Source organism: Vulpes vulpes, chromosome 4, assembly GCF_048418805.1.
Source record: "Vulpes vulpes isolate BD-2025 chromosome 4, VulVul3, whole genome shotgun sequence".
Classification (NCBI taxonomy): Eukaryota; Metazoa; Chordata; class Mammalia; order Carnivora; family Canidae; genus Vulpes; species Vulpes vulpes.
In genome coordinates this window covers 25,414,733-25,486,821 of record NC_132783.1, presented here as the reverse complement: position 1 = coordinate 25,486,821, position 72,089 = coordinate 25,414,733, and the positions used below count along the sequence as shown (strand labels likewise).

Below are 72,089 nucleotides of genomic sequence, written 5' to 3'. Positions count from 1 at the left end.
GAATATCAAGAATCAGAACTTGTCTTTTAAAAAGGTGATATAAGGGAAGGTTAAGAAAATCCAGTTGGGGTACTTTTTATGGGGATACTCCTCATACCTAAGAATAGACTGTTTAAAAGTACAAAGATGAATATACCAGGCAAATGCTTATTTTATTTATTTTTTCTTCCTTCTTTTAAACTAAGGTATAATTGGCATATAACATTATATACATTTAAAGTGGAAGGTATTTATTTGATACATTTATATATTGCAATATGATTACCACCATAGTGTTATCTAAATCTCCATCATGTTATATAATTTCCTTTATGACTGTGTGTATGTGCACGTGTATGTTGAGAACATTTAAGATCTCGTCTCGTAGCACCTGTGAAATAATACTACAGTGTTGTTCGCTAGAAATCACAGTGCTGTGCATTAGCTCTCCAGAGGATGCTTGTCTTCTGCCATTTATTCAACATCCCCCTTATTTCCCCACCCCTGACATATTTTAAAAAGCTTTTATAGCTATATGAAGACTTAATTAATTTCAAAATAAAAAAAATTCTCACAGATAAAGATCACTTCGAATTGATAAGAGGTCCTATTTTCTAGGAACATAATACTTTTAAACTTATGTACACTCATCATGTCCCTCCTAAGTCTCAGAATTGGTAAAATACAGTGATAGAATTATAAGAACGTACTGGATGTTGCAGTGTAGAAGGGCTTATCTACTTGGTAGAGTTTGGCCATTCCTAGAAGAGTGGAAGTTGCAATCCCCCTTCTAGATACACATACCATGGAAATTACACTTACCTGCATTCAAGTAGACAGTGTACAAAAAAGCCAAAGCAACATTATTTGTAAGAGTGAAAAATTGGAAAAATATGAACTACCCATCACTAGATACTATATATATATAAGCAAATTGGGGTATAGCCACTGAATGTAATATGATATGGTATTAACAATGAATGAGTATGAACTACATGTGTTCACAAAATGAAATTGAGGACTAGAAGCTCATAAAGATAATGCTCAGCAAAAATACATCAATTTCAAGAGAACTCACAAAGTTTACATACAGTATGATACTATTTAAGTAAGTGCAAAAAGCGATATAGTACTATGTCTTACTTAGAGATCCTTCCATACATGGGCAGTAAAAATATAGAGAAAAGCCAGGGAATGATAAGCTCCATACCCAGCACTAGTAGTCACCTCTGGGGAAGTGTACAGACAAGGTGCTGAGGTACTGCAGTTAGGGAGCGGGGTGGGGGTGCGTTGAGAGTCACAGCTGCACTGGGCATGTTTGATTCCTTAAGAGCTAGTTGGTAGGCACACACATGTCAGTTTGGTTTTGTAGATCTGGACATTTTTGTAATACTCTTAAATACTAAGGAGAAAATATGCATGGAATTTATCTACAGAACAGGAAATTAAATACTATCTCAATCTAAAAAACTATAATATTTTTGAAGATGTATCTGGAAAAAATTTCACTGCAAGTTTACTTCAAACAAATAGTTTATTTTTCCTCAAATCTTTTTTATTTATGCACTGTTTAGTGATGGCCAGCTGGGTTTGTTTGTTTGTTTTGAGGAGGTGTTTTAATGGAATAATTTTAATTTATTTTGCAATTCTTTCCGAGTAAAATGGATGGTAATGTAAGTTCCTAGTATCAAAGGTGGCTAGGGAATGTGGACCGTTTTTTCTTCCTGTAGGAATTTTTTCTTTTTCCTTAAGAGTCTGTGACAATTTGTAAATATGCTTCATTTAAGAAAGTTGTTTAGATTTTAGAAAAGAACACTCTACATAAGAAAGGAAGATTGGGCAATAGAGATGAAAATACTTAAACCACAGTTGAGCTGTATTGCTTTTTATACTTATCCCCAATATCTGATAGAAATTTTTTCCTGAAGTTTTCATTCTCTGAGATAGTAAGCAGTTTGCACCATCTAGATCAGTGTTCCCAAACTCTCTTGGTCCATGATGCCCTTCTTTAGTGTCAGTAAATTTTTGTGGCCCACCAAGACCAAAAGAAGACCTAGAGTTCAGTTCTTTTAGTAGTTAGATCATGTCAGACATTCACAACCTAGCTTTGCAAAGCTAACTATGACTTAGTTAAAAGAACTGCAAGGGTGCCTGGTTAGGTGCCCAACGGGGTAGGTGTCTGCCTTTGGCTCAGTCACTATCCCAGGGTTTTGAGATGGAGCCCCAAATCAGGCTCCTGCTCTGCGGGCAGTCTGCTTTTCCCTCTCCCTCTGCTTGTCCTCCTGCTTATACTCTCCCATTCTCTTGCTCTCTCTCTGTCTCGGTCTCTCTCAAATCAACCAATAAAAATAAAATAAAAAATAAGAGAACTACAGTACATGCTGGAACTATGAACTATCATGAGCAAGTAGTTCAGTTTGTCAGGCAGACACTGAGTGTTGCTGTTTCTCCTGAAAAATTAAAATAAAATAACTCATGGCACAGCTCTGGATTTGCTGCAGCACCCTACAGAAGCTCGGGAAAATATCCCCACGCGTATACCTTAGTGAGGAGGGCTCTGAGTTCACCCAGATTCATGGCGATCTCTTTTCGTTGACTGCAGAAGCCATGCAAGTGCTCCAAGTACAGCAAAGCCTTCAGCCAGAAGCAAGGCCTGGATGAGCACAAGAGGACGCATACCGGAGAAAACCCTTTGCAGTGTCATGGGAGTTTGGTTTCTCTTTTCTCTCCCCAGTGCCCTCCAGTAACAGATGTGTGTGTAGCGGGTGTGTCTGGGTCTGTGCCACTATGTGTATGTGTATGATTGTGTGTGTGTTTTGCAGTGCTGGTCATTCTATTCATGCCTTGTGCTGCTTATATCTTTTGATTGTGTAATCCATGTAACCACTTTGTAGTAATTCTGTTCATCCTAGTTTACTGCAGCAAATAAACGGATTTTTTTAGGGCTTGCTTGCAACCTTTTTTTAATGTAATTGTGATGTTCTCACAAGGTGTAAGTGCGTGATGACTCAAGGCAGCTTTCATGTGTCCACCCAGATCTTTGACAGGTTAATGACAGCTAAACCAGAGATGTAACTGATCAGAGCTGTTATTTATTTTGTTATAGCCTAACCATGAATTTCTAAAACATAAACTCCTTTGTTTAAAAAATATTGCTAATTGTTTAGATTTTCTGCTTGTGACATTTGAATCGAAATGAAATTATCAACATAGTTTACACTATTTATGAAAGGAAAAATACAAGCACTGTCAGTAAAATCAATCTGAGTGTTAATTAAGGAAAGAATTGGTTTCTCGATGAACAGTGTCACAATTCTGTGTAAGATGGACAGTGGACAGAAGACTGACACCACTTTAGGGAAAACATTTGGACACTTATTTCTAGCACAAAAATAGCAAAAAGAGTATTAATGTAGTCAGCAGAAGAAGAAACATTAACGTTGTAGTGTGTGAAATTGCACAGTAGAGAATTCTCCTTAAAATGTGGAGGGAGGGGCAGCCGCAGGGCGCAGCGGTTTAGCGCCTCCTGCAGCTGGGGTGTGATCCTGCAGACCCAGGATTGGCCCCCGTCGGGCTCCCTGCATGGAGCCTGCTTCTCCCTCTGCCTGTGTCCTCCCTCCCTCTCTAGGGCTCATGAATTCGAGAGCTCCCCGGGCGCACCCTGCTCCCGCGGCCCCGGGGCGAGCCCCGCTGCCCCAAGCCAAGGCCGCGCCGCCTTCACCGGGAGCAGCTGGTGGCCCCGGAGAGCGAGCTCAGCCCCGCGCTCCCTGTGGGCGTGCGAGCGCCTGAACCTCCCACTGTCGCTCGGCTTCACGGAGACGCAGGCCCCGATCTGGTCCCAGAAGCGGAGGACCCAGGGGAAGAAGCAGAAGCCCGGCGCCCACGGGGCGGCTCAGGCGGGGAGCGGCCGGGGGCAGCCCGGGAGCGCCCTGCTGGCTGCGTGGCCCCTGCAGACTTCCCCTCCTCGGAGGCCCACGTCCTCCTGCCGCCTCCAGCTCCTTCCCGCTGAGGCCGAGGCCGCAGCCGCGGGGGGCCCCTCTGCATCCTTCCTGGGGCCCTCCTACCTGACCCCTTTCTAAGCCTATGAACCGGCGCCTGTCGGGGTCCACCGGCTTGAACTCACCAGTGACTGGCGGGGTCGGCGGCGGCTCCGGGTTCCACCCAGGGGCGCCCACGCGCAGGGCCGCCCCCTCGGGGTGAGCGGCCTCTGCGCCCCCTTCCCTCTGGGCTGTCGCGGGGCGCCAGCAGGGTCACGGCCGCCTGCCCACTCTGGCATTTCCCCCCTGGCTCCCCCCCTAATGCAAGCGGGCCACAGAGGGGGTCAAGGAGGGGCCGGCACCCCGGCTGTCCTCCGCGCTTCCCGCTTCCGCACCTGGCTCTTCTCCCTCCTCAGGCTCCATTCAGCTCTGGGGTCTGGGTGTCCCAGCGGGGCTGCTGTGGCTGCTGCGGGGGGAGATTCCGGGGAGCCAGGACTTCCTCCTGCCGCCCGTCGCTCACCCTAGGATGGAATCTTCTTCCAACATTCTAGCTCTCTCGGAGGGTAAGCAGCCTCCCCCCTGCCCAAGCGGATCATTTCCCTTTCCATACTGGATGTTTGGCCCAAACCCAGCGATTCCTCCCAGACACTGAACGAGCTGGGTCCAGGAGCACACACGGCCCCTGTGAAATGGACTATTTTTAAGTGCACAAAACTGCACACTTTTAGGTCTTCATTTAAGATTGGGACTTGAGCGCAATTCTTGATCCAAACAGATTCCCCACAGGCTGTTCCTGAGACAATAGGTATTTTACTTTTCTGAGAAGACCAGAAGCTTCTGCTAGGAAATGTTCATAAGTTCCTGGCTAGAGTTACCTGCTCAGGCACATGCGGTTCCACTGTCCCGCAGATTTTGAGAGCAGCTTTGACCAACCAGGCCACGGCCTCAGTTGCTTAAAGATGTTAATGAACGGACTAGTGGTTCAACCAAAATCTTGAAGTCTATGCCTCGGGCTGCCTGTTTTGCTTTGCAGTATTTGATTTGCAGTATTTGATACTTTTCATACATCTGTCCTGGCGTTGCCTCGGCTCCCAAATGGCGAACCGTGCTGAGAGAGCACAGCTCTCCTGCTGCACACGAAAGTCATGAATCAGACTGTTTCTTAAAGGCACAAACTCAACATTTTTAGAGCTTCATCTAGAGCATTCCTTGTTCCAAACAGACTCTAGGATGCCATGACATACAAAAGATTCTCAAGGATGTGAAAGAAGTAGTTCTTGGGCTGCAGGAGGGCCTTGGAAGCAAAAACATTTCCATCTTGGATCCAACAATGGGAATTTAATGCATGGCCCTTCGTTGAAACTGCTCCTTTTATTATGTCCCTGAAAAAACTAGCTGTTTTATAAAATTCTCATGCCAGATCTGTTTGGAATACTGCCCTTAGTTTTCAATGTATTATGTTTGGAGCTCACATCTCAGAAACCCCAATCTGCCAAACCAGGTCACGTCTATCTCATTCTCACCTTTGCTATTTGAGGCCCACTGACACCTACACAGATATCATACTGCTTGCTCTTTATTGATAGCCTGTGCCATTAACAATTAAATTTAATGATCAAAGGTTTCTCATAAAGCAAACCCAGTTTGGTGTCATGAACATATGATGATATTATAATTTCAAAATGTCTAGTTCTGGTATAATCAGGAATGATAGAAGATTCCCCCCTCCCTCCTTCTGATAAATTAAATGATGACTTCCCATTCACAGCACTCTTACAAGATTTCAGAATGGGTATCATGTAATTACATATCCTGTACTAATTACTCCTTTCCTTCTATGTTAAAGAATAGTGTCCCTAAACAACACATTGTAACTTTCTAGAAGACAGTTGATACCAGATGAGATTAAAAATGCAGTTACTATAGATGAGAACGTTTTATTCACTTTTCCTATTGAGAAGCACTCCCTCAATAACTGCTCATTGGATTTTGAAAAGCAACAACCCATGTGTCATGAACAGGAAGTTCAGGTGCACAGAGGCAAGATCTGTAACCAGAAACTGAATTTCTGTAAGATGTGGGAAACATTCCATCTCTCTCAGGTACCAGAGTCACAGAAGATGCCAGTTGAACAGAAACGGACTAGGGAGGGAGGTGTGAGGCTTATCTGTCTGTGGACTAGCGTGGAGTGCTGTCATTCCTCACTTTTCTTGTTTCTACAAAGTGTAGCAGAGTAATGCTCCAAGTATGTGACTTTGGACTTCTGCTTTGAAAGGCCCAGTGGCTTTCCAACCAAATCCTTAGACTCCATCTATTGATGTGTTTGTCTAATAAATCCTTTTTTGTAATTAAAAAAAATAAAATGTAGAGGGAAACTCCGTACTTAGTTCCATTGGCATATCCCAACAGAAGAGGTATGGGGTAAGCAATCCACGTACACAAGATGTTTTCCTTGTCCTTCCATGAAACTTTGGTGGTAAGGATAAGGCAACAATGTACTCCCAGTGAGCCTACTGATAAAAATACCTATATGAGCAGTGAACTTCTTTAAGGCAAGAAGTACTTGTGGAGAAAGAAATGTACACATGTAGAGCTCAATCCTGAACTGGAGGTAGAGCGAGCCCCAGCTTAATAATTTGTTGGTTTAATTCATTGGTGCTTTTATTGGAAAAATAATTTTTTATTATAGACAGAACCTGTTTAAATCACTTAATTGTACAGCTACACAAATAACTGACGGGAGATAGAAAATAATACGAACTTTGTATGGACACCTTCCTACCATCACATTTGACTCAACTTTCATTTACGCTAAATATTTTTGTTGACTACTTCCTAAGCTAAAGTGGACCATAATGTTATTAAAAAGAAAAAAACTAAACTAAAACTAAAACAAAAAGAACTGAAAAAACCTCTAATGTTACAGGCATGATTTTTTCTTTCCTTTTTAAGATTTTATTTATTTATTTATGAGAGACAGAGAGAGAAACAGAGACACAGGCAGAGGTAGAAGCAGGCTCCATGCAGAGAGCCTGAAGTGGGACTTGATCCTGGGACCCCAGGATCATGCCCTGGGCTGATGGTGGCGCTAAACCACTGAGCTACCCAGGCTGCCCAATTTTTTTCTATTTACTTCTATCTCATTTATTTCTATCACATTTTCAGAACTCTCTGATCCTTTTCTGTGGTTCAAACTGGTCCATTGAGTAGAGCTTTAAATTTAATGCCTTCAAAACCTCTCTGAAATGCAGCCTGCTCAGTAGAGAACTGGCTGTCTTTGTTCCAAAATTTTATGCTCTTAATTTACTCATTCTGGATAGAAGTCATCCTTTCTCACTCACTCCCAGTATGTCTCCTTCCTAAGTAACATTCAACTCCATTACTTCCTCTCAGTTTCTACTCCCACTAGCAGTGCGTAGGCCGCACCCTCCCTGTGTTTTATTACAGTCCATCTCCAATATATGTGTTCTTCACACTCCCAAGGTAATGATTTTTTTAAAAATTGAGATGAAATTCACATAACATCAATCATTGTAAAGTGAACAATGCAGGGGCACCTGGTGGCTCAGTCAGTTAAGGATCTGCCTTCGGCTCGGGTCATGACACCAGGGTCCTGGGATCGAGGCCTACAGTGGGCTCCTGCATAGAGAGTAGTCTGCTTCTCCCTCTGCCCCTCCCCATGTTCGTGCTCACATGCCTGTGCATTCTCTCTCTCTCCTTCTCTCTCCAATAAATAAAATATTTAAAAAAGTGAACAGTTAATTGGCATTGAGTACATTAACAATATGCAACCATCTCCTTTATCTCATGTCCAGACATTACTATTCCCAAATAAAATCCCAGGCCAATTTTAGGAATCATTCCCCGCTCTACACAGATCCTGACAATACTAATCTTCCATTTCTACAGGTTTACCTATTCTGGATATTTCATGTAAATGAATCATACAATATGTGACCTTTGTGACTGGGTCCTTTTACTTAGCATGTTTTCAAAGTTTATCTACATTGTAGCATGTGTCAATACATCATTCCTCTTTGGCTGAATGATATTCTGTTGTATGGATATACCACAATTTGTTTATTCATTTTTTTAAATATTCTTATTTTTTTTTAATTTTATTTATTTATGATAGGCACACAGTGAGAGAGAGAGAGAGAGAGAGAGGCAGACAGAGGCAGAGGGAGAAGCAGGCTCCATGCACTGGGAGCCCGACGTGGGATTCGATTCCGGGTCTCCAGGATCGCGCCCTGGGCCAAAGGCAGGCGCCAAACCCCTGGGCCACCCAGGGATCCCTGTTTATTCATTATTGAGAACATTTGGGTTGTTTCTCCCTTTTGACTATTGTGAATTGCTTTGAGACTAACAGGTGCATACAAGTGTTTAAGTACCTATTTTCAATTCTTTGAGGTATATCCCGAGGAGTAGAATTGCTTGTGTCATATGGTGATGACTTTTCAAGGAATTGCTTTACTATTTTTCGTAATAGCTACACCATTTTATATTCTGGCCAGGAGTGCCTGCAACTGCCAGTTTTTTCACATCTTTGTCAATGTTTGTAATTTTCTGCCTTTTTAAATTACAGTCACCTTAGGGTGAGTGAAATGATATCTCCTTGTAGTTTTGATTAAATCAAAACTTTAAAAGTTCCCAAAGTATTAATAATATTGAGCATCTTTCTATGTACTTGCTTGTTGGTATTTGTATCTTCTCTGGAGAAATGTCTGTTCAGCACCTCTTCCCATTTAAAAGTTTGTTGTTTGTCTTTTTTGTTGTTGTTGTTGTTGTTATATTTGTCTTTTGTTTTATTGGTATTGTAAGTGGTTGAATGTGAAGAGTTCTTTGTATATTCTAGATACTAGGCTCTTACCAGATATATGATATACAAATATCTTCTTGCATTCTATAAGTTGTCTTTTCCCTTTTTAAATAATATCCTCTGATGCACAAAACTTTTCAATGTTAAGGGCACCTGGCTGGCTTAGTCAGTAGAACACGAAACTTGGTCTGGGGGTTGTGAGTTTGAGCACCTAAGTTGGATGCAGAGATTATTTTTAAAAAATAGCATCTTAAAAAAAACTTTTTAATGTTGACATCCAATTTATCTGTTTTTTTCTTTTCTTTTTCTCAGCATACTTTTGGTGTCAGATCTAAGAATTGCCAATTTTAAGTTCATGAAGATTTACTCTCATGGTTTTTTTTTTTCTAAGTTTGATAGTTTCACATTTAAGTCTTTGACCTACTTTAAGTTAATGTTTTGTATATAGTGTGAAGTTGAGGTCCATTCTTTGCATTACTTTTCTATTTTTCACCATGCAATGTGATGTTAGGTGTGAGTTTTTCATAAATACCCTTTGTTATGTTAAGGAAGTTCCCTTCTATCCTAGTTTTCTGAGTATTTTTATAAAAACGGGGCATTGGATTTTGTCAAAGGTTTTGCATCATCAACGGAGATGATTTTTTTTATCTTTTGTTTTATTAATGCAGTATATTACATTGTTTGATTTTATAAAAATTACCAGTGAAATTACCATTGCAGTCTGGATAAATGTCATTTGGTCATGACTTGTAATCCTTTTAATATACTTTAGAACAAGAGTTTTTGTTTTTTATTTGAAGATTTTTACATCTTTATTCAAAAGGAATATTGATATTTATTTATTTATTTATTTATTCGATATTTTATTTCTAGATTGGCCTTATAATATTTTTGTCTGGCTTTGGTATTGAGGTAATGGTGCCTTCACAGAATAAAATAGGAAGTGTTTCCTCTTCTATTTTTTTGGAAAATTTGAGGGGATTACTGTTAATTCAGCTTTAAATGGTGGAATTTATCAGTGAAACTCTCTAGTTTCAGGGTTTTCTTTGTTGGGAAGTTTTTTTCCTTGACACAATCTCTTTACTTGTTACTGTCTCTGGAATTTTTCTATTTCTTTTTGAATCAGTTTTGGTTATTTGTGTGCTCCTAAGAACATGTCCATTTCATCCAAGTTATCTGATTTGTTGGCTGCCACCAACACTCTATGAAGGCACAAATACGAGGTGTGTCTTTCCAGTGTCAGCTCTATCCAATCATAAAGCAAAGTTAAATCACAATTATAAAGCAGGTTCAGGATTCCAGATCCGGTGACAATTTACCATGTGATTAAAATTGGCTTCTTGGGGATCCCTGGGTGGCTCCGTGGTTTAGCACCTGCCTTTGGCCCAGGGTGCGATCCTGGAGTCCCGGGATCGAGTCCCATGTCGGGCTCCCAGCATGGAGCCTGCTTCTCCCTCCTCCTGTGTTTCTGCCTCCTTCTCTCTCTCTCTCTCTCTCTCTCTCTCTCTCACGAATAAGTAAATAAATAAATCTTTAAAAATAAAATAAAATAAAATTGGCTCCTTACACAGCACACAAATCAGGACAGAAGACAAGCCAAGCACACCACAAACAGGAAAACATAAGGATACAGGAAGCTAACCAACCAAACTCGAAGTCAGTCTGTGGGCGCTCAGTTGAGATAAGGCCTCGATCTGGTCCAGGTCAGCTCCTGTGGCACTTACTGCTTCTAATGTTCAAGCAGTGAAGGATTTTGGTTCTCTTCGGAGATCAATGAGTAGAGCCTTTGGTGACAATTGTCTTTTGTAAGTGGTCAGAGGAGTCAGTTTCCTGAAGCATCCCTTGGTGCTGATCTGCATCTCTGTCCCTTGTTCTGTGTGGTTTCATACACTACTTCCTCTGCATCCCTTGTTCCCACTGCCTAGCATTTACACACACACACACACACACACACACACGAACGCTCGTGTGTTTACGTGCACACACACATGCATACACAGGATATTTGAGTTACACTTGAGTGGCATGGCAAAATTGCAAAAAAAAAATGATGTATGTTGATCTGGGTTCTTTACAACTTTGCTCAAATGCCACTTCACTCATTAACACTAGGCCCTTAGGCATGGTCATGGGATGACCATGCCATGAAGCTCCCCCAGCATGCCATAGCTATTGAACTTCTAGTATCTTTGCTCTTATCCCTATGGTGATGACTTCCAGATCTCTCTTTCTCCTGCCTAGATCTCTCTTCTGAAAATTTTTGAGGCATATTTTTTGAGCTGCCTGTCACACATCTCTCCTGTGTTCTAGATTGAAATCAGTATCTCCCCCAGTCTTGTCAGTCACTGAACACAATCCCTTTACCTATATATCTCTCTCTAGGCTCCACCATGTCCAAATAACTCAAACTAAAGCTCTGAGCATCATGCCAGACACTTTTTCCCTAAGCCATGACCAACAGCATCATCTAGTTGAGCTTCTATTGTGGGAAAGATCTAGTGATCCAGTTCGTATATATTCTCTCTGATCCTCACTACATCCCAGAGATATCCAGATGTTTCTACTTTCTGAAGCAACTGAGGCTCACTGAAGTTGAGTGACTTGCCCCTTCTCCACCACTTACAACTGGCCAAGTCAGGATTCTAGGATTCAAAGCCAAGTAGCCCCCATTCACTCCCAGTAATTCCTGACAGTCTTCATTCTGTATATTTCTCAAACTTATTATCCTCTCTAAATTTCCTTTTAAAAAATAAAGATTTATTATTCATGAGAGACACACACACACAGAGAGAGAGAGGCAGAGACAGAAGCAGAGGGAGAAGCAGCCTCCTCACAGGAAGCCCAATGCGGGACTCGATCCCAGATTCCAGGATCACAACCTGAGCCAAAGGTAGTTGCTCAACCACAAAGCCACCGAGGCGTCCCTCCTCTTGAAATTACCATCGCCACCTTCACTCCTCTTTTTCTCATTCTGACATCCAATCCAGTAGCAACTCTGATTGGCCTTTCATTTAAAATAAGCTGAGAAAAAAAATAAATAAAATAAGCTGAGAAATATCAAGGAGGGAGACAGAACATGAGAGACTCCTAACTCTGGGACACGAACTAGGGGTGGTGGAAGGGGAGGTGGGCGGGGGGGTGGGGGTGACTAGGTGACTAGGTGACTGGCACTGAGGGAGGCACTTGATGGGATCAGCACTGGGTGTTATTCTATATGTTGGCAAATTGAACACCAATAAAAATAAATTTATAAGAAAATAAATAAAATGTTAATTATGAAACAAATAAAATAAAAGACAGGATTCTCCATCTTGAAAAAATAAAATAAAATAATAAAATAAGCTGAGAATCTGAACGTTTTTCACATCTCCCCAGCAATCAGCTGAGTGTCCTGCAATAATGCAGTAGTTTCTTAATTTATCCGTCTTCTACCATTGCTCCTCACAGTCTGTCCTAAGCTGCCCACCCCTGAGTCAGATTTTATATATTTTAGGTGTAGGTTGTATATGTATTATATTTTACTCATTTGCTGAAACCCTCCAATGACTGTTCATCCCATTTAGAGTGAAAACCAAAGTTTTACTATGCTCCAAAAGTCCCTACAGGTCTGCACCCCCATTCTCGTACCCCAACCATTGTGACTTCACATCCATGTCCACCTCAGTCTGGCCACATCACTTCCATGCTGTTTTTCAGACACACTAAGTAATTTCCAATGAATAGGGGCTTTTGTTTGTTTGTTTGTTTTGTTTTGGCAGCTTCTCTGGCCTGGGACCCCCTTCACAGGTTCCTTTATGGCTTTCTCCTATACTTATTTCAGTTCTCTGCTCAAACTCTTCTCTTTCTTATTTCCATTACTTTCTTAACCCCCACCCCATATTCTTCTTCTCCTTCATGACACTTACATCCACCTGAAATCTCACATATTTGCTTGTTTAATTATTTATCATGTATTATAGGTTCTGTGATGACAGTTTTTTTTTTTTTTCTTATTGTCAATTGCTGTGTCCCCAGGTCTAGAACCTTGCCTGGCAGATAAGAACATTTAGTGAATATTTTGAAAAGCATGAATCAGTGAGCACTATCTTAATTCATATTCAAATTGTTTATATCTTGGAGTGGAATAATCGTATTGGCCTTGCTGACTCCAGTTTCATATTCTCCAGCTTGCTGACTAAATGATATTTTAGCTTTAGCCTCTACTTAGAATCCTTTAATTAATTCCCACTACTTGCAGAAGATGCTTCCAGTTTCTTCTTATAATTACCGAGATCATCAGGGTTCGGCTCCAGCTTCAATTTTAACTTCTTTTTCAAGTTATTCCCCTTATTTAAATTTATTTCAATTTGTTGCTCTAATAATATGTTTCTTTAGCCTTAGTAAACTGTTTTCAGTTCCCCACATGAGCCTTGCTTGTCATACCTCCCTACCTTTGCGCATTCTCTTCCCTCTCCATGGGATATCATTCCCCACCTTATGACATGAGAACACCCGTACATCCAGGAGGACTGGATTGCATTCTTATCTGCTCCTTCTCCTAGCATTATGTTCATGGCATTGAAAATATTTCTTTTTAGTACTGGACTCCACAGGGCAGGACAGAATGCTTTGTCATTCTGTTGCTAACTGAAGCGGCAGGCACACTGTATGTGATTGATAAATATTAACTGAAGATTTTTGTATAGAATTCTAATATTATTTCTCAAGATTCTTTGTTAAATGTGTTGTTTCACTTCACTTTATTTTTTTTTTAATTAATTTTTATTGGTGTTCAATTTACCAACATACAGAAAAACACCCAGTGCTCATCCCGTCAAGTGTCCACCTCAGTGCCCGTCACCCATTCCCCTCCAACACCCGCCCTCCTCCCCCCTTCCACCACCCCTAGTTCGTTTCCCCGAGTTAGGAGTCTTTATGTTCTGTCTCCCTTCCTGATATTTCCCAACATTTCTTCTCCCTTCCTTTATATTCCCTTTCACTATTATTTATATTCCCCAAATGAATGAGAACATACACTGCTTGTCCTTCTCCGATTGACTTATTTCACTCAGCATAATACCCTCCAGTTCCATCCACGTTGAAGCAAATGGTGGGTATTTGTCGTTTCTAATCGCTGAGTAATATTCCATTGTATACATAAACCACATCGCAGGCCCCGGAGCACAGGGCGCCGGGTCACTTCACTTTAAAACAAAATCAGTTTACTGCTGCCATAGAGAAAGAATAAATATTTCCCTATTCTTTGGCATGTAAATTAATACTAATTTGAAGTAGGTTGAAGGGTTGGCTAAGCACTTCAGGTGGAAAAAAAGAAAAGGAAGCATCCACGTTGCACTCTTGGATTCTTTCTTGCTCTCCAGTAATTTTAAAAGACCATGAATGTCCTCGCATTTCACTGGTTTATGCAAAACATCTGTTTCAAGTTTCTTAATGACTACATTTAAGTTCATGAAAACGTGATGTGTAGGTAGTCACGTTCACAAATGTGACATCAGCTACTTCTCCTGACATTTAATTCTCTACCTGACCCTCATTCAACAATCTCTTGGGTTGTTCTCATCCCAGTTCCTATGTGGAGCTTCTAGGACTTCTTAATTCAGAGTCATTATCAATGACTTCAGCGTTTTGCTCAACTTCCTTTGCATTTCTCCAGCTTGCTGCTGCTGTGATTTCCCCTTGGTGACCATGTAAATGAACTTGAACTTGTGAGTTCAGCACTGGGGAGCTGAACTGAGAACCTCCTTTATTTTTTCAGAGATTTTTATTTCTTAAAAATGGTGTCAGCCATGCAAATGTCAACTCACATAGCTTTCTTTATTTGAAGTTCGAGTCTTTAATAATGGTCTGTCCTTGGGGTCGTAAAAACTATGAACCCAGACTGCATGGGTTTAAGTCCTGGAGACCACTTCTTAGTTCTGTGACCTCGGGAAACCTGCTTGAGACACTGAAGTGAATGTGTCGGTTTCCTTCTGTAAGATGGGGTTCATAATACTAGTATGTGCCTAAAAGGACGACGTGAGGATTGCACCAGTTAATGATTGTGAGTTGCAAAGAATGGTTCCTGGCACATAATGAAAGCTGATGTTAGCCCTTCGACCTAGTCCCTGTGCTGAACACTGAAATGAGACAGTGAAGAAGACACTATGTCCTCTGTGCTCACGGAAGTCCCATTCCTGTGGGGTACAGACATTGAACAAAGAAACCTGAATAAATACCTAATTGCATTTTATGATAAAGCCTGTGAATAATTTAAAAAAGGAGGACGGGGAGGCATGAAAGGATACTTAAGGTAGAAGTCTCTGAAAAAGTAGCTTTAAGGAACCTAAAAGATGAGGAGGAGTCAGCCATGGGGAAGAGAACATTCCAGGCTCAGGGAACAGCATAAATCAAGACTGGAGGGTATTATGCTGAGTGAAATAAGTCAATAGGATGAGGACAAACATTATATGGTCTCATTCATTTGGGGAATATAAAAAGTAGTGACAGGGAATAAGGGGAAAGGAGAAAATGTGAGTAGGAAATATCAGAAAGGGAGACAGCATGAGAGACTCTTAACTCTGCGAAACGAACTAGGGGTGGGGGAAAGGGAGGAGGGCGGGGGTGACTGGTGACGGGCACTGAGGGGGGCACTTGATGGGAAGAGCACTGGGTGTTATTCTATATGTTGGCAAATTGAACTCCAATAAAAAATAAATTTACAAAAAAAAATGCCTGTAGGTGGGAAAGAGCCTGGGTATTAGGGGAGGTAACAAGGCAAGTGGAGCCGGAGCATAGTGAGAAAGAAGGGAGGCAGATGAAGTTGGAGAGCAAACTGATGGGCCTTTTAACCATGGCAAGGAATTTATTTTGAATCTACGTTCAATGGGAATCCAATGAAAAATTTGGTATCTGTTGTTTATTACACGAGGTTTAGAGAAGGATCCAGATAAATAGAAAACGGGGTACATTATAATTCTTTGTTATTTATGGCAACAAATTTTGATTACACTTACAAAAACGTTAGGAAATTTAGAAGTTTTTTTTTTTTTTTTTTTTACTTGAAAAAAACCTCTACAGTTACCTTCTTCAATTTCTCTGGAGTTGTTTCACAAGCTTTGGTAAACCTACATTGCTCACAGGACTTTTCCTATCAATAAACTCAGTGAATTCGTGGGTCAGAATTCCAGGACAACTTCTTCCACGTGTCTGGGCCTGATTGGGGGGGAACTTATTCCCGAGGAACTTATTCCCCGCACAAAGGCAGCCCCTGGGGCTACCGGCTGACAGCACAGGACACGGGCTGCGGCTCACCCCTTTAAGCCCAACCCAATTCCCTTGTTTTTGAAGAAGAATTTATTTATTCATGATAGACACACAGAGAAAGAGAGCGAGGCAGAGACCCGGCGGAGGCAGAAGCAGGCTCCATGCAGGGAGCCCCACGCGGGACTCCCCCCCAGGGCTCCAGGGTCAGGCCCAGGCTGAAGGCGCCTCAACCGCTGGGCCACCCCGGCCGCCCCCAATTTCTTAAAAGCTGTGCCCGCATCCAGTCACCAGGACCTCTCAAGCTGCGGCTGGGCAGCCACGCAGGCGGGTTCTTCACTGACTCCGGAAGCATCTAAGCAGAAGTTTGGAGAGGTGGCAGGGGTCCCTGGGGCACGTTAAGATGCAACCCGCGCGGTTCACATCACTTTGAAAATAGCTTTGAAAAAAAAAAAAAAAGAGGGATGCCTGGGTGGTACAGCGGTTTAGAGCCTGTCTTTGGCCCAGGGCGCGATCCTGGAGACCCGGGATCGAATCCCACATCGGGCTCCCGGTGCATGGAGCCTGCTACTCCCTCTGCCTGTGTCTCTGCTTCTCTCTCTCTCTCTCTGTGACTGTCATAAATAAATAAAAATTAAAAAAAAAAAGAAAAAAAAAAGAAACAATCGCTTTGGCACTGACGAGCTGGGATCCTGGGCCGCTCAGTCCGCAGGCCTCGGGAGCGGGCGTCAAAGCAGGTTTTGCAGTCCTCTCGCCTCAGCTGCTGCCCGCGACCACAATTACAGGGGCCCGCCAGGACCCTTCGGAGCCCCACAACCCGGAAGTGCCTGACCACGCCTACCCACTGCGCCTGCGCGAGGCGCCCCCTCCAGCGATCAGGGAGACTGGCGCTGGGCGGGCTGAGAGGCTCGTCGCGCCTGCGCGGAAGGCCCCGGGGAGCAGCGTCATTACTTTCCAAACGAGTGGCGGGAACCGTTGGAGGCTGTGCGGTCGCCGCCTGCCGGGTAGCAGCGAGCTCCCTCGTCCCTAGGCCTGGCCATGGCGCTGCAGCTGTCCCGCGAGCAAGGCATCGCCCTGCGCGGGAGCGCGGACATCGTGGCCGAGTTCTTCTGCAAGTGCCGCTCCCGCAGGCCAGAGGGCGGGGAGAGCTGAGGCCCGGCGGCCCTGGAGGCCCGGGGCCACGGGGGCGGGGGTGGCGGTGGGGCAGCTCTGCTCCAGCGCCCGCCTGGCTGGAGAATCTAATCTAGGCGCCTTGCTCCTGGGGCAGCGGGAAGCCCAGGTGCTGCCCAGGCCTGCCTCGCGCCGGCCCCTCCCAGCAGCCTTGCTTTAAACTGCGGATCCCACAGGCTTCCCAGCCTGGCTGGCCGGCACCGCCCTGAGCGGGTGGAGCCCCAGTACATTTTGCACAGCCCATCCACCAAGCTTTGATTCCGGCACTGAGGGCGATGGACTAGATTTAGGAAACTCTGTCCTGGACCAGGCCATGTTTGCACCCTCTGATAGACTCTGGCAGGAGAAGAGGAGGGAAAAGTGAGGGAGAGGCTTGCTCTGGAGCATTGGACCGGTTAATCAGTCAATTGCTAATCCAGACACAAAAGCCTATTTGGACACCCTGTGATCACATAACCTGAATTGGGGCTTGCATTACCGTGAGCTTGTAGTTCAACTTTGACGCTAGGTTAATGCAGTTTGGCATTTTTCTTTCCGCATAAAAGCACGTATCGTGTTCTTTTGATTTAGAAGCAACATTTGTAAGGATTTTCAGTGGCACTTTTCACCTACTCTGCTTTCAGCGAGACACCCACAAACGCACATTTAGGCTTTTTCAGTTTGATGCCATGAATGAAACCGAAGCCACATCTAAATAGGTTTTATTTTCCAGAGTTACAAAGTGGAAATAACTTTGACATTCCCTTTGTTTTCAGCATTTGGCATCAACAGCATTTTATATCAGCGTGGCCACCTGAAACCTCTACCAGAGTGCAGAAATACGGATTCACCTTGCTTATAACAACAGATCCTGAGCTCATAAAATAACTCAGTAATGTAGTGGAACAAGTGAAAGGTATTTAATTGTTGAAAACCAATTTGAGTTTCGCAGGCCTTCTTGGACCCTACTTTCTGGCATCTTGGTGTTCATTTTTCAGCTCTATACAAAGAGGTGTAAAACACTGCAATCTCAAATATAGCGATTCTCCTTCGGAAGGAAGGAAATAATAAAGTGAAAGAAACTCCACTCTTCCCTACCACATTTTGAGTGGGTTAAATACGTTGATGTTAGGAATCTGATCTGGCTTCACAAAACAATCTCTATCAACTCTTTTTGAAGTGATTTTTGCAGTTCGTGTAGCCAGGTGGAACAAGTTGGAATTTTACATAACTATGATGATGTTTATTATTGGAGAGAAATCCACTATATATTTTTACATGACATATTTTCTATAGCTGCCTAGAGTTTAAAACCGTCATTATTTTAAGATAAAAGAAAATGAAATTGGATCCAGCCTGGGAACTAAACTTAAAAAAATACTACTAATAGAGTACCCAATAAAGTATTTTAATGTCTTACTTTCTTCATTTGTCTTTGTTAAAATCCTGCCTGTAAGTTAGCCGTTTCTATCTGAACACTCCTTGTTTTTCCGTAGCTCAAGAAATTCCTGAATACTTGTTCTCCATCTATTCTGTCTCTTTTTCCCCCATGTTTTTCTCTACTTAGGATTCTCACTTCTAATTTTTCTGTGTTATAGGATGTTTCTCCCTGGCTCCTCATTTGACCTTCCAAAGCTAGTTCCAAAAAACAAAAACAAAAAAAACATTATAGTATTTTTTTATTCCTAAGTCATATATATATATATATATATATATATATATATATATATATAGTTTCAAGAGGCTTTATTTTTAAAATTCTATTAATTATATTTTTATCATCTTCAGGGCTAAATCACCCAGGGCGATACTCAGATTACTTAGCCTGCAACATAGAAGTAACTAAGAATCTATGTCACCTTAATTTGATGAAGAAGCAAACCCTGCCTAAGTTACTGGCTTTTAGGTTGTCTCCTTTAAGACTACACTGATGACATTTCACCTCGGTTGTATGTACACCTTCCTATTTAATTTGTCCCTTTTATTTTAGTTAGAATGGAGGAATTGCTCTTCTTAGAGGCAAATTGTTCAATCTCTTTGAATCCCCATCCCTCTAGCCTTCTTAAGGACTCTACCCTAGTTCTTCTCTGGTATTTCTGACTTCTTTCTTTTGAGATATTTTCATTGGTTTCATTTGTCTTCAGTTTTAAAAGAAAAAAATGTCCACCCACCCCAGATCTTTAAGTGACTCCCCAATCTCTTCCTTTTCAGAGCAAAATTGAGAAAAGGTTGTTTTTTGTCGAGGGGTTGGCAAGCCTGAGGGCACATATCCAACAAGTGGCCTATTTTTGTACTACCTGCAAACTGAGTGTTTTCAGATTTTGAAAGGCTAGTTTTTAAAAGACTACGCAAGAGACCTAGGGGGCCCACAAGTCCTAAATATTACAAGATTGTTTGTGTCTCTTGAAAGAAAACAACAACTGTGTATTCTTGAGTATATTATCCCAAGTTCCAAGATTAATTCAGGGCTCATTATGAGGCCCCCTTATTATAATCTCTAAGATGACTTCTGACACACACATAACTTTACTAACAATCTTTGTGTAGTTGATTCACAAACATACATCCAACCCAAGTCTTCTCTTTGCTCATATAGTAAGTGGCTCCCTTGATATCCACATGTGGCTATCCTAGTGATACTTGAAAACTAAATTTAAGGGGGTCCTGGCTGGCTCAGTCAGTAGAGCATGCAACTCTTGATCTTGGGTTGTAAGTTCCAGCCCCACATTGGGTGTGGAGATTACTTAGAAATAAAACCTTAGGGCAGCCTGGATGGCTCAGCAGTTTAGCACTGCCTTCAGCCCAGGGCATGATCCTGGAGACCTGGGATCGAGTCCCACATCAGGCTCCCTGCATGGAGCCTGCTTCTCCCTCTGCCTGTGTCTCTGCCTCTCTCTCTATGCCTCTCTCTCTCTCTGTCATGAATAAATAAATAAAATCTTTAAAAAAGAAGAAAAATAGAACCTTATAAAATTGTAAGCATCATGTCTCATTCCCATTCTCTTTCTCTCAATGAATGGATCAACCTTCCAACCAGTGGTATAAACCAGAAAGTTGGGAACTATCCCTGAGTATTTCCTCTTCCTTAGTCTCATAAGTATCCAATAAATCTTAACAATTTTAACCACGAAATCTCTTCACTCTACCTATACTGATCCATCTCTCCCAATTTATCCTTCTATAAGCCTTCAGTACCTCTTGCTTGAATTACTAATCAATTAGCATCCCTAGATCCTCTCTTTACTTCCACTCTACTTTCCACACATCACAGCCAAAAGGATAGTTCTGAAATATAAGTTTAATCACATCACACCCTGCTTCAGACACAGTAATGACTTCCCTGGTTCTTGAAGTATAAGTTCTTTAATTTAGCCCATGTGACCTTGTGTGGTCTGACCCCTATGTATCTTGCACAAACCGACCTTGTTCATTCTCCCTTTCTTTTTTTTTTTTAAAGTTATTAATTTTGATGAAATCCAAATGATTTTTTTTCTGTTTTGGCTTTTTGTGGCATATCTAATAATTCTTAAATTTTTTATTTATTTATTTTTTATTTATGATAGTCACACAGAGAGAGAGAGGCAGAGACACAGGCAGAGGGAGAAGCAGGCTCCATGCACGGGGAGCCTGATGTGGGATCTGATCCCGGGTCTCCAGGATCGCGCCCCGGACCAAAGGCAGGCGCCAAACTGCTGCGCCACCCAGGGATCCCCCATTCTCCCTTTCTTAACTGTATCTGTATTACCCTTTCATTCCTCTGGTCAGATACTTTTTGCTTTCCAGTATTTTAGACCTGTACCCTTTTCTGTAACCTTTTGCATATTTAATGGTATTTACTAGTAGAACTGAAGTCAAGTGAGAATTCCCTGAGTCAAATTTTCCTATATTCTCATTGGATCACATACTGCACCTTCTTAGCACTTATTACAATTAAAAATTTACATTCATTGCTGTAATGATTAGATTAATGCTCATCTTCTGCAATTTACCTTGGATTACAGTATACTGCATGTTCACTACTCTGTGCTTAGCATTCAGTAATAACTACATCTGCTATGGATACTGAGAATTGGAAAACGGGAGCTAGGTTATCGTGAGGCAAGTTTTCTGTACAGGTTGGAGGAGTTCCAAAATACCAGTGGTAGGATTTGCTAAGGGTAGAAAGTGAGACCTGGGAAGAGTTACTTTGTAATGCAGTGAATCAAAACAGATGCCTTGTTCTATATTGCAGATTGGTTATACAAGTGTTCAGTTCAGAAACTGGTGGTATTCATCTCAAATAATGAAAGCAGTGAAGTCCTTGAAAGGTGGCAGGTTGATATTGAGTGCGACAAGACTGCAAAAGATGACAGGTAAGTATGAATTAAACTGCTTCCATTTTCATGATTTTTTTCCCAAAACTTGTTTTCTTGACTAAATGAGTTCTAACTATATTGAACTAGCTTCGTATAAGGTAGTTTGTTTCTAATTATGTTAGATCTCCTGTGGAGAAGAATAAGACTCACAAACTGTGCTCACAAAAGAGTCATGCCTATTATGGACTTGTATAGTGTACTTTTAACATAACTGCCCTTAGTCTAAAATCCATGAATTTCAACCGTTAGTATTTATGGTGCTATATGTAAGCTATGTATTAGGTGTATTAGGATGTATTAGGTGGCCCATTTAATGGATTGTGTCAAGGTACTTTTAACCATGAAGTATTATCCTAGACGTTCTCCTAGCTTGATATGCAGCTCTACTGTATTTCATTTAATGCTATGAACTTCCTAAGACACGCTGAACTGAAGTTCTTAGATCCTCTGGATGGGAAATGCCCCCTCATTATATGCTAATTCTTAGCATTGTCCAAGGCATGCTTACCTGTAAACTCAGAACTCTCTCTCATAATGAAATGTACTTTGTTCCTGAAGCCTTTGGTCTATTTTAGAAAATGTTTATTTTATTATTTTAAATAATTTATTTTTATTGGTGTTCAATTTACCAACATACAGAATAACACCCAGTGCTCATACCGTCAAGTGCCCCCCTCAGTGCCCACCACCCAGTCACGCCCCCCCCGCCCTCCTCCCATTCCACCGCCCCTAGTTCGTTTCCCAGAGTTAGGAGTAGGTAAGTTCTGTCTCCCTTTCTGATATTTCCCACACATTTATTGACCCTTCCCTTATATTCCCTTTCACTCTTATCTATATTCCCCAAATGAATGAGAACATATAATGTTTGTCCTTCTCCGATTGACTTACTTCACTCAGCATAATACCCTCCACTTCAATCCACGTTGAAGCAAATGGTGGGTGTTTGTCATTTCTATTGGCGGAGTAATATTCCATTGTATACATAAACCACATCTTTATCCATTCATCTTTCGATGGACACCAAGGCTCCTTCCACAGATTAGCTATTGTGGATATCGCTGCTAGAAACATTGGGGTGCAGGTGTCCCGGCATTTCATTGCATCTGAATTTTTGGGGTAAATCCCCAGCAGTGCAATTGCTGGGTCATAGGGCAGCTCTATTTTTAACTCTTTGAGGAACCTCCACACAGTTTTCCAGAGTGGCTGCACCAGTTCACATTCCCACCAACAGTGTAAGAGGGTTCCCTTTTCTCCACATCCTCTCCAATATTTGTGGATTCCTGCCTTGTTAATTTTCCCCATTCTCACTGGTGTGAGGTGGTATCTCATTGTGGTTTTGATTTGTACTTCCCTGATGGCAAGTGATACGGAGCATTTTCTCATGTGCATGTTGGCCATGTCCAGGTCTTCCTCTGTGAGATTTCTGTTCATGTATTTTGCCCATTTCATGATTGGATTGTTTGTTTCTTTGGTGTTGAGTTTAAGAAGTTCTTTACAGATCTTGGATGCTAGCCCTTTATCTGATACGTCATTTGCAAATATCTTCTCCCATCTGTAGCTTGTCTTTTAGTTTTGTTGACTGTATCCTTTGCTGTGCAAAAGCTTCTTATCTTGATGAAGTCCCAATAGTTCACTTTTGCTTTTGTTTCTTTTGCCTTCGTGGATGTATCTTGCAAGGAGTTACCGTGGCTGAGTTAAAAAAAAGGGTGTTGCCTATGTTGTCCTCTAGGATTTTGAAGGAATCTTGCCTCACATTTAGATCTTTCATCCATTTTGAGTTTATCTTTGTGTGTGGTGCAAGAGAGTGGTCTAGTTTCATTCTTCTGCATGTGGATGTCCAATTTTCCCAACACCATTTATTGAAGAGACTGGCTTTCTTCCAATGGATAGTCTTTCCTCCTTTATCGAATATTAGTTGACCATAACGTTCAGGGTCCACTTCTGGGTTCTCTATTCTGTTCCATTGATCTATGTGTCTGTTTTTGTGCCGGGACCACACTGTCCTGATGACCACAGCTTTGTAGTACAAACTGAAATCTGGCATTGTGATGCCCCCCGCTATGGTTTTCTTTTTTAAAATTCCCCTGGCTATATGAGGTCTTTTCTGATTCCACACAAATCTTAATATAATTTATTCTAACTCTCTGAAAAACGTCCATGGTATTTTGATAGGGATTGCATTAAACGTGTAAATTGCCCTGGTACCATTGACATTTTCACAATATTAATTCTGCCAATCCATGAGCATGGACTATTTTTCCATCTCTTTGTGTCTTCCTCAATTTCTTTCAGAAGTGTTCTATAGTTTTTAGGGTATAGATCTTTTACCTCTTTGGTTAGGTTTCTTCCTAGGTATCTTATGCTTTTGGGTGCAATTGTAAATGGGATTGACTCCTTAATTTCTCCTTATTTAGTCTCATTGTTAGTGTATAGAAATGCCACTGAATTCTGGGCATTGATTTTGTATCCTGCCACACTACCAAATTGCTGTATGAGTTCTAGCAATCTTTGGGTGGAGGCTTTTGGTTTTTCTACGTAGGGTATCATGTCATTGGCGAAGAGGGAGAGTTTCACTTCTTCTTTGCCAATTTGAATGTCTTTAATGCCTTTTTTTTGTCTGACTGCTGAGGCTAGGACTTCCAGTACTATGTTGAATAGCAGTGGTGAGAGTGGACATCCCTGTCTTGTTCCTGATCTTAGGGGAAAGGCTCCCAGTGCTTCCCCATTGAGAATTATATTTGCCGTGGGCTTTTCGTAGATGGCTTTTAAGATGTTGAGGACTGTTTCCTCTATTCCTACACTCTGAAGAGTTTTGATCAGGAATAGACGCTGTATTTTGTCAAATGCTTTCTCTGCATCTAATGAGAGTATCATATGGTTCTTGGTTTTTCTCTTGCTGATATGATGAAACACATTGATGGTTTTATGAGTGTTGAATCAGCCTTCTGTCCCGGGGAAAAATCCTACTTGGTCATGGTGAATAATTTTCTTAATGTGCTGTTGGATCCTATTGGCTAGTATCTTGTTGAGAATTTTTGCTTCCATGTTCATCACGGATATTGGTCTGGAACTCTCCTTTTTGGTGGGATCTTTGTCTGCTTTTGGAATTAAGGTGATGCTGGCCACATAGAACGAATTTGGAAGTACTCCATCTCTTTCTATCAAACAGCTTTAGTAGAATAGGTATGGTTTCTTTTTTTTTTTTTTTTTTTTAATCTTTTTTATAATCTTTTTTTTAATTTTTTATTTATTTATGATAGTCACAGAGAGAGAGAGAGAGGCAGAGACACAGGCGGAGGGAGAAGCAGGCTCCATGCACCGGGAGCCTGATGTGGGATTCGATCCCGGGTCTCCAGGATCGCGCCCTGGGCCAAAGGCAGGCGCCAAACCGCTGCGCCACCCAGGGATCCCCGGTATGGTTTCTTCTTTAAACATTTGATAGAATTCCCCTGGGAAGCCATCTGGCCCTGGACTTTTGTGTCTTTGGAGGTTTTTGATGACTGCTTCAATTTCCTCCCTGGTTATTGGCCTGTTTAGGTTTTCTATTTCTTCCTGTTCCAGTTTTGGTAGTTTGTGGCTTCCCAGGAATGCGTCCATTTGTTCCAGTTTGCCTAATTTATTGGCGTATAGCTGTTCATAATATGTTTTTAAAATCGTTTCTAATTCCTTGGTGTTGGTAGTGATCTCTCCTTTCTCATTCATGATTTTATTAATTTGAGTCTTCTCTCTCTTCTTTTTAATAGGTCTGGCTAATAGTTTATCTATCTTAATTAATTCTTTCATAGAACCAACTCCTGGTTTTGTTGATCTGTTCCACAGTTCTTTTGTTCTCAATTTCATTGAGTTCTGCTCGAATCTTTATTAACTCTCTTCTGCTGGGTGTAGGATCTATTCGCTGTTTTTTCTCTAGCTCCTTTATGTGTAAGGTTAGCTTTTGTATTTGAATTCCTTCCAGTTTTTGAATGGATGCTTGTATTGTGATGTATTTCCCCCTCAGGACTGCTTTTGCTGCATCCCAAAGATTTTGAACGATTGTATCTTCATTCTCATTAGGTTCCATGAATCTTTTTAATTCTTCCTTAATTTCCTGGTTGACCTTTTCATCTTTTAGCAGGATGGTCCTTAACCTCCACGTGTTTGAGGTCCTTGCAAACTTCTTGTTGTGATTTAGTTCTAATTTCAAGGCATTATGGTCTGAGATTATACAGGGGACGATCCCAATCTTTTGGTATTGGTTCAGACCCGATTTGTGACCCAGTATGTGGTCTATTCTGGAGAAAGTTCCATGTGCACTTGAGAAGAATGTGTATTCAGTTGAGTTTGGATGTAAAGTTCTGTAGATATCTGTGAAATCCATCTGGTCCAGTGTATCATTTAAAGCTCTTGTTTCTTTGGAGATGTTGTGCTTAGATGACCTATCCAGTGGAGAAAGCCTTAAATCGAAGTCACCAAGTATATTATTATCTAAATATGTCTTAATTTATGTTATTAATTGATAGTTTTGTCAGCTCCCACATTCGGGGCATATATATTGAGGATTGTTAAGTCCTCTTCTTGGATAGATCCTTTAAGTATGATATAGTGTCCCTCTTCAACTCTCACTACCGTCTTTGGGAAAAACTTTAGTTTATCTGATATAAGGATGGCTACCCCTGCTTTCTTTTGAGGACCCTTTGAGTAGTACATGGTTCTCCAACCTTTTATTTTCAGGTTGTAGGTGTCTTTCTGTCTGAGTCTCTTGTAGACAGCAAATAGGTGGGTCCTGCTTTTTTATCCAGTCTGAAACCCTGTGCCTTTTGATGGGGTCATTAAGCCCATTCACGTTCAGAGTTACTATTGAAAGATAGGAGTTTAGTGTCATCATGATATCTATTCAGTCCTTGTTTTGTGGATTGTTCCACTGAACTTCTTCTTAAAGGGGAATTTTAAGAGTCCCCCTTAAAATTTCTTGCAGAGCTGGTTTGGAAGTCACATATTCTCTCAGCGCCTGCCTGTCTTGGAAGCTCTTTATCTCTCCTTCTATTCTGAATGAGATCCTTGCCGGATAAAGTATTCTTGGTTGCATGTTCTTCTCATTTAGGACCCTGAATATATCCTGCCAGCCGTTTCTGGCCTGCCAGGTCTCTGTAGAGAGGTCTGCTGTAACCCTAATACTCTTCCCCATAATAGTCAGGGATTTCTTGTCTCTTGCTGCTTTAAGGATCTTCTCTTTATCTTTGGAATTTGCAAGCTTAACTATTAAGTGTCGAGGTGTTGAACTGTTTTTATTGATTTTAGGGGGAGATCTCTCTATCTCTCTATCTCCTGGATTTGAATGCCTGTTTCCCTTCCCAGATTAGGAAAGTTTTCAGCTATGATTGGTTAAAATACATATTCTGGCCCTCTGTCCCTTTCGGCGCCCTCGGGAACCCCAATTATACGTAGGTTTTTCTTCCTCAGGCTGTCGTTTATTTCCGTTTATCTATCTTCATGGTCTTTTAATTGTTTGTCTCTTTTTTCCTCTGTTTCCCTCTTTGTTGTCTTCTATGTCACCCACTCGTTCTTCCAGCTCTGAATCCTCGTCGTGAGGACTTCTAGTTTGGATTGCATCTCATTCAATTGATTTTTAATTTCTCCCTGATTAGGTCTAAATTCTGCAGTCATGAAGTCTCTTGAGTCATTTATGCTTTTTTCTAGAGCCACCAGTAGCTGTATAATAGTGCTTCTGAATTGGCTTTCTGACATTGAATTCTAATCCAGATTTTGTAACTCTGTGGGAGAGAGGACTGTTTCTGATTCTTTCTTTTGAGGTGAGGTTTTCCTTCTAGTCATTTTGCTCAGTGCAGAGTGGCCAAAAACAAGGTGTATTGGGAAAAGGAGAAATTGAGAAGAGAGAAAGGAGGAAAGAAAAGAGAAAAAGAAAAACGAAAAAAGGAAGAAAAAAAGAGGAAAAAGAGAAAGAAAAAGAAGGGAAAAAAAGGCCAAGGGAAACAAATAAAATTCAAAAAGCAAAACAAAAACAAAAACAAAAACAAAAACAAAAAACAAAAACAAACAAACAAACAAAAACACAGGGAAGTATCTTCTGATTCTGTATACTTTAAGTCCCTTGACTTCCCCTGGAACTTGTCCGTCTAGTTGGTCTCTGGGGGACGGGCTTGTTGTGCTGATTTTCAGGTGTTAGCGCTTGGGGGAGCTGCTCTACCCCCTGCCTGGTGCAGGGCTCAGAGGGGCTTGTTTACCCCTTGAGGCCCCAGAAGAAACACCTGCAGTGGCAGCGGCCTGCTCTGGAGCCCTGGAGTCAGCTCCTGAAGTAACTACGGAGCTCTCCATCTGCTGGGGCCTGGATGCTCCGGGGTCGGGGCCGCTGATCTGCTCAGCTTGGGGCAGGAGCGTCCTTCCCATCCTGGACCCTCCTGGCCTCTGCCTGTCCCGGGAGGAGGCCGGATCCTGGGCTGTGTCCCTGGCGCCCTGTGCTCCTGGGCCTGTGCTGTTGGATTTGTGCTCCCACCACACAGCCGCCTCTCTGCGGAACTGTGGCCCTAGCCCCTGTGAGCTGCTCCCGGGTCGAGCTGTGTCTGCGCTGCAGCCCTTTTATGGAGCTCAGCACACTCTCCCCGGGGCGCAGTTGCTCTGGTAGTGTCCCACGGAGCCTGCGGGCATCCCCGCCTTTCTGGGGTCCTGCTCCAACTCCCTGCGAGGCCTTTCTGCCCAGGAAGATTGGTGAAGCTCCTGCTTCTCTGGGCCTGGGCTCTCCTGTCCTGGGGACACTCGCCCTGGCCTTCGCCTGGCTCCTTGCGGGGCCCCTCCCCCTTGGATGCCTTTTGTTTCTTTATTTCTTTTTTCCCCGTCTTCCTACCTTGATAGAAGTGCGAACTCTTCTCACTGTAGCATTCCAGCTGTTCTCTCTTTAAATCTCAGGCCGAATTCATAGATTTTCAGGATGATTTCAAGATTATCTAGGTAATTGGTGGGGACAGGTGATTTGGGGACCCTACTCTTCCGCCATCTTGCCCCTCCCCTGGAAAATGTTTAATAATAAAAACAACTTGATATAACATCTTCTTTGAAGCACTACAGAATTAGACATTTATGTATTCCTAAAAATGCCAAAATGATTATGCCAATTAAAGATCTTAGATACTAATTGTTATCTTTATTTTACAATATGCTGAATGTTTCCTGACTTGAAGCACTTGGCAGGTTTTCTGGTCATCTGTTATTTAATGACCTGATACTAAGATCAGCCTTAATCACTGGAATAATAAGTGAAATTATAATTGTTTTTTAAAAACTCCTTTTGAATGCATTCCTTAATTTGAGTTTTGAAGCATTTAATCAAACAAATAATCTTACCAGTGTTTTAAATAACTTGTTAAAACTTAAAATGAATCAACTCATTTGGTTTCTTCAGTAGCACACCCAGAGGAAAGTCTCAGAAGGCCATCCAGGATGAGATCCTCTCCGTAATCCGACAGATCACAGCTACCGTGACGTTTCTGCCGCTGTTGGAAGTCTCTTGTAAGTATTATATGACTTCATGATGGTTCAGATTTGTTGTGGAAAGATTAAGCTATTACTTTAAGAATTAACAGTTTTGTTGAGTTTTTTCTTAATTATCCATGTCATGGTATATAAGTGAGAAAAACGTCATGAATCTAAAGCGATGCTGGTTGTGTTTTATTTACAAGTGCCGAATAGGGAAAGAATGAAAGTTTTCATTCAGTACTCCTGAATATTTTGACGTAATTTCTTCCATTACTTTTATTTTATACACATTTCCTTGTATATAATTAAGACTTAGACAGGTATAACTGTGTCTTTCTTTTCTGGCTTAGTTACTCCTTCATTCATCAGATATACCCTAAATGCCTACTGTATGCCTTCCATGGTTCTGGGCATTGGGATACAGCGGTCACAAAACCAAGATGTTCTTTTTCTCTGGCTTAGATTCATGCTGTCTCGTGATCAATTATATACTTTCTGCAAATATCTTTAATGGCTTTTCTCTTTGAAGAAAAAAAAACAATCGAGTTTTTCATTAAGTAAAAAGGAGTACAGTATTTTCTGTACTAAAATTTCCATTGAAGAAAAGCAATTAGCTAATATAACTGATTAGAGATCAAGCCAAACTAGCTTTTCTGACATGATAGGTGGCTCACATGTGAGGGAGAGAGGAAGGATACTTGTACCTTTCAAAAAATAATTGTACTTTAATGATCTTATCCCCAATTTAGGTTCATTTGACCTACTGATTTATACAAAGATTTGGTTGTCCTTGAATAATGGGAAGAGTCGGGACCACAGTTTATTACCAATTCTGAGGAAGTCTGTCTTCATTCATTTACTACTACTATCCACAAAGTAAATAGCATGGTGGCCTATAAAATTCCGACCAGTGACTGAGGATGAGATTAGGACAGTGATGTACTTGTAGTTCTCAGATGCGGTTTTCCTGAAACCAAGTCAACTATAGTTGATAAATTTTGTATCACTGGTTAATTTTTAGACTGGGGAAACTTAACATTATACATCTATTGAACTGTGCATAATTGTCCCATTTTTTGTTACCTGTATGACTTGATACAGGGTTGGCATAAATTATTGCACATTGTTCAAAAGGGAACTAGCAGATCACATCAGCATTGTTGTCAATTCCTTGAAAGTGGTAACTGTAGATGGATAACTTTTGCCATAAAACTAAATGCCTTCTTAAATCAGACCTTTTGGTCAAGGACTTTGCCTCTGGATTATAGGTAGGGAGATATTAAATGTAAAATACAGCAACAGAAGTATGAATATTGAGAGTCTTTGTTTAGATTCTGAAATTATCTAATGACAACCTGCAAGTAATGAAACATTGCTCATAATAGGTCTCTGCCATTTATTTCATTTGTATATTTTCCATATTGAAAACACTTCCAATTATTTGATTTTGATTTGTTGTAGAACTCGAACCTACAAAGCTATGTGTATTGCCACTGTTTAAATTCCTGTGATACAGAACTCTTAATTTTTTTGTTTTATAAAATCAAGCTTTAAATGATGATGAAATAAAGTTAAATATGTATGTTTAAAATTTGTCTTAAATATGTTTATATTGGTGTGGTATTAACACATATAATAGAACGGATTCAGTATAGCAAATAATATCTTGTGCCTACTGAGGCCTAAGGATACCAACTTGAATAAATCTGGAGGTACTTTCAATTTAACGAACAAGCTTTGATTATATCCCTTTAATCTTATAACCTTAGACTTAAAATAAGCATCATTCTCTGTATAAAATAATACATGTCATTTGGAATTAATTCATTTTAGCATATAGTGGACTGGAGAACTTTTCTATCCTCTTAGCTTTATTGCCAGCCTAGTTTTCCTTATTTTTTAAGGGTCAGTTTAAGGCAAACTTCTGATGTCTTTTCTAATCTCTATTCTAAATGTTACCTTGTTTTGTAATTAAGTGCTTAGTATCAGACACCGTTCTAAGCTTTTTATATGAATTAACTCATTAACCTTCACTATAAAGTAAAAACACATAGCCTGTATCACTCATTCAGAAATGACAAAGTGAGCACCTGTTAAAGTTCCAAGTATTAGGATGAATGAAACAAAGTCTTGGTCTTTCTGAAGCTTGAGATATGGAGAGGAAAATAGATGGCAAGCTTCCAGGCAGTTACTACACAGGTTTATCTCATTATGTATTTGTTTTTTCACCTGAGTAATCTAATCTCTTTGATCCAGTTGCCTGCTTGTTAAGAATAAAAGGCAATTCTCTCATTGCAAGACAAATAAGTGCCAGTATTTGATGACAGGTATAGTGAATGCTATTGTGAAAGCCCATTGCCTGGAGAATTGTTGAAGCTATCTAATTGAGGTCCACCCACATATGTCCTTTTCCTGAATAAGAAAAGCAGTTCTGCAGAAAGGAAAATGATGTTGAATTAAGGTGTGGTCAAGAGTCTGGTTTTCCAAACATGAGGTATGTTACAAAGTGGACACTAGTAAGATTAAAGCATTTAAATTCTGTGCTGTTTGTAACCCCTAAACATGAAACATTAGGTTGAGACGGAAAGCAGAACTGGAAGTTCAGTAAAAATATGAAGAGTTAAAAAATCTGGTCCTACTTTTGGGACAAAAGTTTGAAATTCTTTTTAGAAAGCAGTAACTGCTTTAGGAAACACTAAATGCCTCTGCTAAATAACCAGAAATAATGTGGTCATTCCCTGAAAAATATTCACCAGTAGCAACTTTCTTAATAGATCACGGACAATACTTAAATTTCTGTCAGTTGTTTTTATTCGCCAAATTAAAAAGTCCTAATATTACCACTTATACTTCGTGGCTTATACCACTACTGACTCCTACTAGTACATATATTAGAGTTGAGTGGGAGCCAAGCTACAAGCTTTATTGGCAAAGCTCAACCGGAAAAGCTTTAGCCTATGGCTCCATCTAAACTTGTCCTGCCCTCTTTTCCTATACCTTGAAGTCCACCTTAAGAGGAAGATATTTAAATCAACAGATGTAAGAATTGCAAATGACCTATGAACAGTGGGTATTATATGTAAGTGATGAATCACTAAATTATACTCCTGAAACCAATATTACACTATATGTTAATTAAAATTTAAATAAATGTTTGGAAGAAAAAAAAAAGCCCTACATGACTTCCACACCATGTTATACAGTGAACCCAAGATTCTAAGAGAACCTAATGGGCCTGCCCTGGACTCTTGACTCAGTTTTGCTTACCATAGGTAGAGGAATGGAAACATGTTCCGACTGGGCCTATCCGGGTCTGAAATAGAGCCCCAGAAGGGACTGAACCACACGTCTCCAGGAATCTTCTCCCAGTGTCATCAATTGGAGAGAGGAGTCAAGCTTCCATGGGAATTCACACAGAGGTGTGTAATAGTCTCATGTATTAATTGGCTTTTGCACAAACAACCATAGAATAACAATTTTTTCCCGTGTAGTCTGTGGGTTATCTGGAGTGCTTGTCTTCTTCTTTGCCCCTGCAAATCTGCAGGGCACGTGTCTCCTTCTATTATTGAAGGGGCAATGGCTCACCAGGACTCCTAAAGCTTATCTTCAGAACTTTCACACTGACATTTTTGCCCATATTCCACTGATGCAGGTAAGTCTTAAGGCTAAGCCAAACTTCAATGGGGCCAGAAAGTACACTCTTCCCATGGACGTGGGGAGAGGGCTGTGCGAAAATCTGATGAAAGTGATAGAAAGATCAGGATACCTAAATAATGCTACCCTGTAACTCGTTTTCCATCAGATGTCACTAATGCTACAATATTCAAATTAAGGTGAACTTTTAACTTTAGTATTCAGCCTTTCCTATTCGAAATTAACATTGGGATTTCTGGCTACAAAGATATAAAGACATCAGAGGAAGAAAACACAGCACGTGTATTGGCTAGGTAATTTTTCATTTAATTTTCCTGCTTTAGTGCACAAGTAGAATTGCAGGATCAATGGACACACAAACAGCTCTACATTTTTTAAACTTTAGGTGGTCTCTTCTGTCCATGATCAAGAAGCTCATTTGGCTCCTCAGCAAGCACATCAAGAGAAGTGTGTATTCACCTTTCCTAATGGCTCCTACCCTTTTACATCCTTTTAGCAATTGAATGTCCATAACACATTACTTTCCATTTACTGTATTTACAAAACTCCAGGTTTCTTTGGGAGCGTTGTAATTACACTGTCCTCGGATGACTTTAACCAATTAATGGCAGGAACCAAAAGACAGAGGACTGAATCCTGTAAGTTATCTATATCGTTCAAAGAATAAATCAAGTGTGAATTTGTGAACCGTTGTGCAACACTTTCCCAACCAGTCAAAAGAATTGTTCATTAAATAACCTTTTACTCTTTAGGGAATTAATTTTTGGCTAAAGTTGTAAATAATAATATCTTCATCTTTTTATTAAATATGTAAAGCTCTGTTTTAAGTTATTTTTGTACAATGTAACCATGATAAAAACTTGTGTGTTGGAATAACTATGGAATAGAAATGCTGCTAAATTTCAAATTTTATTAGTTACACCTTCTTAGAGCAGATCTTTGTTTTTTATTTATTTTTTATTTATTTTTTACTGGAGTTCAATTTGCCAACATAGAGCATAACACCCAGTCCTCATGCCTTCAAGTGTCCCCCTCAGTGCCCGTCACCTAGTCACCCCATCCCCCCACCCACCTCCCCTTCCACTACCCCTTGTTCATTTCCCAGATTTAGGAGTCTCTAAGAGCAACTCTTTAAAGATCTTTCCATTCTTCATGAATATGGCTTTGAAAGCCAGCAGCATTAACTGATGTTTATTTTTAAAAAATCTCGTTGGGAAATCTACTTAATCTTCATTAGAGTTGACAGTCCTCTTCCAATCTGTCAAAAACATGGTAGCCTTAGCAACAAAACTATCAGAAAAAGCTTAGAGAGGAAAATGTCAAGAGTTGACCCTCTGATTACAAAAGTCAGTTTATGTTACCATTTCACCTATTTTTGTGCTCTTACCATTTGATCTATTTTTATACTAGAGAAACATAATTTTCATTTATTTGTATAAATTCCATTCATCGGTGTTTATCTGCACCATTTTGCTAGGCAAGCTTGTTTGCACAAAGGAACACATGACATCAAAATCTTTATTGTTTTGGCATTTTATCTGTGCTAACAAAAGCCTCTGATTATAGGCACGACCACACATACTCCACTATCCATGCAAGGGAAAGATCTCAAACCTCTTCCAAAACTATCTAGTTATGGACATACCCAGTGGATACCTAGACATGGATCTGAATTTCTTTCTGAACGGCAGTGTCACTGACTCACATGCATTATTACTTAATCCTCACAGCAAATCTAGAGGGGTTATTCCCATTTTACACGTATAAACCCTGAGACTCAGGAAGGCCAGGTAATTTGCTGAACTTCAGACATCCAGGATCTAGCCCCAGGCCTGACCCTAAACCAATATTCTTTCTCATTGTTTTTCAGAAACTCGGCAACAGTGGAAGGTGCCCTGCTCCAGCTGCAGGGACTCAGCCAGAAAGACTGGAATACTACATGACTGTACCTGCAAGTTGGGGAAGGAGAACTCAACACTATTTGAGTATTGAGTTGCATTCATTTTTTAAAAAACACTTTTTCAAAATAAGCTATCATTAAATGTTTATATATACATAGTATTTTTGCTGTATAATAGCAGCATGCATTTTCTTCCATCAATGTTTTCTTCTCTCATTCTTTCACTTGTTTATGTAACTACATGCTGTGTTGGAATTTGGGCTTCTTTACGGGTTGGAACCAGTTCGAGAAAGGGGACACAGCAGGCAATTGAAATGTATGTTATCATCCAAATTATAGGGTTCCCTAGTAAAGCTGGGTAGAGGCTTAGACGTCATGCAAAAACAGGGTTTGCTACTGCATCTCCATAAACAAGCCATGGGATGGCCAGACAACTGCAGTTGTCCTCACTCAAGCCCACTCCAATAGGGGACCAAGAAACTCTTTAAGTACAAAAGCTCTACACAGCTTCTATAGGTCTTAAAAAGGTCTGCTCTACGTTGCTTGGGATGGTGTGAGAAAGTGAAGAGAGCGACCCCAAATCTCTTCTCCAACACCATGTTGTGTCATCAGGATTGGAGTCGAATCCTGAAGAGGGGAATAACACGCATCCCTCCTAATGCTTGCCAGCTTTTTAATTTTTTAAATATATTACATTGTGGATTCCACTGGCATCATGTGAGTTGTTTTAAGTAGGCATACTCCCAGGCATTTTTTTTTCAGTTTTATTAATTATGTATGCATTTTCATCTGTAGTCAGAAAGATACCTGTTTTTTTTTTCCTAACATGTTTTAACACATATTACCCTGAGCAAAGATTGTAAAGTCCATGCTGAATACTTAAAAACATGTATTTGTAGAAAAGTCATGAAGGCGGTGTACGCATGATGGAAGGCTGAGAAACAATGTCATAACCCTTTGTACTCAGGCATCAGAAGGGGACCAGGCAGCTGTCCCTCTCAGCCGAGTGGTGCATGCTCACAGTGCTGCTGTGCTCACACAGACCCCATGTCTGCTTCTCCCTACACAGAGTCCTTCTGGGACTTCTTGAAGGGCATTTTGCTTTTTGCCCATAAAAGACTAGCACCATGAGTCAGATAGTACTAAGCTGAAAGTTCACTCTCTAATTCTATTTCTTATCACTAATTATGCCCAGTCATGTTGTCCAAAATAGCTCACCAGATTTTATGAAATGAATACAGAGAACTATATCAATATGAAAATGTCCCAAATTTGAACAATATGAAACTGATTTTTGTTACTCAACTTCCCCACAAACTAAATCCCCTTGCAAGGAAAAGCTCATGGAGCTTTTATTTAAAGTCCAAATGCTCTCACTCTCCATTTTATACAATTGGCTCAGTGTAAGCCAGAGGCTTTTACTTAGAGCCGAGGTTCCTATAGCTGCAGCTGTGTCCTGGGATTTCACAGGAATGAGTATAGCTTCTTCAGCCTCTTCAAAGTTGCTTCAAATCTCTAATTAGTTCTAGTCTCCAAGGGGTCAGCAGTCACAAAAGAAACTGTCCACTATAGAAGTTGTCACAAACAAAACTGTGGTACCCCAATTAAGTGACTATGTAATGTCATCTGATACTGCTATCGGAGCACAGCAGATAACTTAGTAGCACCTATGCTGGAGACAGCGAGGACCTGGTCTAGGTCCGGTGGCAAGCCAGCCAGCTGCACCAGCACTGAATCCATGGCCTGTGAATCTGTATGACTGAGCAGAAAGTGCCCATCAATAGTTGTGCTTCCCCATGTTTAATATAGGTATTCCTTTGCTTTTGCTGTTGTTTTGTTTTGGTGATGTGTGCAGTGGTCTCCCATATATATTACCTACTTTCTCTCAGAGAGTGACATTTGAGACATTATTGCCTTCTTCAAAAATGTAGATAGGTATTCTGGTTTCTTCATTTCCTTGTGTCTTGTGTCTCGTGTTTTGGCTACTTTGGTACAAGATTGTGAGACCACAAGTCTAGAGAGAATTTCTCCTGTCACATTCTCCCAAGTCTGTTCTCTCTAGGACAGGGAAGTACACTCTCCTCTTAAAATGCATGAGGAATGGGATAATGAACATCATCCTACTCCCTTAGTGCTATGTTTTACTAGTATATGAAGTTTTATTTTTTCTGAAAATGATAATTGTCATCTCTCTTCCATAGATGTTTCATTCCTACCTAGGCAGGTTGAGTTCGGCCAGGCAAAGCAGTAGTTGGATAGAATCAAGATTCTAAGAAAATAAAATACTGTGATCACAGTAAGAGGCAATGAGTCAAGATTAGTCTTTTGTCAAGAAGTAAAAGAAGGATAACAAAGTTTAGCAAAACTTTAAAGAGGATCTAGATATCACAGATTAAAGTAGTCAAAAGTTAGTATTCCAAAGAGTTGCACATTGAAAAGATAGAACCCAAGCACAAAACAAAAATATTCCAAAAAACTTAAATTCAGGACAGAAACTTTTTTTTAGAAGCTTTTTAAAAATTTTTATTTATTTATGAGAGAGAGGGAGAGAGAGAGAGAGAGAGAGAGAGAGAGGCAGACACAGGCAGAGGGAGAAGCAGGCTCCGTGCACTGGGAGCCCGACGTGGGACTCGATCCCAGGTCTCCAGGATCATGCCCAGGGCCAATGGCAGGCGCTAAACCGCTGCACCACCCAGGGATCCCCAGGACAGGAACTTTTCTAGTCTCTTATTCCTTCCTGCCTCCATAGGATTGGACTACTGGTGTGAGAGAGATTGCAGATGGGAAGGAAGTGGTGCCAAGAGCTGCAGCTGCAAAAAGTCGAGTTGGTTTTGTTTCTTCTAACTTTTAAACTTAAATTTAATACATACACATGTTTTAAAAATCAAGCAGTAGAGAATGATACCAAGAGAAAAGTAAATTCTCAGCCTGAACTTGTTCCCCGACTTATTTCCAGCTCCCTGTTTTTAAGTACTTTCTGTTCTCCTGGTGGTTATCACAGTACCCCTGAAATATGTGTTAATACTTGATTTCTCCTTTTATCTTGTTTATCAACCTTAGATAGCATCTATTGGAAGATGAGAAACTTATTTCTTTGATCCATCCATGTCTACATTTTTCCAGTTACATTGCTTTGATATTTCTGGTGATTATCATTTTAAAGAGTATATTTAAACTCTATTTTGTTACATCAATTTTACACGGTATATAATTGATTTCTTGCTATATAAATAAATAGGTGAGAAAAATCTGTGACATTATCTTCCATATCTCTCTGCTGCTTTAATATTCAGACTTCCAGTATTTCATATTATCAGTGTTAATATTAGTCAGATTCTCTTTTACACTTGTTGTCTTCCAAGCTTTGTTTGTATGTTGATTCTACCAATTAAAATAGCTTTTCTGTTATTCCAATGATTAATTTTCTCCTTACTGAAGGACTAAATAGGTCTAGTTATTGAGGAAAAAAAAGGGTAACCTTAGGTCAGGAAAACTGAAAGATGAATGTTCCAAGTGTCAAGGTCAAATAGGATTCCTTGAACTCAATCTTCAAGACTTTCTATTCAATTTGGTCGATGATACCTTTAATATACAAGAAATATTTATCTGCCTTTGTTCTTATTTTGTAGCCACCTCTTTTTTGGCTTCTTGACTCTAAAGATGTTTGTTGGTTTTGTTTTCTTAATTTTTTTTTCCGTTCTCTTGTTTTTCTCAGGAGTCTACTGTTATAATATCTGTTCCACTTGCACCTTTTTTTTTTTTTTTTTTTTTTGGTTTATTCTAAATTTTCTGGGTCTTTTTCCCAAATATGCGAGTGATGAAAAAGGTTCATCAGCGCTGGTAGCATGATTTTCCACTGTGGTATTAGACCTTTTTCTTGAATGAAAAATGGATGGCAGGGTCTTTGTACATATAAGCTAGTAGTACTGTTTTAGGGTACATTTCGGTATTTTGTTCATCATGTATTTTTTGAAAATTGACTTCTAAAAATATTACATTAAAATATCATATCTTCTTTACTTAGTTTTTTGGTGCATCTCAAATTTTGTGTGCCTGGTTTCACTCACTGCAGTATCTCTATCTGCTTTGGGACAAGGACCTGGAAGGTTAAAAGTAATTTCCAGATATGGTCAGTAGAGGGCAGCAAAGGGTAGTGGCGTGAACACTCAACTGCCAAGGCCTGGGCTTCCCTTTTTTCCCTCTTTATAGAGATCAATTAGTGGTAGTAGAAAATCCAGAGTGCCAGAATCAGGATAGAAATTACTCATAATACTGATCCAGGATGGGTATCAAGCTTAGAAGGCAGTGGAAATGTTTAGCCACAAATTCATAGCCTGGTATCTATCAAAGAGATGTGAACCACTGGACATTAGGAGGGGAATCATTAGACTTTCACAGTCCTGACTCTTACTCCCAGCCTGTCTAAAACCTAAGATCTGGTTCTGTAAAGTATCAGGAGTCTCCTACCCACATTGAGAGCTGATGCAAATTTCCTGTCATTATCTGATACGTCATTTGCAAATATCTTTTCCCACTCTGTAGGTTGTCTTTTAGTTTTGTTGACTGTATCCTTTGCTGTGCAAAAGCTTCTTATCTTGATGAAGTCCCAACAGTTCATTTCTGCTTTTGTTTCTTTTGCCTTCGTGGATGTATCTTGCAAGAAGCCACTGTGGCCGAGTTCAAAAAGGGTGTTGCCTGTGTTCTCCTCTAGGATTTTGATGGAATCTTGTCTCACATTTAGATCTTTCATTCATTTTGAGTTTATCTTTGTGTATGGTACAAGAGATTGGTCTAGTTTCATTCTTCTGCTTGTGGATGTCCAATTTTCCCAGCACCATTAATTGAAGAGACTGTCTTTCTTCCAGTGGATAGTCTTTCCTCCTTTATCAAATATTAGTTGAACATAAAGTTGAGGGTCCACTTCTAGATTCTCTATTCTGTTCCATTGATCTATGTGTCTGTTTTTGTGCCAGTACCACACTGTCTTGATGACCACAGCTTTGTAGTACAACCTGAGAATTCTCACAGAGGAAGAGATAGACATGGCCAACAAGCACATGAGAAAATGCTCTGCATCACTCGCCATCAGGGAAATACAATCAAAACCACAGTGAGATACCACCTCACACCAGTGAGAATGGGGAAAATTAACAAGGCAGGAAACCACAAATGTTGGAGAGGATGAGGAGAAAGGGGAACCCTCTTACACTGTTGGTGGGAATGTGAAATGGTGAAGCCACTCTGGAAAACTGTGTGGAGGTTCCTCAAAGAGTTAAAAATAGACCTGCCCTACGACCCAGCAATTGCGCTGCTGGGATTTACCTCAAAGATGCAGATGGAATGAAATGCCGGGACACCTGCACCCCGATGTTTCTAGCAGCAATGTCCACAATAGCCAAACTGTGGAAGGAGCCTCGGTGTCCATCGAAAGATGAATGGATAAAGAAGATGTGGTTTATATATACAATGGAATACTACTCAGCCATTAGAAATGACAGATACCCACCATTTGCTTCGACGTGGATGGAACTGGAGGGTATTATGCTGAGTGAAATAAGTCAATTGGAGAAGGACAAACATTGTATGGTCTCATTCATTTGGGGAATATAAATAACAGTGAAAGGGACTAGGATGGAACGGAGTAGAAATGGGTAGGAAATATCAGAAAGGGAGGCAGAACATGAAGACTCCTAACCCTGGGAAATGAATAGGGGTGGTGGAAGGGGAGGTGGTCGGGGGGTGGGGGTGACTCGGTGGTGGGCACTGAGGGGGGCACTTGACAGGATGAGCACTGGGTGTTATTCTGTATGTTGGCAAATTGAACACCAATAAAAATAAATTTATTTAAAAAAAGAAATGAAAGAGGAGAAATAACAAACAATACCACAAAAATATAAAGGATTTTAAGAGAATATTATGAAAAAATTATATGCAAAGTCATTGGGCAACCTAGAAGAAATGGATAAATTCCTAGAAACATATAACATCTCAATGCTGAGTTGGGAAAAAATACAAAATTTGAAAGACTGATTATCAGCAGTGAAATCAAATCAGTAATAAAAAAACTCCCAAGAAAACAAAAGTACAGGACCAGATGGCTTCATAGGTAAATTTCAGCAAACATGTAGGGACGCCTGGGTGGTTCAACAGTTGATCATCTGCCTTTAGGTTGTGATCCTAGAGTCCTGGGATTGAGGCCTACATCGGGCTCCTTGAGTAGATCTTGCTTCTCCTTCTGCCTCTGTCTCTGCCTCTGTCTTTTTCTGTCATGGATAAATAAATAAAATACTTAAAATTTTTTTTTACCAAACATATAAAGAAGAGTTAACACCTACTTTTCTCAAACTACTTCAAAAAACAAAGAATGAAAGCTTCTATGTATTCTGTGAAGGCAGCATTACCCTGATATCAAAACCAGATGAAGACACTACAGAGAGAGAGAGAGAGAGAAAGAGAGAGAGAGAGAGAGAGAACTACAGGCCAATATCTCTGATTAACATACATGCAAAAATCCTCAACAAAGTATTAGCCAACCAAATCCACCAATACATTAAAAAAGTCATTTACCATGATCAAGTGGGATTTATTCTTAGTATGCAAATGTGATTCAATATTCACAAATCCATTAACATAATACATCTCATCAACAAGAGAAGGGTAAAAACGATGATCATTTTAATAGGTGCAGAAAAGCATTTAAAAGTACAACATCCATTCATGATACAAACTCAACAAAGTAGGTTTAGAGGGAACATACCTCAACAGAATGAAGACCATATGTGAAAAAACTACAGCTAATGTCATACTCAATGGTGAAAAAGTGAGAGCTTTTCCCCAAGGTCAAGAACAAAACAAGGATTTCCACTCTCACTACTTTTATTTAGCATAGTACTGGAAGTCCTAGCCCCAGCAATCAGACAAGAAAAAGCAATAAATGGCATCCAAATGGGTAAGGAAGATGTAAAACTTTCACTATTTGCAAGTGCCATGATACTATATGTAGAAAACCCTCAGGATTCTACCAGAAACGGACTAGAACTGATAAATGAGTTCAGGAAAGTCACAGGATACAAACCAATATACAGAAATCCACTGCATTTCTATACACTAATAATGAAGAGCAAAAAAAGAAATTAAGAAACAGTCCCATTAACAATTGTACCAAAAATAATAAGATACCTAGAAATAAGCTTAAACAAGGAAGTGAAAGACCTATATATATATATACACACTGAAAAACTATAAAACATTGGTGAAAAAAATTGAAGACAACACAAATGGAAAAATATTCCATGCTTATTCATGAGAGAACAAGTATTAATAAAATGTTCCATACTCAAAATGATCTACAGATTTGATGGAATCCCTATCAAAGTACTAATAGTATTTTTCGCAGAACTAAAACAAGTAATTCGTAAGGATGTATGGAACCACAAAAGACCCCAAATAGCCAAAGCAATCTTGAAAAAGAAAAAAACTGGAGGTATCACAGTCCCAGATTACAAGATATATTACAAAGCTGTAATAATCAAAACAGTATGGTATTGACAAAAATGGACAATAGATCAATAATACGGTATTATGGGCATAAAGATCACCTTACAGTATCTCTTCTATTTGATATTTAGGGTGAAAACATAGGTGTTCGGTGAAATAGATGAAAACAGACCCGGGCAGCCCAGGTGGCTCAGTGGTTTAGCGCTGCCTTCAGCCCAGGGCATGATCCTGGAGACCCAGGATGGAGTCCCACGTCAGGCTCCCTGCATGGAGCCTGCTTCTCCCTCTGCCTGTGTCTCTGCCTCTCTCTCTCTCTCTCTCATTCTGTGTCTCTCATGAATAAATACATAAATAAAGTCTTGAAAAAAGAAAACAGACCCCATCATTATTATTCTCTTTAGAGCTCATTCATCAAATTAAAATAAATCACAATGGTATTATGGAAGAAATTAAGCTTTATTACTGCAAAGGTAACTGTGACATGGTAAAAGAAAGCTCCCTTTAGCTTTCTCAGGCAAACTTTTCTCTCCTTTGCTTTACTACAAGGAGAAGATGCTATCAAAAACTGTATCTTTCTCAATTAATTCCTTAAAACCAGTGACTCACCATCCTGGTTACATGTAAGAATCACTCAAAGAGCTTTTTCCAGATCTGATGAATCAGAAGCTCTGGGGGAGGCAGTTTCAGAATGAGTGCCTGAAAAGCCTCCCAAGTGAGTCTGATGCATATCAGAATTGATCAACAGGACGAGATTCTAAAAGGAGAGAAGTTTTCCTGGCCTCTAAATCTCTAACCTCTCTGAAGGGAGACGCAGAGAATGGGACATATTCTGAGAATTGGGGAAGGTGCAGAGAGAAATCTGCCTATATTTTTTTACCTGAAATAGATTATTTTTTACCTGAAATAGATTTTGACAGGTGCTTGATGGGAGGCCAGAAAGTGTTGCCCAATGAGCCTCCATGGTTCTGAATACAGTCAAGCATGGCCAGACTAGCACTTGTCCTTTAAAAGTGGTGAGAAGGGGTGCCTGGTGGCTTACTTGGTTAAGTTTCTGACTCTTGATTTCCGCTCAGGGTTATGATCTCAGGATCATGAGAGAGAGCCCCAGGTCAGACTCCATACTCAGCACCATTTGTGCTTCTCTCTCTCTCTCTCTCTCTTTCTTTCTCTGCTCCCCCTCTTGTGCCCATGCACTGTCTCTTTCTCTCTCTCTCTCTCTCAAATACATAAAATAGTTATTCTGTATGTTGGTAAATTGAACACCAATAAAAAATCAACTTATTTAAAAAAATAAATAATAAAAATTTAATAAAAGTGGTTTGAAGCCTGGAGGCCACTATCTACATGCCACTTCTGTGTTAGTTTGGTTTTAAGATGAGAAGCCTTAATAAAGTCTAAAAGGACTACCAGGACTTGTGCTCTCACCTCTACCTAATTTACAGGCCGATTTCACTCTCCTGTACCTTCTGCCTGTGTCTCCAATCCAGCAAAGTCTTCCATGTTTCTGAAACATCAGTTAGTCACATTCTGTCCCTTCAACTGACAAATGTATCTTCCCTCCCTTGCCCCTTTCTTCCTCTTTCTCTCTTCTGTGTAGTCCCAAGTCATTCTTTAAAGGTCATTTCAAATGAGCTCGTCAAAGAAGTCTTCCTCTCCATAATTGAAATCAGGTGTCAAGTCCCTCTCTAAATTTCTCATCTCACTCTTTAATTTTCCTCTGCAGTACTTCCCAGAGGCTGTGTTAGGCAGTTCTTGATGGCATTCTCTGTTTAATATCTGTCTTCCCCCCTCCTCACTTAAATCCTGGTTTTGTGAGACTTGGGCCTGGCTCCCTGTTGCCCAGACCTATCAAGTGCCTTTCTCCTAGTACAGGTTCAAACACTATCCGTTGAATGAATAAAGTAAATAAGACAAAGACTATTTTATGTCATGCCTTTTCCCCTGTCCATCCCTGCCAGAAAACTATTTCATTCACTTGTTCAATACAGAATTTTTTGATTCCTCTGATGCGTCAATGTTTGTGAGAATTTAATGATAAATCAGACATAGACTCCTTCCTTGAGGTCCCTAGAGTCTAGTGGGGCATAAAAGATAGGTTTTCACATGCCTGTTACAGGAGCCTGTAAGAGAAACCACAAACTTTGTCTGTAGGATCAAATTTCAGTCCTCCACAGTTGTCAAAGAAAGACACTGTCCATGTGGGAAGAGTGGGGGTGGGGGGTCCTCACAGGAAGCTGCGTGACCTCCTGAGTCAGCTGGATTTGAATCCTTCATGTTACGTCACGGCTGCTTGGATTCAGAGCCCAACCTGTATGCGCAGGAGCCTCATCATCTGTAAAATCATCAGTTTCCTAGTGGAAAGGGAACACTGTCTTCATGTAACATGTTTTTAACAGGCTCCTGTAGGTGCTTGGACACTGAAGGAGATGTCCAGGTGGCAAATCAATGGTTAGTATCACTAACCATTTGGGAAATGCAAGTGAAATCCACAGTGAGATATCACACTACACAGCTATCAAAATAGCTAAAATAAAAAATGACAACACCAAATGCTCGTGTGGATGGGGGGAAACTGAACGACTCATACAGTACTGGGGAGAATGTGAAATGGCACAGCCATTCTGGAAACCAGTTGGACAGTTCCTAAGAAAAAAATATAAAAACAACAACAACAACAACAACAACAACAAAATAGCTAGCATATGACCTGGCTCTTCCCGTCCTGGGCATTTAGCCCAGAGAAGTGAAGACTTCACACTGACACAAAAACCTGTACACAGATGTTTATAGTAGCTTTATTAGTGACAGCCAAAACCTGCAGACACTTCGAACTCCTTCAACAGGTAGTTACACAAACTGTGATACATCCATATCATAATGTACTACTAAGGGACACCAAGAAATGAACTGTGAATCCTTGCAGCCATCTAGATGAATCTCCAGTTACACCAAATGGGAAAAAGCAAATCCCCAAATGTCATAAACTATGTGATCCCATCTGTATAACATTCTTGACATGGCAACCTTTTACACATGGAGAACAGATTTTGTGATTGCCCGGGATTAAGGAGGTGGTGGAGGGGGAAAGAAATTTGTGTGGTTGTAAATGGGGAAGAGGAAGGACCCTTGTGGTGATGGAAGTGTCTCTGGAAGACTCCATCTGTAAAAAAAACTGATGTCATCTCCCTGTGTTATTTCTTATAGCTGCAAACGAATCTACAGTTATCTCAAAATAAAATGATTACTTTTAAAAAATCAAAACTTGGAGGCCAAGAAAAGGAAACCAGTATGTCAGTTTGGCAGTTACAGCATGAGCTTTGAATCTGTGACATCATAATGGCAGTGACCGCGGACCGCTGCGGAATCTTGAGGCTTCAAGCAGTTGACAGTACTCTGCCAAGTGCTGTAGACTCCCTTGATTTCCCGTCCCACGAATTGAAGAGAAAAGGATGTTCCCGTCAATCAGAAAGCATGCTGAGCTCACAGGTGGTCATTCAAGGCTTCAGCGCATGAGGTAGTCTTCTGATACACTATTTCTGATCATCCAAACAGACCGGCAATAACAGGAACTGTTGTTTTCTTTTGTTTCCTCTAATACATAGAAACTAAGTAGTCACTTCAGCACCAGCTTCCTGAAAAGCTGCTCCTGTTCTTAAGATTCAGTGCTGCTGAGCAGAAGGGAGCAGGCTTTATACATCCTTGGGGGAGGCGGAGACACTTTCTTGGCTCCACGAGAGAGCCAACTCTCTCTCTCCATGAGACAGAATTTTCAGTGGGTCTATGAAAATACCTGTCCTAGTTATGAAAGAATTTTTACATTCTGTTCAATTGTGTTGTTTTAGTACCTATTTTGACCAGGAATTCCTGTCAGAGCTCAGCCAAGGAATAGCTAAACTCTTGTGTTCAGAAACTTTCTGAGGTTTCCAATATTTTTGCTGATCTTTGAGAATTTTTACCCCAATTTTGAATATTGAATTAGATAAGATGGGGGTCAACTTCCAGGATCTTCAGTTATCTTCATTTTATCTTAACATAAAAGCAATTTGTAATTGATTCTTCACACGTTGTTTTATTTTATATTAGGCCACAAGTTGTCCTGTTTATTGTTGTTGTTCATTCACCTTCTTGTAATGTGCTCTACCTTTGGCTTCTTGGCTTTTGCCTACCTAATGGCTCACAATGAGCTTTGCTTCTTTCTCCACCACACCTCTAAGTATTGGCAGGCCCAAGGGCTTTGTCCTTGAAACTGTCCTCCCTCTGCATCAGTTTCCCAAGTGACCTCACCACTTTCTATAGCTTTCGGTAACTCAGGAATCCCTGATTCTGAGCTCTGGAGCTCTGCTTTGGGGGTTGAGACTACATTTTAGTGTTGTGTGAACCTTGAAACTTGGCATTAAACTATATTGTGTATTTGACCAGTAACTAGCTGCTCTGTGTTTGATGTGTTGTAGGAAGAGCTCGTCTGTGGAGGTGGACACCCACAGCGAAAGCACTACATCATCTGAGGGTGCCACTCGTACCCTGCTCATCCATGGTCCCGTTGAGCTCAAGAAAGGCTGGAGGAGGAAGAAGTGGCAGCTTTTCTTGTACAGCGATTTATTACTGATGTCTAATACCAAGTAGGTGTACCATGTTTCGTGCTCTTGTGATTCTCCAAAAAATTGCATTCCCATTAACCCTTACTATACAAAAACATTACATTTTTTCCCTTTTGTGTTTGCCAATGCTTGAATCCTTCATTCCATGAGTACTTCTGGAGGTCTTGTTTTGTGTCATGTCCCTGCAGCAAATACAATTGCCAATGTGACAGGCCAATGTCTCTCCTGCCTGGGACTTACAAATGGCAAAATAAGAGGGGGAATGATAATGATTAGTGCTGCTGATAGAAGGTGGATAGGGGGCTGTGCGGAGAGGGTGGGAACGTGTTAGAGAGGAATAGTCTAGGAGGGCTTCTCTGAGGTGGAGCATTAAAACCAAATCTATGAGAAGAGAAGCAGCCACATTCCCAGACAATGTGCCTGAGCCGTCGAGGCTGAGGGACTTGCAGGCCTACGTGGGTACAATCTGACCCCTCAGAGAGAGGGGCTCAGGGAAGCCTGATTTGACTAGAGCCCAGAGCATAGGCCATGCTATCAGATATGATACTATGCTCAGGGGTCTAGTCACACAGGGTCTTCACAGGCCATGGTAAAAAAGTGGAAATATTTTGCCAAAGGATTTTTAACTAGGGGACTGACCAAATCTGATTTATATTTCTAGCAAATTTTTCTGACTGTTGCTAGATAATAGATGGATGGGTAAGCAAGAGTGGAAGCAGGGAGAGTAGTTAGGGGAGGCCATAGTCCTGATGGATGGTATCAGGGCTCTATCTTAGCAGTTTAGTAAAAAGGAAAGATGGAGCAGGTTAACCCGGGTGGCTCAGGGGTTTATCTTTGCCTTTAGCTCAGGGCGTGATCCTGGAGACCCAGGATTGAGTCCCACATCAGGCTCTCTGCAGGGAGCCTGCTTCTCTCTCTGCCTGTGTCTCTACTTCTCTCTCTCCTCTCTGTGTTTCTCATGAATAAATACATAAATCTTTAAAAAAAAAAAAGATGGAGCAGATAGATGGAATCTAGGAGAAAGAATCGACTGTGTGCACTTTCCTCTCAACCCTGAACACAAATGCATCGAATATCCAGTCTAGAACATGATGATTGCTCAATAAACATCTGGGAGCAGTTCATGGAAGGTCACCTGTTTACTTACTCCATCTCTGTTTGCATTATTCACAAAACATGGAAGACAAAGAACACTCCCACAAACAAAATATCAAGAAGCTATGGTCTTGCGAAAAAACTAACTCCCTCTTTTTTTTACTGCTTTCACCCTAGATCCCAGTTATGCCATGTCATAGGTAAGACATGCTAGTAATAATTTTGCAAAATGCTATACTCATCTGAGTTACATTAATAGTAATTTATCAGGGGCTTACTACATGTCAGATACTATGCTAAAAAACTTTATGTACCTAATTTTGTCCAACCTTACAACGACCCTGTGAGATGGGAGTATTTTTATATTGGAGAACCTTGATGCTCAGAGGTCTAATGGATCTGCCCAGGTTACCATATTAGTAATGGACAGAGTCTACATTTGAAATCAGGTCTATTTATTTCAAAGCACAGGCTTTTATTCACTATGTGGTGCTACCATTTCTATTCTCTCTTTTTTCCTGAATTTCATACAACATTCCATGAACACCTAGATTCTTTCACTATTGAAAGCAACCCTTCCTTTACATTGAGTGAACAACTAACTCCAGTCTGCTTGGTAACAAATAGATCAGAACGCTTAGCGAATTGAAAAATGAAGGAAATATAGCTATCAAAAAATCAGAGGCAAAGATAGTAGTAAAATATATTTGAGACTAGGGAAATTGCCCATAGATGTAACTTCGAGGGTGGTGATGTCATAAGAAGGCCAAAGAGAAAAAGGATGTCCAGGCCTTGGCATGAGGTCCATATGAAAGACTCTCTTCCTCTTGATAGAGGCCCATGTCATTATTTTAAAAATGCAGACTAGTTACCATTCTCTTTATTTAACCAAAGTGAGTATGGGAGACCAAAATATGCGGGATGCATGCTGGGAACCACACTAGGAACATCACAGATGCCTCACCCACCTGGGTTTCTCAGTGATTGAGCATCTGCCTTTGGCTCAGGTCGTGATCCCTGGGTCCTGGGATCGTGTCCCACATCAGGTTCCCCACAGGGAGCCTGCTTCACCCTCTGCCTATGTCTCTGCCTTTCTCTGTGTATCTCTCATGCATAAAGAAAATTTTTCTCACAGCACTCCAAGGCCCATATTTTTTATCATCAACAGGCTGCAGAGATGAAAATGGGGACAGAGGAAGTCTCAGAAATGGTCCAGTCATACATAGGGAAACCATGCAAGAGATTCCTACCCAGGCCTGCCTTCATCACAAGGCCATGTTCTTCCTCACATACCATGTTGTACCCTTCCATCCTTAGCCCAAGAGACATGCTAACAAATAGCAAACTCATTTCCTGGTTGTTAGGACCTTGCAGACCACTCATATTCAATTTGTAAGGGGAATATGTTCTTTTTTTTTTTTCATCTTTGTAAGTATTATAGCCTTTAGGGAGAGGAGAAGACTTTCCTTTTCTTACCAGAGCTATTTCTTCTCCTGGGTGCTGCCTACCTCTCAGCGGGTTTTACAGAGCCTACGATATTCTGCTAAAAAGATTTTTATATAAAGATAGTGTTGTTTTTCCACTAGAGAGTTGCCTCTATTGAAGGGCTGAATTTTTATTTCGAATAGTTCATTAAGACAAAACAAGTTGAACATTTTTCATCTTTCACATATTGCTTTTGAGATATGTCCTTATGTCTACTCAAGGGTTTTTATATGACAAAATCTTTATCAATTTATTTGTTAATGTTCTTTGAAAGGGACTCGGTTCCCAAAAGTTTATCTTATATACTTTATATTATACATTGGTAATATTAGAAAATGTAAGTGATCACAGGCATTTGAGTTTCATATTTAAGCCAAGGTCTTTGATATAGAGAGAACACAGATTTTAGAATTCCGAGTTCGAGATATCATCATGGTCAGGTTCTGGTGAGAGCTCTTTTTCTGCTTGCACGTGGCTGCCTTCTCACTGTGTGCCCCAAGGCATTACCTCAATGCATGTATGTACACACATACAGATCTCTCCCACTTCTCACAAGACCATCCATCTTACTGGATTAGGACCTTACCTTGATGATCCCATTTAAACTTAATTACCTTCAAAAGCTCTATCTCCAAACATGATATTGGCAGAGAGGGCTTTATGGTAAGAAGGCAGGAAAGCAGTGGGAGGGAGACACCATTTCATCCATAGCAGTAGCAGGCAGCACTTAATGCCTGCCACAATCTTTAGAAAACTACTATGAGATCATTCCCATAGTAAATATTTGGGTATATTTACGATCACTGTTAACATGAAAAAATTTACCTTTTTTTCTAGAAGGAAAAACTAAAAAGAAATAGCCCCTGAAATAACCAACATATTTAATCCCTGTCCTGCCTTGGTCTTACATGGAGAAATCAATACCCTCAATCAATCTATTCAAATGAATAATCTGAGTTTAGTGCCTAATTTTTCCAATTAGCAATAAAAAGGGGGTAGGGTGACCCAGGTTCCATTTTACCTCAGCTCACCCTCAGGCTTCAGCTGGAGACTCTCTCATCTTTAGGTTGACACTACAGAATTTAACAGAAATTGAATAAATACTTGATTAATTTCTACCAATTTTTCGGTCAGAATTAGTGAATTTTGGCTTGTGTGTAACAATGAGGGGAATTAAATGTTTGTTTCTTCACAAAGAAATTCTATTTCTCTAGTTGTACAAGATGTTAATAATAGTGAAAATTGTTTGGGGATTTTTGTCACTTCTTTCATACACTAGAAAGTTGTGTTTGCAAGAATTGAAGTCAAATGGAACCTTCCTTATCACTTTTGATATTCATTAGAATGCTAAATAAGTTATTTTTCAAATAAAAATTACTTTAAAAATTAAAGTACTTTAAAGTACTTTAAAAATTGAAATAAAAATTATTTTATTTTTAAGAACAGTATCTACTTGGGGCCCTTGGGTGACTCAGTGGTTGAGTGTCTGCCTTTGGCTTAGGTCATGATCCCGGGGTCCTGGGATCAAGTCCCCCACCAGGCTCCCCAGAGGGAGCCTGCTTTTCCCACTGCCTATGTCTTTGCCTTCTCTCTCTGTGTGTGTCTCTCATGAATAAATAAATGAAATCTTTAAGAAAGAGAGAATAGTATCTATTTGATAAAATATTAAGATATTTGTACTAGTAGAGACCCGTGAATAATTTAGAAAAAGGGACTGAACTTAGATCACACCCTTTTTATACATCACATTCCTCATCATTAGTTATTAAGGAATGTAGAAATGAAATAAAAAATGAATTTAATTTGGTCAAAAGATGAAGATGACTATTAACTCACTGTCGGTGAAATGACGAATAGTTACAGAATAGACTATGACCCCTTCTCCCAACATTTGTAAGAGAATGCCTCTATCTTGGAACAGAGGAAATCTCCCTAGAATACTGCAAAACTCCACAGTTCACTGGGGCTTACCTTCTGGCATAAAGATTAAGGTAGTGGAAAGCAAGAAGGACATCATGTTAATACAACTATAATAAATGACTATTTTTAGAAATAAAAACTGCAGTTCTCCTCCTCTTCTTCTTGAGTCAGTTTACAGTAGATTAACACTTTCTAATTTCTGCTGAGATAATCCAATTGGGTCAGTGATTGAGAGTAAAGAAACACAGTAAGACCTTAGAAGAATCTATTGAAGTATAAAGCTTAGTTGTACACGTTGTAAATATTTCCAAGCTAGCAACTGGTTTTATTGATATAATGCCTTGAGATTTATCCTCTCACTCCCAGTGTAAATCCCACGAGAAAACCTGATGGCTCTGGGGACAGAAATGAGGATGAGGGTAGGAAAGATGAAAAGGTTACTTCACGGTCAAGTGGTTACAAACATGGGCTTAGGAGTTAGGCTGTCTGGGTTCAAACCCTGTCTCCTGCATTTGACAATTTATTTAAACTTTCTGTGAGTTTCCTTATTTGTAAAATGGAGCTAATAGAGACCATCTAGTGTAGTTGCTTGAGGATTAAATTTTTTATATTTATATTTATAAAATATTTAGAACAGAGCTTGGCATATGATAAGTGTTCAAAACGTTGTAGGAGAGTAGAAACCACACACTGGGCTCTAGGAAAATTCCTTGGTTCAACTAATCCTGGTGCCTTATTGAACTAAAGTTATTGGATGGATTTTTCCAGGTCAATGTATTTGGAAGTTTCCACACAGGATCTTAGGGGTCTGTATATACACAGATACCTATATTAGAAAGAAAAAAATGTGTAAGAACAAGCAGATACCTGTCTATCATTCCCCTTGGCCATATATTTTTGACGTGACAATGCCTTTGGAATTACTATCTAGAAAAATGATTTTATCTGTTAATTGACTATGTTCCATAAAAATCTCCAAGCATAGAGATACAGGCACTTGGGTGTAATGTTGAAATAAAAAAAATGTGGAAAGATGTTGTTATCCATCATATTTATATTCATTGTGTCCTAAGTTTGAATCTAGATTATCCTTCAAGTGGGCTTCCTAAAAGATTTTTTTTATTTTATAAATCCCACTGAAGAGTTTAGCTCTAATTGTTCCATGAATCAGTGGAGCCATAGGGATTTTTGCACATGAGGTGGCTTTCATCTCAGTTTAGTTCAGTGTTTTCCACATGTGTTTCTGAATAGTAAGGAGTTCCAGAGTGGAGGATCCACGTTCCCCAGGCATTCCTTATAGGACTTGTAACTATTTAAATCTCAAGCCCACCTGCGAGTCAAAGTTATGAATTAACCAAATTAATCAATTAATCAACCAAAATAAATCAATGGTGGTTTTCATCTTTGAGGTCAAAGAGGATTAGGCAGAAATTATCAAAAACCCATTTCACCCCTTCTTACTCCTCAGAGAAACGGGAAGTATCCATGACTTACATATAAGACCTCCGGACCACTGATCTTGGATTGATGGATGGACAGATGGATGGATGGATGGATGGATGGATGATTTTTCAGTTGGGCTCAGTCTGTAGGCTAACAATTTTTTTGTTTTAGCCAGAATCTAAGGGAAAATGGTATGGACAAAATTTTAAGAAGGGAAATTGAAAATAACCTATGCTTCAAAGGCTAGAAAATATTTTGTAAATTAACGTTGAAAGTAACTTTTAAATCTTTCTGATCCAAGCTTATGTTTTTGTTTCGATTTCATCTGTCTTCCTCACACTCTTGAAAAGATTATTTATTTATTTATTTATCTATCTATTTATTTATTTATTTATTTTAGAGAGAGAGTAAACATGAGTGGGGGGCAGGGCAGAGGGAGCGAGGAATCCGACTCATTGAATGGGGAGCCCTACACAGGGGCATGATCTCAAGAGCCTGAGGTCGTGGCCCAAGCCAAAACCAAGAGTTGGATGCTTAACTGACAGAGCCACCCAGGTGCCCCTGGTTTGTCTCTCTTAAGAAAAAAAAAAAGCATATAACTGTTTTTATAAGTCATGTATCAGGTACCATTCTTCAGCCCCTCAAACACTTTTTGAAGTATGCAAGTCATAAATGAATAATTAACTGCAATATTAGCCATAAAAATTATCTGTAATAAGTAACAAATCCAGCAATAGAAAATGAATGAATGGTTTTCCTACAAAGCTCTAAAATATACAGTGGTTACTCAATACTCACCATTCAAAAATATGGCTATTTGCTGCCTTTAGAGGAAGTGTTTTCAGGTTTCCAAGCCAGAGTTTGCTCAACACACACATTGCAAAGGCCCATCTAACCATTTTCTGTGTGTGCACAGAGGGTAATAGAGATGCGGGAGACATGATTTGCCCTGGAGCAGTGAGAACTGGTCTCTAAAGAGCACAGCTGCTCCCATAACATTTTTGAAATGAACTAACAGAGGTCTTGTTTGGGATCTTTCTAGGTATAAGAAAAACTTTAAGATAAAAAAGAAAATACCACTGAACACCATGTGGATTGCCAACTGCATGGATACAGTGGGAGATGCCAACATCCGTTCTGGGAGGTCCTTTGTGTTGGGCTGGCCCACGGTGAACTTCGTGGCCACCTTCAGGTAAGACCGATGCCTTGGTGTCCTGTATCTACATGGCTTGAAAAGGATAACATTGTAATCTATTGTCTACCAAGCTGGTGACTCACTTCTTGACCTCCCATGACACTTGTTTTGCCTTGTACTCTGCGTAAGAAGGTGCTTATATCCACAAGGAAACAAGTAGATAATGTATAGTGGGAACTACTGGAGTAATTTCCTTCGGTTTTGATCAATGGTTTTTCAAATTTTGTTGTCTTACCTTTATGATGACCTGCGAGATTTTGGTGGAGTGGGGTGAGGAGAAGAAAGCAGTGTGTTAAGTGCAACTGCGTAAAACAGGAATGAGGCTTGGGGTGTGGATGTTTCAAACAGAGATGCAAGTGTGGCATGATCCCTGTAAACTCAGAGGTGTCTGCTCAGGATATCCAGGGTCGAGAGCCACATTCCCATCCTCATGTCAGCCTAAGAATGTGTCTTACACAACTAAACTCTACTCAATGGAATCAAATGAATAATCTGAGTTTAGTGCCTCAATGGAATCATATTTTGTTTCAGATCGTTACCAACTAAGATAATCTGTACACAGCAATTCAGGCAACCTAGTATTCAATGGCATGATCAATTTATTTGTATAATTACATACTGTTGTTAAGGGAATTAACTTGGGAGTGTAAAAGCAATTTCTCAAATTTAATGGGACCCTTTAATAGTACTTGCTCAAGAAATCTATTCCGGTGATTTAAACATGCAGATACCTCCTGGGAATCAGAGGGCAGGATCTTGGAGAGGAGACCTTGAACCTCACTCTGTTGTAGTTGTCCCAAAAGAAAGAAAGAAAGAAAGAAAGAAAGAAAGAAAGAAAGAAAGAAAGAAAGAAAGAAGAAACCAAGTTTTTATCAACAATATACAAAATGTGGTACAGGAGCTAGGGACAGGAGGGAAGGGAGAGTGACTGCTTAATAGACACATGTTTGCTTTGGGGTGATAAACATGTTCAGTCACGATCGTTGCACAGAACGATGAATATAGTAAAGGTCACTAATGGTCAATTTTCTTTTATGTGTAATTTACCACAATAAAAAAGAATGCTGGTAAGTGATAAGTCCACGTGTGAATGAGCCTTAAGACATTTGCAACTTTGGATATTAAATGCTGTGAAAATTTTAGCAGAGAAAATATTAATCTTTAGTAATTTTGCATCAGGGGATTGATCTTTCTCAGAAGATCACAGTGATGAAGAATAAGGTTTTTAGGAACTAATTTAACATATTACAATCTGCCATATGCATAAGGAAATAAAACTATTACAGGTGTTTTTTTCCAAAAAAGATATTCTTGTTTCTGAGCCAAGACAGTTCCATCAAATTGCTAAATTTCTTAAATGTGATTTAATTTGAATGGTAATATTCTTTATATCTGAATAGCCCTTGCAGCTGCAGGAACACTCTGAGCTATAATTTAACCCCTTTCCAGTTCTGGAAACTAAATATCAGAGTGGTTAACAACGTGCCCGTGATCTCATAGCTTGCATCACATAGTCACAATTAAGTTTTCAGATTTGAAATCAACTTTTCTCCCTCTTTAGGATCTACTTCCCATTGCTTTAATACCACTCACAGAAGAGTGGAGTCCATCAAAACCACTCTAAGGGGAGTACAATTTACACATCCACATCCCTTAACAACGGGCTGCTCATATTTTTAGTCTGGAGTGGTGATCTTAATATGTTAGTAGGAGTATCGTACGTTCCTCAATTTTTTTCTTCTCATTTTTTAAATTGCAGCTCTTCAGAACAAAAGGAAAAATGGCGTTCTTACCTTCAAAGGTATTTTGTCAGTGTAATATTATAAGTCTTTAACCCATGATGAAAAAAATGTAGATCTCTTCAAAGCAGTGCCCCCAAACTATGTTCCCTCCCCTTAGTACGAATTGTTACACTATCCTCCAATGATTTCTTATTTAATTGTACCCTGCCCATTACTACAAATAACCTGCTCTCCTTTACATCCATATATTGCTTATTTTTTTTTATGAAATTCTGGTTATTACTCTCATCTTCCCCCACTTTCCAACCTCATGATTATAGCTAACATTATTCTCAAAACATATATTAAATTTCCATAAGTGCAGTTTACCCTACCAAGTAATGCTCAAAGCAACTTCTCATTCCTACATTTGAAGGTGCTAGTATGACCTCCGGTCTAGGCAGGAAAGCTTTGGTGCCTGGATCTGCTGGTCAAATCTCACATGACGAGAGTGATCTATTGTTTTCCTAGTCACAGCTTATTTTCCTGAAATATTTTTGCATGTTTCCTTCCAACCCCCAATTTTTTTTTTGCTGAGCTTATTTATATGCATTTAAAAATAACGAAGTATGTTGAAAATATGATCAACATAAATTGATTTGAAAGTAAGGTAATTTATCCTACTCTCTTTTGGGTTACTATCGAATTGGATTAGGTACATCATGCTAGCCAAAGAGAAGGAGCAGCCAAAAAGCATTCCCCTCAAAATCTTCACTGAGAACATCAAGAACTGTGCCTGTGTAAGTATTTTTAAGACCAACAATTAAATTCTGAGTTCCTAATTCTGACTGAATGAAAAAATGGGATAGAGGTGGAGACACAGAGAGGGAGGAAGCAGTGAGTTGGGGAGAGAGGAAGGAGAGAGCAAAAGGTAGGAAGAGAGAGAGAATATTTAGAAAAGTGCCATGAGGAAAAATGTATTTTCCCCCTCTCCATGTACTTCTTTATAGACCTAAAAACTGTGTCCTAGGTAACATGAAGCAAGAGGAATACATACTACAGTGCTTAAGCAAGGAAAGAGTATTGGATGTTATGTGTCTATGACATTTCTCTGGATCCTTCTAATTGCTTATAGTGGCTTATAATACAGTGATTTAGAAGGAACCATCATTTTTTCCAAGGGCCACCACTTACATACAGAATGGTCTGGATTGTCTCCACAGTCCTTTTTCCCCTCCAGATATTTTATTTAGTATAACTATAAACTCAGAGAAAAGTTGTAAATATAAAAGTAATACAAAAAACACCCCGTATACTCTTTATCCAGATTCACCTATTGGTAACACTTTATTCCATTTGCTTTATCATTTATTTTCTTTCTCTGTGTCTATTACATGTATGTGTATACATACGTTTGAGGGTCATACATATACTATAGCCCTTTTTCCTTAAACCTAAGCATTTCTTAAGAATAAAGATATTCTACAGTTATCACCTTTAGTGAATTTAACCTTGGCGTAATACTTTACTCTGCCATTCCCATTCTCATTTTGTCAGTTGACCTCAATAATGTCTCCTTTCTAGTACAGGATCCACTTAAGGATCAGGTGTTTTATTGAGTAGTTATGTCAAATGCAGAGGAGTTTCAAAAAGTCTTTTGTTCCAAGGAATATCAGGATTGAATTGAACTAAGAGGGATGACACTTTTAAGGGATCAGCATATTTCTATTTCAATTTCTTTATACTGTGGGGAGGAAAAAATCAAACCAATTGGCCCAGTTTTGTGTGTAAAATTTGATTTCTGAAATTGTAGTACAGTAACCAAGACATTTACAGTGATGAACAAGAAGATACTTTGGGTATCTTTAAATGGTATTTTTTGTGGTTGTTGTTATAGTTCGAAGTAGCTCTAGATCACACAAAACAGCATTTGAAGGTGGAACAAAAAAGGTATTCCTGGCTAAAGCAAAAGCCATGCAAATAGTTTGATCTGTTGTTAAGTGCCAGCTAGATGCACTGCATGAAGGAGAGAGAATTCTCTAGCAGCAGAGCACATTCTTGTCTCTGCCTTTGATATCAATTGTGGCAGTGGTTTACATTCAGAACTTTCCTTGGAAAATTACCTTGAGATTTTTAAAAATCAACTTTATTGAGGTATAGTTTTGGTGAAATAAACATTTCTGATGTTCTTCACCCATTCTTAAAGATCCAAGTTTCCCACTGCACTGTTTCACTTCATCCTAGAAAGATGATTCTTAGCATTCCTTGTGCAGAACTGCTGCAAACAGATTTACTTAATTTCTTTTATCTGAATATGGCTTTATTTCACACTGACTCTTGAAGGATATTTTTGGGGGTGTAGAATTTTGTTTGCAAATTTTTTTCCTTTTAGTCCTTTAGAGATGTTCCAGTCTTTTGGTCTTGATGCTTTCTGATGAGTAGTCTGTGATTAAACATTAATCCTCAGTAGGTGATTTGTCATTTTTTCTCTAGCTGCTTTCAAGTTTTCTCTTTATTTTTGGTTTTTAGCAGAGTGGCTATGAAGTTCCTAAGCATGGTTGTCTTTGAATCTGTCCTATTTGACATATTCTGAATTTCTTGAATTTGTAAATTTATGTCTTCACCAAATTTGGGAAATTTTAATCATTATTTCATCAAATATTTCCTTCCTCATTATTTCTCTTTCTCTCCTCCTGACAGTTCCATTCTTTCCATATCAGACACTTTCACATTGTTCAGAGATCCCTCAGGCTCTGTAATTTTTTTTCAATCTTTTCCCCCCTTTTCTTCTTCACACTGGATAATTTCTAGTATCTATTTTCAAATCACTGACTTCTTTTCATCATCTCCATTATGCAATGTAGCCTAGTCAATAAATTTTTTAAAAATATTTTTCAAAAAAAATAAATAAATAAAAATATTTTTCCGATAAAAATTTCTATGTTAAATATTTTTCCTCTCAAATAAGGAAAAGTCATTAATACTTCTTATTTCTATACTATGATGCCTCTATTTTTGTTTAATGTGAACATATTTTCATTTGTATCATTGAGCATTATTGTAATAGCTGTGTTTGGCTAATAGTCTAAGCATCGAGATCATCTCAGGTGTGGCTTCAGCTCTTGAAAATTGATCTCATTTTCCTGGTTCTTCATATATTAAGTAACAGTTTTGACTCATGAACATAACCTAAGTTTTCTTTTTCTTTTGAATTATTTCAAAAAATAGTTTATTTTTCTGAAGTTATTTGTTTAGAGAGAGTTCTATCTAATGGAATTTGTCTGTTGGGAGAACCTACAACATGCAGGAAAATATACATACATCCCTTAAATTACTATTTGAATTGCTATTTGAATGATTATTGAATTACTTTGGGACCATCTGTGATATCAAGCAATTGCATTCAATTCATAAGAAGAAAAATACAATGAAAGGACAAGGAGTGATTTATGAAAGAGTTTCTTTTAACTTTGCTTTTAATATTTTCAAGGCCTGTGGGTGTCCACTTGTGCTGTTTCTTCTTTATGCACTGTTTCCCGAAGGACACAGGCCCCATTGCCTAAACATGTTATAAAAACTGTATGCATAGTAAATGTTCTGGTTACATATTCTCTTATATGACTTTCGTAATTTTTGTAATTCAGATAGTTTGTAATTCAGATAGTCTTATAGATCCATCTCAGATTGCTATTAACCCCTTTCAGAAAATTTTCTTTAAACTTTTCCTAGTTGTATGGAGCAGTTTCTCAATGTATGGTCTGATAGAGAGGTATTAGAAGTACCTACTTGCTGGCAGAGTTGTGAATGGAACATCAACTTCTAACATTTCCAGTCTCATTTCCTAGATTCATCAGTCTTAAGAGATTGCAACAATGGAAGTCTTAGTTAACCATGATGCCTGACAAAGAAAATATGGACTAAATAGTAGTTTTTAAAAAGTGTCTTTCATAGCCAGTTCTTATCTGATTTTACTGAAACCGACTATGTAATTACAAAGGAACTAAGCCAAAAAAAAAAAAAAAACCCAGAAACAAACAAACAAAGGAACTAAGCCATACTATACAAACACAACTCAGTAAGAGAGGAAAGTATCTAGTGCCTTCCTTTAATACTATCCCCCTCCCACCATTTTGGAAATAGCCTTATGGAGCTGAGGGTCACCCCATGTGCCCTCTTAGAATTCTCAATTTTTCTCTTCCTTGCTTCAGCTGCTGTATTTTGTATGCCACAAATTCTTGGAGGGAAATATATGTTTTACTGACATGTTTCCTACTAGCTTCATGTTATATAAAAAAATGAAATTATAATTAAGGGTTCGTGTTCTACACATGCTTTACTTTGTCATTACCTGGAAACAAGCTTTACTTTTGGAGTATGGATAATAATTTGACAATTATTTGGTCACATGCTTTAAATTTTAAAAAAATTGTAGCAATTTTTCTTATTTATTTTTTACAGTCCGTAACTGTAACAGTGACAAATTCCGACACAGCAAATGACACTATCAACATGTTACTAACAATGCTGGGAATAACCGTAAGTTGCCTACTATCTATTTTTAGTTTACGAACCAACTTTGACTTCTGAGTTTTGTGAGTGTGTGTGTGTGTGTGTGTGTGTGTGTGTGTGTAGGTGTTGTGCACCTCCCATCATAAGACAGCTGATTATTGTGGATAACATACTCATATTTTTCCTTCCAACTTTAGAAATTGAAGGCAGCGAAGCTATAGTATTAGCTTATACATGAGTGCTATTCTTATATTCCCATTTGAAATTTTCTGCAAATTCAAAGTTATAGCCTAAAATTGGACTATAATTTTAGAGTGCTAATAACAATATGCAGTTTACTGTATATATTTTAAATACAGACAATAAAGATGTTTCTAAGTTTCTTTTTTATTGTTGTTTCTAAATTTCTAAATATTTCCTCCTCTATTGGACTCTTCTTTCTGTGTTTTCAATTCTGATACGTCTCCATCCCTATTGACCCTAGTTATCACACAAGGAAGGACTCAATCCGTTTAATGAATCCTAAATTACATGTTCTGTTGTACATTTTGACATAAAGACTACATGACTACAAGCTACCTCCTTTTGATGCAGATCCTGAGGATGAAGCAGCTCATACCCTTTAGCAACTGGTCAAGACAAAGACAAGTTCTGAATAAGACCATGGATCTGGGGCTGATCTCTTTTTATGAAAGAGAAAGATATTTGAGGATGAGGTTTTATAAGGGAAAAAAGAGGGACAGTGATAGATGGAGAGAACCAAAGGGAGCACTTGGAAAGCACAGCTTCTTATCCAAAATCCTCTGTAAATGTGATGTGACATAATCATAAGATTGTTTGTAAATTCTATCTGAGCCAATGGTATAATAAAGGCCTTTAAAATTTCAGAGCAACGAGAATTTGGCAGAAGAAATCAATGATTTCTGTACAAACAACATTTAATAATACATCCAAAATAAAATTGAATTTATATGTACTGACTAAAGCACATCTTTACATACGTTTCTAACCTGTATGATATAGAAACCCTAAGTAAGAATTAAATCCTGGAAAAGAGAGTGAGTGGTTTGAGGGATGAAGGTGGGGAGATTGACTAATGATTTAACTCATTTTATTTCATGTTTGTGATTTTCTTTACTTAAAGCGATCAATGTCACTAGGCAAAGAATTTCTATTTTAATGAAGAACTGGGCTTATTTGGCTTTATGTATACCTGATTTAAAGGATTCCAGCATGGCATTTCCAAACCCTACCCTACCTTATTAGCTCTTACTTCTTATTTGCAACACAATCTTGAGCAGATTTAGCTGTGTGTGTGTGTGTGTGTGTGTGTATCTGTGTCTGTGCCCATACCTATGACATTCCTTCATAAGGTGAAGGCCATGATTTTTAATCAGGAGTCAAGGGCACATGATAACTATTACCAATAATTCCATTTCAAACGTTTTTTTGCTTTAGTCTCCAGGAAGACTCTTTAAAATAGTTCAGCAATCTTTATAATTTAGAATTGTTTGTTTCAAACAATTGGGATTTTCAGTATTACTGGGCAATAATTGTGCTGGGAGTAATCATTTTCTGCATCTGACATGCTGCCTAGAGTCCTCATCCTTTCTCTCCCTAAAGTGGAGTTTGCCTGCCCCAAAGCCAGTGGCAGACTTCCGTCCACTATCTCCTCAATGTCTCTTGGGCATTTGTCTCCTTTGGCTCAGGGCTGCTGAGCTATTGATGCCTCTCAAGTTACTTTGCTCAGGATTAGTCATAGCAGAGTATATGGCTCTCTGGACAACATGCATCTCTGGGCAGGGACATTTGGAGACAAAGGCCAACGCTATCCAAGGAGTCTAGAGACAGCAGAAGAGAGGACTCTGAGATGAGACTTTTACTCCATAGTAAAGGGACACAAATCTCATTTCTTACACCATGGGCCACCCACAAAGTGAGGGGCTGGCTGTACTGTGGTTTCCCGGTCTTTATCAAAAATTGCAAGAATCTGGGACAGTCTATTGGAAGCTGTGAGGGGAACTAGTTAACAAGTACTATAGCTACCTCCATGGACCAAATACCATTTATCCTGGCCCCAATTCTTTCTTTTTGGAAACACAGATATGCTAAGGAAATGTGTTCTTCAAGTACTGTGAAAGATATGTTTTGACACCTAGTTCTTTTTGTTTCCAAGGGCTCTGAGAACGACTTCCAGCTGTGGGCGAGTTCTGGCAAGGAAAAACTTCCACTAATTGGTAAGTGTCAGGGAAAATCTAAGATGGGATTGATTAGGTTCAAAATTGTAACTCTAAGTTTCAAAGTAATGGTTGTTCTTTCTTAAGCTTCAAAATCCTTAAAAGTGAAAATCACATGCAATATTCACTCACATGTTTAATAAAGAATTACCAGGTACTGTTGCCCAGGCATTGATAACATCTCTTCATTCAGCAGCTATGATTTAGTGAGGGAGAGAAATGTAAATTTTTGTTTCTACTTCTTTTTACCTGACAAACAGAGCTGTCTTGAAAAAGTGTGATTATTTACTATTTACTTACTTATTTACTCATTAGGTATGAAAGCAAAATGGATTGGAATTTTTCCCATACATTTATTTTTCATATGTCAATTTTGAATTCTAGTTCCTAACTGCTAAGAAGCCTCTATTTGTGAGAATTCTCTAAAATCCAGTTATGTCTCTGAATCCAGGTACAGATATGTATTTAACACCCCTGCCCTGTGCCCAGTTTTCTCTGCATCATAAGGAAAATGAGATAATCACATTTAAACTCCTCTCATCTTCACTGATGAAATCGCCTGCACTTTGCTGTTTCTCAGGTTTTTTCCATCACTGTTCTTAAGGTTATTGATAAACAGATTGCACCTCTTCTAAAATAGTTATTAGCACAAGTTCTCTGAAAAAAAAATCTTTGGATTAGCAAAATTGTTTAGTGTTTCCAGTAATGGAAGGGTTTAAAGAAAAAGAAAAAGAAGACAGGATTGGTAGCAGGCCTTGAAGTATAGTAATGGATGGTAATGGTGACAATAATCTCTTCTAGAAATCTTAAAGCATTCCTTCTTACATGAAATTTTTTATCCTTTTAATAAACCTGTGAAGCTATAACTCTTTTTCAAATAATCTGGAAATCTAAACAACCAATTTCCTTTTTTTAAAAAACAACCAATTTCTTTCTGCAAAATATATATTCCCAGTCTTAGACTATAGAGTCACAAAGCTCATCACTGAGAACAAAACCCCTCAGTACCACTTCCTGTTTTGAATTAATGTTGACATCTTTGTAAAAGTTGGACAGGGGCAGCCCTGGCGGCTCAGTGGTTCAGCGCTGCCTTCAGCCCAGGGTGTGATCCTGGAGAGCTGGGATCGACTCCCACGTTGGGCTCCCTGCATGGAGCCTGCTTCTTCCTCTGCCTGTGTCTCTGCCTCTTTCTCTCTCTCTGTTTCTCATGAATAAATAAATAAAATCTAAAAAAATAGTTGCTTAGCAGTAAAAAGGAAAAAAGTTAAATACTTATATATGTTTTAATAAAGTGCATTAATTTAGATAAAATGATGTAGATGGTAACTTTTGAGACTTTGAATAGCTTCACACACGAACGCAGCTCTAAGGAATCTGAAGAGCCTGTCGTTCATGATGATCCATTAGAGCATTCAAAAATGCATTTTTTAAAACATACTCTCAATTCTCAATTGTGGATTAACTCCTGGTTATCTTGGTTTGGTTGTATTGCTGTCATAGAAGCTTCTTTTTCCTTAATGGAGCGAAGTCCCTGTGATTCTTGTGAACATTGCATTCATGACGGATGAAAAGAACAGCAAAAGCTCCTTTAGGTACATTCAGTAATAAATCTGGAATGACAGAATGAGAATTTTCATTCTATTCTTAAAAAATGAAATCCATATCATTTCATAGGGTCTTTGAGAATTCTCTAGAGAGGAAAAACAATTTAAAGCATAAAAGAGCAAAACAAATCACTTGGCAGGCAATTCTGGATAGCTCTGGGTGTGGTTTTCTATTCTCTAACCATCGTTTTACAGTTTGCTTCTGGGTTTCCCACTCTGCACACCCTTCCTTCTGATCATTGCCTGGCAGGACACCCCATAGAGGGAGGGCAGCAGTGGAAGGGAACCATAAAGCATAAGGGCAACCCATCCCACTACTCTAGAGTAGCTCTGGCTGGAGAATTGACAAAAGGAAATGAACAAAAAATCTGTTCGACTGACATTCTGTTGGAGAGAATAGTGAAGATAGCAATTCTATATATATATATACTCCAAATATTTAAAAATTTATTAACCAAAAAATAAAAATAAAAAATAAGAATATTAACCACCAATGCTTATTAATATATTCACTCTGATAAGTTTGTGTGTGGACAAGCATTTCAAAGAATTAGTGTAAGGCTCGACGGGGTCAAGTAATTTGCCTAAGATGTATAGATGGAGTTAGTGTCAAGGCACAAACTAGAAAACCTTCAACATTCTCAGATAGTTACCCAGCAAAAGTCAGCATTGTTTATTGCACTCATGAATATATGTATTTCAAGCAAAGTAACATGCTTTCAATTGTTTTCTCTTCTTAAAATCTTTCCCTTGGGCACACGCTTTCTGTAAGGTGTTCCCACAAGGGTGCATATGATGCTCACTGAGGAGGCACAGCCTTCTTTATCTAGAAGTCCCAGAAAAATACCAACATATACAAATAGGGTGATGCTTACACTCAGGTTTGGTTTGATGACAAAAATACCAACATATACAAATTTTTTCTTGATGACAAGAATACCAACATATACAAATAGGGTGATGCTTACACTCAGGTAGTTTGATGACAGCCATCACCATCATCCTAAATATTCAGGTTTCTTTCCATACAGGACATGAACATCCCTATGGAATTAAAATGAGCCATCTTCCATCTACTAAAGCACTGCCAAAGGAAGCAGAGGACTCCATCTCTCCTTCCCCAACTCAGGAGGCCCTCCTTCTGGAGCAGAAGATCACAGAGATGCAAATCCATTTCATACTGAAGCCCAGGCACCCAGCCCAGAACAAGCAAGGGAGAGGTGAGCCGCTTGCTTTTCTTCAAGTGCCTTCCCTTGGCTCATGTCTCCATGCTTAAACACAATTCAGACACACAGTTTATTCTTTCTGGGTGAGCTTATTGTCATCAATGAGGAGGAACAGTATAGGAAAGAATGCAAAAACTACCCAAAATCAAGCTTAGAAAAATTCAAAAGTCTGACATCAAGACCCAACTCATTTCTATGAAGGTTGTTTCCTTGTTTTAAATCTTTTGGGAAGACCTTTAACTCCTGTCTTTCTCTATACCCTCAGAGCACTTTCAAGGCTGCCCTGAGCCATGCCTTGTGCTGAGTAGTATATCATATATTTAGTTTAACGAGTTGTAGGTAGCATCATTTATGTTAAAGTTGAGCAAACCGAAGCTTTAAAATGCTGAGCTTCATAAGTGGCAGGACCAGGATGCTTCTGGTGCAGTGCTGGCACCCACATGAGTGGAGGTGGTGATGCACTCACTACATCCCAGAAAAGCCAAGTGGCCGGGTGTTCAAGGTTATTTGGTGAAATGTTCCTCATGTGCTTATCCTTCGAAACCTTGGCTCATCTCTGGACTCTTCAAAAATCAGTTATTTAAGCAATGTTAAGGAATCTTCAAAGGAAAACATTCACAGCTGAGCACTAGAAACTTTGAACTCAGCTTTTCACTGCTGGTCACCTTTTCTTTGGAAAGCTCTTCCTTCATAGGGAATGTTGAGTAATTAAAAATCATCTCTGGAAACTGGTGCCTTCGTATATATATATAATATATATATGCATTCATAACCTCTATAAGTGCATTCATAACCTCTCATTGTTTTTTTCGCTTCTATGATTTCTTTCAAGCCTGGGACTTGTGTGTAGATGTATATTTACATATATGTTTGAGTGTGTGTGTGAGGAAGTAGGTTTCCACACTTCATTGTGGTTTAGGCTCCTTTCAGTAAATGTTAAACCTATTTAACCAAAAACATCATCTCTGGGTGGGTTAGTGGGATATGACAAGAAAACACAGCCACCACATAGCCAGCATGTAATGACAACATCCCAAGGACCCTGACTGCAGCAAGTCATCCTTGAAGATGGCCCAGAGCAGAGGAACATAGAAGTAGGGCTCAGGCAGATTGTGTCCTGAGAAGCAGATCCTTTGGATGGTAGAAACTTGAGCACTCAGAAACCAAAGAGGAAATCTGGGGCTGAGGGGAGACTGGCTGTGAAAGCAGAGGATTACCAAACTCAGCCTGATTTGCATACCAAATCCTTCTAGCTTTTAAAATCAGATCTGACACCTGAACCCACTGATCACTCCAGTAGAAAACACATCTACAGGTTCAGTGCCTCCTGATGCCTTGTAACTGGCAGTAACTGATGACACAGGGAGTACTCACCTTGAGTCTGATCGAGTCTCTAGGTTTAACCATCAGTCTGAAGGATATGACCAAGAACTTATCAATGCCATGAGGATGCTGTTAGCCAACATCAGGACGTGGAGAGTTCTACACAACAAATGACTCAGTTTCACTCTTCTAGCCACTACAACGAACACGCTGCAAAATGGCAATGGTGAAAATAATGCTAAGTGAATTAAAATACACTAATCTCCCTTCTTCCTTAGATTCAGGCCAGACCATGAAAAGCACTGCTTTCAGAGACTGGGCCTTTTGGCGGCGCTCTGGCACTTGCCAGAAAAACCAGTGCAGAGTTGCACCATCGGCAATACCACAACAGCTCTTTGGGGTTTCACTCACAAATATATGTGATAAGGACAACTTGCCCTTCCCAATACTGGTAGGTCTCAGTTTGGTCTTTTTTTTACCTTCCTGAGGAGAGGGACCTTGGAGAGGCAAAGTGTTCTCATGCAAACCTACCCTCAAATGGAGAAATCATTAGACAGTCCCTGGATTTGGCTGAGAAGCTTTGCTAGTGTCATTTGATTTACCTACTGAAGAGTCATTTGGCCAATACAGCAGAACAACGTTTTGCCTATTCCACTTGTTTCCACCGAGACCCATGTAGGCCTGTTCAGATCAGTCAAAATGGACTCTGTGTGCATGAATCATCTTCACATTCTGCTGTTGTCTTCCTGAACTCACAGTAGTCTCAGGTCTCCTTCAACGGAGTCTACTTAATCTAACAACTGAAAACATCTTACCTAAGCATAAAGACTCATCCTGAGGCATATATGAATCTGCTAATTCTAAAAGAGGATGTTAAATGACAGCCACAGAGTTTGCCCTTGTTATCTCAAATCGGTGTACTGAATTGTCAGTGTGGAAATTTCCTGAGTACCCAGGACCTCTGCAACCCTACACTACATTTGGGAATGTTATCCTAGGTGTGAAGAAATTAACCACGTTAGTTCCATGCTTGCTACTACCCCGTCCTTGCATCACATCAATTTTAGGGGGTAGCTAGAACTATTATCCTCCATACTTTACAAATGAATTAGCTTTCAGTACAGTTCACATTTGCCCCAGGTCACACAAATGATCAGAAGCATAATAGGTTTCCGATCCCTTGGTCTATCAGACTCCAGCCCTTATTATCTTTCTACACTGCAGGGAGGGGACATGAAGATAGAGCAAAGGACAGTGAAAGACTCATGAAGGAAATGTAATCAGATAATAAGAAGAGAGCTTTTGAGCTTTTTTTTTTTTTTAAGGAAGAAGGGAAATAGAGATAGTTGGAATGGAGGATACAATCACTTAAAGAGGAATCAACAAATGGGAAATGAGTATGGCAAAAAGATTTCCATACTGGGGGAAGAGCATCTATGTAAGAGAATAAGGAGCCAAGACTGGTAAAGTAGGAGACAGGCGAGGATTCCACAAAGGCCTTGAAACACAGAAGTTTGATTTAAAAGGGCAAATTCAATGAAAAAGCTGATTAAAATAAGTGATTACAATGTTTCAGTGTATGACTGTACGGTGGATTTTTGGGTAGAAACTATAGAGAGACATTGACTAAAGAATCTAAATTGACTTTAGTCCTTCCAGCTCTAAAACCGTATACCATCCAATAGCCTAGCTCTTTCTAAAAGGAAACAAGCTTCTGCTCTGGGCTTGGGATACAAAATGTATATGCTCTTCTTTTTTTCCTACAGGATATGCTTTCCGTGATCAATCGGAAAGGACCACTCCTGGAAGGCATCTTCAGAAAATCAGCCTGTATAAAATCCTGCAGAATCCTAAAAGAGAAACTAAATTCTGGGGACAGAGTTAACTGTTACAGCAAATCTGTTCATGTGGTAGCATGTGTTTTAAAGGTGGGGAAAGGTCTAGCTTTACCACACATGGGTAACTGAAGCTGTGATGGTGTCTTTCATTATGATTGCCCAGGAACCAACATAGGCATAACTGATTAAGAACTTGTCAAACTGGAAAACACTTCATGAAATCAAATTTAAGGAAGCTACTGTAGGAGTTAAAAGCCCCATACATTAGAAATACTTTCTGTTTTCACCACAAACAGCCTACCTGAGGACTCCATGCAAAATACTAATACTAATATGATACTATTAATACTAAGAAATTTCAAAATATACACTCACACATACATAATATTTACCAAAGCAAACATCCTGCTTTGGATGACATCCTCACCACGATCCTAATGAAGGCAGTTTCCAAAAGAAAAATCATACGAAAAATTTGAGAATAGGTAGGGAATTTCACAATAGTAAGCAAATGTTTACTTTATGAGGAATCCAAAAAGGCTCAGTGAGGTGACCAAATCATTCTTAACCATCATTGTCGCATTGTCTCCTGTTTCTTGATGCCTTTTACTTTATAAGTCATGGAGGAATGATTTTGCCATTTGTGTCTCCTTTCACCACATCCTAGGCATCCTTTAGTTAATATTTGTGATGTCTAGCCCACCATCCAAGGTTATAACGACATGTTAGCCAGCTCTTGCTACATGCCAGTTTTGATAAACCTAACTTTTGGAGTAGGTGCAACAGACAAAAGTAGATTGGAATTCTGAAAATTCAATAGATCAACTCAAGAACTATATTAATTTGGAAATTATACAGCTACATCACAGATATCCCATTCTATTGCTAAAATGGGAATGGAGAAAGAAGTGAGAACTAGAATAGAGAATTTAATCCATCTACCTTGGCACTTGCTATCAGCTCTCAACAAAACTAAGTTAAGGCAGTAATGATGACACTCTTACAATCAAGGTCCTATGTGGTCCTTCCTTGTCACATTTGGTCTTTTCTTGTCCCTCATTTTCGTTCAACTATATGAAAGATACCAATAGTCCCTGACCACTACTACACTGAGGTCCAGTAAAACACACCACTAAATATATATATAGGCATCAAGAGACAGGGGAAAGAATGATGATACATTAGGTACTCGAATAGCATGATAAGTGTTGCCCTCTTGAAGGTGCACACATGGAATTGATGTTTCTAGCAAGGTTTAATAGGGTCTTTTCTATTCCCGTGTTATAGGCACAGACTAGGAAGATGGTGACCACGTGTGCATAGAGTTCTTAGACATTCCTGAAGCTTTCCCTACTTAAAGTTGACTAATCTTTGTGGAGAATCAGACTCTGCAACCTTGGCCTGAATAGTATCATGCCAAACTATCTGGAGAATTGGCCTACACTAGAAATGAATACATCCTCAGGACCATCACGAGTTTGCCATTAGACTCTCTACTTTTGTATAGTTCAGGAAAGGAAGAATGATACAATTATGAGAGTAGCTTATGTAGTAGTTTGCAGAAAAGCACACAAAAGAGTAAGTGCTATATGATACAAGGGAGCTTTGTCCTCATTTACACTGAAGCCTAGGCTCTGCTTTGATGCTTTCATGTTTGTTGGAGAAAATCCACACACCTGCTTTTGCACGTACAAGTCAATGGAGAATCAGAGCAGAGTTCCATGTGGGTCACAGTTTGGGTATCTATGACGGAAGTAAGACTGAACTGAAGTTTGCAACTAAGTGTTTTCTCTGTAATATTTCCAATATATATTTTGTATATGTGAGTGTGTCTGTGTGTATTTTTCTTTTATCCACATAAGGATTTTCTTGAAAATATTGAAGGCAGTTTACTTTCATCGGACCTCTATGAAAAATGGCTTCGTGTTCTTGACGAAGTGACAGAGAAGAAAAAAATAAATGCAGCCCAGAGGTAATGATGCAATAATTACTCTACTCTGGTCATGGCTCAGAAATACAGCCAATATACTATTAGGAATATATTGGTTTACTTCTTGCCACTTTGACCACTAAAATAACATTCAATGCCACATAGTTTCAATTCTTGTCACCCATGGAGGGCAGTTTCAGAATACAGACATGCCTTATGGCTATTATTGTACTTCTCCTGACCTTATTAACATTGACTCATTAGTCATTGTATAACTTCTGAATATATGAAACTGGTAGACAAAAGTCAGTGGCCAAAGAGATGCCAGTGCATCAACAGCCAGTGGCATAACCTAAAGTTTGTCAAACATTTAAACGGAGTGGGTTAGCTCAGAAATTGAATTCGGTAAAACATTTTTGTATACGTTCATGCCTGGAACTCTGCTACAGCAGGCTGTATACTAGATCTAGAAAGATGTTCTCTGCTCTCCATCTCTATACTTCCAGCTGCTAAGTGCAGTGACTTGCCTTATTTAAAAGTGCATCTTTCTGACTTCAGGCTTCTAGCCCAGCTGCCAAAAGTGAACGTTGTTCTCTTGCGATACCTTTTCGGAGTGCTCTACAACATTGAGCAACAATCCTCATCCAATCAGATGACAGCTTATGAATTATCAGTGTGTATAGCCCCAAGCCTTCTTTGTCCACCTAATTCCTGCAGGTTGGAATTGGAAGAGAACTTCAAAAAAAAGGTAGGGAGAGCTCTCATATGTGTCCCCTCGGGTTTATAATCCAGGCTTTGAATCTGAAATGTGTAGTAGTAAATTGGATGGATCAGTTCTGAAAAGTGCACATCTTCCTAGGCTTTCTTGGAATGGCAGGTTTGTTATGCTTCTCTGGTGGAATATGGGAAGGGGTCTTAACGTGGGAAACGCAGAGCAGTTGAGTCACTTCTTTCCCATCCAGGAGATTCAATACTAGACTGACTAAACAAAAGAGAGAGGAGTGATGTAATATGGTAGAAAAGACCTGGGCTCCAGAGTTTGACAAGCCAAGGTTCAAATCTCAGCCTGATCCTTGAGGGAGAGCTTGTAACCTTGCGCAAAGACATGGTTTCCTCATGACACAATGGTAACAACCCCCAGTTCCTGTGGTCGTTACTGGCACATCCTAGGTGGCTTGGGCACTAAGAGCACCCATGGCTCCAAACACATAGCTTTGCTCTGCAAGTTGTGGCTCATTTAGAAAAACACTTGACTACTCTTTTGCCTCCGCTACATCAGACAGAAACTAGTGAGATATTCCAAAACATCCTGATGAAGCCACACATACCTAATAAGATGACAGCTTCCCCAAGCTCATGCCAAGAGCCAGCATTATTCAAAGTAAGACATGAGAAGGGACTGCGGCTAGACAAACATGTTTTCTCCCCAGCCCTGTGAGTTTTTACTCAAAAACAAAACAAAAGAAAACTTCAAAAAAAAATCCACAGGAATATCCACTTTCCAAAAAATATTTGTCCATATTTAAGAAATGGATATCATAGGATTTTGTCACTGCTTTATACATCTAAATCAGATATTTTCCTAAGTTACAACCCAATATTTTCTGGAAGCAAAATTTTAGAAAATAAGTAAACTTTTAGAAAGTGGGTTACTTTGAAAACTATCCTAGTTTTAAAGATGTAACCTTTGGTATCACAATGTTAGGTATTAAATTAGGCCACAAAGTAGGAGTTTAGCCCTCTGTCTAGTAGTATTTTAAAATCTGTACTCAAAGTACAATGGAAAGCATCACTCTATGTTATTTATTAGAGAACTTGGGTTTCTATATATTTTTATCAACTCTGAATTTTTCATAGAAGTCTTTCACAGTTTTGATTAGATCCAAGGTTTATAAACAAAATGTGACCTATAACTCTTCCATATGAAAA

The 72,089-nt window shown here is 39.5% G+C and overlaps 1 protein-coding gene and 1 long non-coding RNA gene across 3 annotated transcripts; both read left to right on the top strand.

Moving 5' to 3' along the window:
* Window positions 1–16,980: 16,980 nt before the first annotated feature.
* Window positions 16,981–32,493, top strand: LOC140598555 (uncharacterized). Of its 2 annotated transcripts, none has more exons than XR_012000996.1 (5): window positions 16,981–17,018; window positions 17,940–18,079; window positions 21,395–21,515; window positions 28,912–29,018; window positions 32,258–32,493. It is a non-coding gene; the product is annotated as an uncharacterized lncRNA (long non-coding RNA). The 2 variants fall into 2 exon arrangements; XR_012000995.1 differs by lacking the exon at window positions 32,258–32,493 and adding an exon at window positions 29,735–30,576.
* A 2,045-nt stretch (window positions 32,494–34,538) lies between these two features.
* Window positions 34,539–70,947, top strand: LOC140598732 (rho GTPase-activating protein 20-like). Its single transcript, XM_072757260.1, has 13 exons — window positions 34,539–34,624; window positions 45,241–45,550; window positions 46,488–46,655; window positions 53,620–53,769; window positions 55,532–55,573; window positions 56,209–56,293; window positions 59,952–60,029; window positions 62,179–62,239; window positions 64,875–65,063; window positions 66,671–66,843; window positions 68,159–68,320; window positions 70,093–70,202; window positions 70,719–70,947. Exons 2-13 carry the CDS (start codon window positions 45,486–45,488, stop codon window positions 70,945–70,947), a joined length of 1,512 nt encoding a protein of 503 aa, XP_072613361.1. The 5' UTR covers window positions 34,539–34,624; window positions 45,241–45,485.
* The last annotated feature ends 1,142 nt before the right edge of the window (window positions 70,948–72,089 follow it).

What these genes read in the sequence shown, in the direction of transcription:
- LOC140598732 (XM_072757260.1), top strand. Translation starts at nt 45,486, where the DNA reads ATGTTCCCGTCAATCAGAAAGCATGCTGAGCTCACAGGTGGTCATTCA. An exon ending in AACTTCGTGGCCACCTTCAG is followed by an intron (nt 53,770 to 55,531) that starts GTAAGACCGATG and finishes TTTAAATTGCAG; the next exon opens with CTCTTCAGAACAAAAGGAAA. An exon ending in ACATCAAGAACTGTGCCTGT is followed by an intron (nt 56,294 to 59,951) that starts GTAAGTATTTTT and finishes TATTTTTTACAG; the next exon opens with TCCGTAACTGTAACAGTGAC.